Raw genomic sequence first — 72,089 nt, forward strand, 5'->3', positions numbered from 1 at the left:
AGCAGAAATTAAGATACTGGGGGAAGGGCACAAGTGGAGTGTTGCAAGGGAATTTCTAGCCCCTCCCAATATGTCCCCCTGGGAATGGCAATACTAGGGGGGCTAGGAGGTGTCGACTAGAAGCTGCTGGTGAAACAGGGAGAGCCTTTGGAAAGAGAGAGCGGTATGGAGAATATCGAGGGTGAGCACAGAAAGTGGACGAGAGTACGGATGGGTAGAAAGACCTAGGCAGAGCAGAGCGGATGCGCCCCTGGGGCGGGGGGCGGGGGGGGGGGGGGGCAGCGCAGCAGTTGCAGGCATTGCTCAGAGAATATAGGAAGGAGGGTCTGGTGTGGGGGAAGGGAGGAGAGAAACCAAAAGAGGAGGATTTCCCAGCCCACGACTTCCTGTTTCTAACATGCAAGTTCCCAAGTTCACTTTGAGAAGTGAAGGGCCTCTTGGCAGTGGGGAGTCTGGGATGGGAACGTTAGGGAAACACCTCCCTGAGTCGCGGTCTCCCACCCATCTTCTTCTTCGTCTTCCTCTCTCTTCTCTTCCTCTTTCTTCCTCCTCCCCCTCCTCTTCCTCTTCCTCCCTTGCCTATTCCGTCTTCCTTTAGCTTTGATTAATATGCATGTCCATGCTCAGTAGTGCGGGCCACACTCCTGGGACCGCGCCTCCAGTCACCGCCGCCTCTCTCTTGACCCTTGGCGCTAGGAGGCCAAGCAGGACCGACTGGAGGCGTGGTGGGAAGGCCGAGCTTTCGGAGCACGAAGCCTGGGGACCCCTCGCCGCGCCCCGGTTCTCAGCCCCCTGGCCGGACAGAGCACCTCAGTGGCCCAGACTATGAGATTCGGCTCCGTCGGCGTTGCAATGGATCGACCCCGAAGCTTGGAGCGCGCAATGAAACGCGCTAAATTGTACCTGTGCGTGGCTGTTCCCGCCGCCGCCGCAGATCTATCCCGGGCCCGAAGCCGGCGCCCGCCTTCTCGGGGAATTCTCTGGAGGGGGAGTGCTAGGGGAACCACAGTGGCTGCCTGCTAGCTTACGGCTGGCGCGCACACGCACACGCCCAACTTTACCGAGCCGTCGGCGCCCCCTGGGCTCCCCCGCGCCCCCTGCGGCTCGGCACGCTGGGAGACCAGTATCTCTCCGGGTGTGAGATAAGGTGTCCCCCACTCCCTCACTTGCGCATTTGAGGAGAGGATGGAGTGGAGGAGAGAAGGGAAGTAACAGCTACTGACTGCCTGACCAGCTGTTGACAAACACTCTACACCCGCAGGGGCGCCCGCTTCAGCCTCGCTGCACCAGGTCCCCCAGACCCGCCTGTGACGATAGAGGGAGGAGGAGGAGGCAGGGCGGAGAGCCGAAAGTCTGGGAGCACCAGAGCCCTGGTGACTCGCGGCTTCACCTACTAACCATCAGTATCAGCACTTTTATTACTGGAGGACGGGGTGGGGAGGTTGAGGGGCACGCAGCAGAACTGCTGAACCTCAGTCCACTCTGGAGCGACCGTAAATGAGGGCGAGAAGAAAGATTCTTCACAGACGCCTTTTGGGTGGATGTGCCCCAGACGCACACCCAGACCCCGTGGTCCCGCGGAAGCTGCAGTGTTGGGGATGTTTTAAATGGCTCTTACTTGAGAGGAGGCGTGATTTCCACGTTCGAGCGTCTTCGCTCCCCACCCCCTCTCCGCACCAGCCAGTGCGCGCCACCACCTGAGCCTGGCGAGAGCCGGGGCGCACGCAGTCTTCAGCGTCCTCCTTTCCGCCTCTGGGGGGACTCGGCTCTGAACGGGTCTGCCCGACGCCCCCAGGGAGAACTCTTTACTTTTTGTTTGGAAAACCGGGACCATTTCTTTATTCATCTCTGGGTCTCCCCAGAGGAGGACAGGGGAGGGGAGGGCGTGCGCGGCGGGCCGGGCCGGGGGAGGGGAGCGCGGGGAGGGGAGGGGACTGGGTGTAGCCTGGAATTCTCCGTCCTCGTGTTCTTAGGCTGGCGCGCAGAGTCTCCCCGCGATAGCGCCGCCGCCGCTCCCCGCGCCACCCCGTCGTTGGCCTTGGGGGTCGGGTGAGTGGGGTCATGACGCGCCGCGGGGGCTGCCCCGGGCCCCTCCTGCGCTGAGCCGGGACACGGCCCCGCCGCGCGGAGCCCCTCGGGCGGGGAGGCGGCGGGGGGTGGGGAGGGCGCACGGGGTAGGGCGGGGTGGGGGCGGCGCAGAGGCCGCCAAGCTGGGGGGCTCTCCAGGCCGGCGCGGCTGCGGGCAGGAGGGCGTGTCTCCCGCCCGAGGGGACCCTCCCGAGGCGCGGCGCGGAACTCCCCGATGGTGGTGCCGCGGCTTCGGGAGAGCTCCGGGTCTCGCCTCCGCCGCCGCCGCCGCCGCCGCCGTCGCCGCCGCGGGCGCCACCACCGCCGCCGCCGCCGCCGCCGCCGCCCGAGCCCAAGCCCGCGCCGAGCGTGCGCCTCGCCCTCCTCCCGCGCCCGCTCTGCTCTAGGATGCTGCGGCAGGTTCTGCACAGGGGCTTGAGGACGTGTTTCTCCCGGCTCGGCCACTTCATTGCCAGTCACCCTGTCTTCTTTGCCTCGGCGCCGGTGCTCATCTCCATCCTGCTCGGCGCCAGCTTCAGCCGCTACCAGGTCGAGGAGAGCGTGGAGCACCTGCTGGCGCCCCAGCACAGCCTCGCCAAGATCGAGCGCAACCTCGTCAACAGCCTCTTCCCGGTCAACCGCTCCAAGCACCGGCTCTACTCGGACCTGCAGACCCCTGGGCGTTACGGCCGGGTCATCGTCACCTCTTTCCAGAAAGCCAACATGCTGGACCAGCATCACACCGACCTGATCTTAAAGGTGAGAGGGGGGCGAGCGCGGGCAGCCTCTGCCGGCGCGGCTGGCGCGGCTGGCGCGGTTGGGCTGCCTCTGCGCGGGGGTCCGGGCTGAGAGCGCCACCTCTCCCATCCCAGGCGGCTGCCGCAGGGGCTCCCCTGCACTGCGCGCCCCTTGGAGGCCGCCAGGAGCCTCCTAGCCTTCTTGGCGGGGAGCGTCCGGGTCCGGGCCCGGCCCTACCCTCGCCGCCGTCGCCGCCGTCGCCGCTACCCCGGTAGCTGCTGCAACAGTTGGGGCGGCGGCGGCCACAGTGCTGTGGTCTGTGCGCTTGTTTTGGTTACAGTGGTCCTGGGGGCGGGGAGGCTTTGGGGTAACTGGGACAGGAAGGAGCAGAACAAGAGAAGACATTACAGAAAGTCCTGATACTTGGAAACAAAATACTATGCTTGGGAGGGGGATTCAGAGACCCCCCCTTCCCCGTCCCCATTTTTTTCTCGCTTCCTCTGGCCCCGGAGTGTTTTGAGAAAGGCTGCTGAGAGGGGCTGTGAGGGGGCAGAAGAATGTGAGGTGGGATGGTGAAGAAAATGCCTCCCACCCACCCAGAAAGAAGTGTGGTCTGGCGGCGAGGACAGGGGCTGCCCTGCTGCCCTCTTCCCCGGAGCGAGGTAGCCATCTCTGTCTTCTAGGGTAGGAAATAATGTTTGTGATTCGCAGTTACTTCATCTTTCACAGTAGCTCCTGTCTTCCGAAATTCAAAAACTTCTTTGGGGAAAGAGGGATTTGATTGATCCACTTTATTTGGGTGCATTTGGGCGTGAGGGTGAGGGGCAGAGCCAGAAGGGTGAGGACAGAAGCCAGGCTGTGTGGCCCTGAGAAGAGCACAGGAAACCAAGCAGCTGGTTAGAGAGTGACACTCTCAGAAGCAGAAACAGGTTGTGCTGTCAGCCCAAGGTGGGAATTTGATGTGAAAAGTGAGGTTAATGGTGATAACTTTCAAGAAGTTCCTAAGGAAAGCAAAGGAGTGAGGACTAGACATGGAAAAGTGGAGACCTTGGGAGAGAAAAGCAAAACTAGGTGAGATTGTTCCATCCAAGTCCCTGGTGGGGAATATGGGGCTTGTTTACTTAAGGTTCTCCTCTGGGGAGGGCAGACAGGAACCAGTCCCAACTGGAGCCCTGGGGCAGAGGGATGGAAGGTGCTGGTTTTGTGTGGGTCTCTGGTCCAGATCTGGGATTAGAGGCCAGTTAGAGTTCTAGTCTACTCCTCCCAAAGGGAGGCAGCCAGTGAACCTGAGGCACTCTTTCCTTCTTTTTTCCTCTACAGGTGACCCTTTATCCCTAGAGACAAGCTAATTTTCCTGTATTATTTCCCTCCCTGTATTTGTTGACATGTTATCAATCAGCAGTTAGTAATGAGGGAATCTGACTAGGGACTCAGTGGAATTAGAACCTTCCCACATTGGGTGGCTCATAATATTTTTAATGGCACACACATCATCACACATACTCACCCACCACAGAACCTTAGTAACATTAATCCCGATATGTTTGCTTTTCTCATGATTATACTTCCAGCATCAAAGTGGTTTTTTTCCCCAATACTTCAGTGAACATATTTTGACACACAGATAAATACCGCTCAAAATGCTTTGCCAAGAAAACATGTAGTAGTTTCATCACAGTCTTAAGGAAACTATCATTTAGACAGTCCTGACAGTTGGAAAGCTGCCCCATCGTTTGATAGGTGATCCACTAAATAATGTTTCTCTTTGTATTTTTTTTTTGAGGTGATGTTTCCACTGGCTTTTTAATTTTTTTCCCTAACAAACCGTCACGCCACTGTGACGGGCAGTCACCAGTTACATTCACTCTCAAGGTTAATGAGACATCAACAGGCATATCAGATCTCTTTGCAACTGGATTTTTTTCTCCCCTGTTTGATTTTGATCTGTTCAGGACAGAAAACCATATTATAAGAGAAAGTTGGGACTGAAGAGAGAGGGAGGCTGGCTTTGCCTCCACGTCTAAAGGACAACTTTAAAGGACAGCAGTCTGGTCAGTGAATTGTTTTAAGAAATAGGATGTTTTTTCATTTCTAGGTGCCCGGGAAAAATCAAAACCAAGTGGAATAGTAGTCAGAACTCATTTCTAGCTTATGGCTCTCTGGTCAAAGGAATTCGTACAGCTTGTAAAAACCCAGACTTATGAAACTGAGAGAATTGCCTTTGATTTTAATATCCATTTTTTCTTTCTACATCCAACGCCTATATTTGGTAGGTATGGAGCTGGGGGGACAGAAAAATGGACCTTCAGTAGTCATAGTAATGTAAAGTGTGGGAACGAGCATTTATCTTTTTTGTTCTTTTTTTCCATTAAAGACATAATGAAGACTTGTCCTTTACAAAAGGTGCTAGGAGTGAAAGAGTCACTGGATCTGCCCTTACTAGTGTAATTCTTCCCCTTTGTTACTGGCATCAAGGATAGCGCTGACAGTTAACATTGTACACAACACCAACCAGCCCTGCCTGTTTTATGGCATGGCATTGGAAGTGAAGTGGAGGAAGCATAAGCAGGGTTGGAGGTGTTCTCAGGCCCCACTACAAAACTGGAGGCAGGAACTTGCAGGATTATGTTGTTTATTCCTCAGAGTGTTCTGGGGTTGTTCCTATTCAATGAAGGAGATTCTTCTTGGGATATTAGTCCAGCTATTTTCTGATCAAAAATAGACTGCAAAGGGATGATGACAAAAAATGAAAACCCAGGTTGATTTTTTTACATATAATCAAGAGTATCATGGAAAAAATAATCCATGTTTGAAAATCCAGCTGATCTGCTTTGGAGGAGCTTTCTCAAATTTGTGCAAGTGACATGATTGCCATACTCTGACTCTGCAGCATAGAATTTGACCCCAAACTATGAGAGGGGTGACTCTGCCTGGCAATGGTTTCCTCTGAAGGCTGCAGGGCAAAGATGTAATTTTGGGCGAAAGTGGGTGGGGCCTGATGATGCTGGCAAGGGATCAACCATTAATTTCTGAACCTCTTTAATCTTCAAAAGTCCTCATTTCACTAGATGATTAAATTTAGCTCAGTATTATATTTTAACAGAAAATTCATGATGTTTGTCTCAGAGCAAATTTCAGAGTAGTGTCTCACGAGCTTTTATAGATATGTTCCCTTTTGACCACCTACAATGAATTATAAGAAGGTCTTGTTGATAATTGATCTGGGCTGTGACCCAAACAATACTTGATTTATTCCAGAATCATCTGTGTAGAATGAAGAACCAGTTTAGCCCAATCCTTAAAATAATGATATCACCTTTACAGCACTTTATAAGTTATAAACACACAGTATGTTTAAATGCAGTAGACACCTCAGGGTAGGCAGGAAAAGTGGTGTTATCCCATTTGACAAATGGGAAAGCTGCTCCTTAGAAATTAACTGACTTGTCCACGGGAAAAAGACACAGACAGACCCAAGACTGTAACCCAGAGTTTTTGACTCCCAGCCAAGTGCTCTTTTCACTATAATTTACCACCTCCCATATGATAAACTACTTGAATGATTTAAAATGTACATTTTTGTTATTCAAATGAAATATATTTGACCAAAATCTCATACCCATCCCATCTCATTGTTCTAAGGACAATGATTCTGCCTAGTGTCAATGAAAATTCACATACAGAAACTCTACATGCCCAAAATAAAGCATAAGATATTTGTTACTAGCAATATACAAAGATGGAATATTTTACTGGGAAAATTTCTGGCACATAGTAAACCCTCAGTAAATACTTGTCCAACAGACCTGCCCTAGTTTACTCAGACATTTGTGTGATAGGTAAAGAAAATTCCATAGAAACTACTTTGAAATGTATTTTCAAAATGACATTTTTATTTTTACAACTTTACAGGCAGTTTTTAGGCTTCTCTTTTTCCAAGATATCATTCTTCCTTCCACGATAACCTTTGTAGTCATATCAAAACATATTTCAGTTTTGAAACTGGGTAGGGGCATTTCCTTCGCACAGCATCCTCATCTTCAGAGGAACCTCGTAGGATATTTTATTCTAAAACAAGCGAAGGACACATCCTCACTACGCAGACATTCTTCCACTTACTGGGGAATCTCATTTTGTTCAAATATTGAGTTTCTTTTTATTTAAATTTTTATATTGAAATAATACATTAAGTAGAATTAAGTTGCAAAATGAGATTAATCGAATCTAACTTGGAATTATTTAATTTCAGCTTCCACAAACGGCAGCATAACTGCTAGCTCAGGGTCACAAAGACCTGGTAGCTGGATCAAGATTCCGGTTTTTCTCAGCACTTTCAATGAGCACAGGGATCCCATCATTTCTTTCTCTACAGTCTAAGGATCAGCAGATTCTGGCCTATTTTTAAGCTTAGAAGGAGTTTTTACATTTTTTAAAGATTATTAAAAAAACAAAAACAAAGAAGAATACGAGGCAGAGATGGCATGTGGCTCTCAAAGCCTAAAATATTTATTCTTTGATTCTTTACATAAAGAAGTTCCTATATTGTATTCCAAAACTCCTTTATTGGAGTAATTTCAGGAAGTTAATACTGTTAAATAACCTCTAAGACAGCGGTTCTCAACCAGGATGATTATGCCCCCCAGGGGACACTTGGCAATGATTAGAGACATTTTTGATTGTCACACCTGGGAATGAGTTGCTAGTGGCATCTAGTGGGTGGAGGTCATGGATGCTGTTAGCTATCTGACGTGCACAGGACAGCCCCTCACAGCAAAGAATTATCTGACTCCAAATCCTGCTTGAAGGGGTTCGTTTGTGTGTTTCTTTTGTTTTGTTAGGATTTTTTTTTCAGCTGCATCGATAATGTAAAGTGAAAAAATGTCAAAGAGAATTTCACATCTCAAAATCTTATAGAACTTTGACTGGAGACAAATACGGTGACCTCTGAGGAGATGCTCTTTTGGGCAGATGCGCAGAGAGCAGATTTTCCAGTGTAACCTTCCTCAAGATGCAGTTATCCTTACCCCCTCCTATAGCTCTGTCCTTGATGGTCTAAATTGCGCTGTAGAGGAACCCAAGAAACTGAATACAGTCTAACTGCCTGAATGGCAAAGCTACTGAATTGACGCTGGCCTTGAGACTTGTCAGAGTGCCCGTGATCGGCAGGCCTGACCCTCAATCTGTAGCAGTTACCCACCAGGCCTGGCTTCTCCTGACAGTGTGTAAGACCCCACTGTGAGTGGTGACCTGCCGAGGAGGCAGGAGGCAGTGTTTTGTTGCCTAGTCCAGCTGCTTTGCTTTTCTGAACATAAAATGACAAAAGAGCTTGCATGCAAGGAACAGGGGATCAAAGACCCTTGGGTTTGGAAGGCACCTTAAAGGTCATCTCTGCAGACACTGATGCTGGAATATGCTCTTAGCATCTCAGGGTGCTTTGTCTGGTGACAGGTGCTATGATGCCTTGGGCAGTCTGGTGCCTTTGGTGAGTTATCCAAGTGGCAGATACTCTTAGAAAAGATTTAGCCCAGGCCTGAAAGGGCAACATTCATGCATGTGCTGGGCCAGCCAATTGCCTTTTGCACTTTATTTTTGCACGAGGGGAAAATTAAGGAGACATTGAGGTCACTTTACATTCTCCTTTCATTTCATACGAGGTTCATCCACATAATCCAAGTACAGTAACATTCTAGGGCTGTCTCACTTCTAAGCACATTTCATTTGTGTGAATAGTATCCTCAAATGCCCACCCTACTTGTCTCATTTAGATTTTTGGAGCAATCTTTTACCTCCTTGTATAGATAAGCATTTAGGACAAACTTTGGGTAAACTACTAATTTAAACTGAAATTTAGATATAAAGCTGTGGTGTGAGAGGAAGCTCACCTTTTTAATGACTCAAAGTATCTTGCTAGATGCTATATTGAAGTTAGAGAAGGGTGATTTTTTTAAATTAACACAAAGTGAACCTCTCAGGATTCACCAGACTTATAAACCTCACAGAACAACTGAGCATTTAACTGGTAACTCCTTATGATAATTAAGAGAAGGGGCAGTAAGCTAACAGAAGTTATTTGTTCCTGCCTGAGAGGCTGCAGCATCCCTTGGCACAGGAGCTAGGGAGATGCAAGGTGCTGGGGATCTGATCAACTTTGACTGTGGGGTGCGCCATCTGGTATCTGACTTTGGGGCTCAGTGTGAGCCCCAACTGATACTTGAGATAGGCTTGAAGCAGACCTTTGAAGTCACCTGCTTAGTAGCACATCACAGCAAGCAGGCCTGTCTGCAGCACTGCCTGTGCTGCCGCCACATGCCCGGAAGGCCACAGAACTTCTGAGGAATCCTGCCAGACTGATTTAATGACCAGCAGGGGAGGTGAGTAATCTCTAACCTTTAAAAGACCCAAAAAAAAGGAAATCAACACCAGTTGTTATTTCATATGGGAAGCCCTGAATAATATGTCATGCCTTCAACTTCAGAATTCATATTTTGAACAAAAGGAGGCAATGAGGCAATAGGGAAGCTATTTTTATCTTCTTGCTCTCTAAGAAATCCCCTTGAGAATACTGCTTCTGGTATTTTGAAAGATCCCCATTGTTAGGTGTTCCACTTTAGGTTTAACTTGTGGGCTCCAGGTACAGTTGAGATGAGGATTTGAGTACAAGCAGTTACCTTGGGAGGTGATATCCAAAAACACCTATGAAAGTAAGGAAGTGGGGACATGAAATAGGGAGTAGCAGAAGCCAGTTGAGGGAGTATTTTCAAGCAAGTGTCCACTGTGGGCAGCTGGGGCTCAGTCTCACTGGGGAACTCTGGGAGACACTATAGAACATGTGTCCAAGTTATTCCAACTGTGGGAGAAGAAACCAGATGTTTATTCCCCAACTCTCCAGCCATCGTTAATTGATCCAGCTGCGTCTGGGGGCATTAAATAAATCTCTGGCAATTCCAGATGTGGTATGTGCCCTATAATCAGAATTGGTTTTTTTTTTTTAAAGATTGGCACCTGGGCTAACAACTGTTGCCAATCTTCATTTTTTTTCAAAGATTGGCACCTGGGCTAACAACTGTTGCCAATCTTTTTTTTTTTCTGCTTTTTTTATCTCCCCAAACCCACCCTGTACACAGTTGTATATCTTAGTTGCACGTCCTTCTAGTTGTGGCACGTGGGACGCCGCCTCAACGTGGCCTGACAAGCGGTGCCATGTCTGCATCCAGGATCCGAACCCTGGGCCACCGCAGTGGAGTGCGCAAACTTAACCACTCGGCCACGGAGCCGGCCCCACAGAATTGGTTTTGTTGTTGTTGTTGTTTTATAAAAGCCTCAGGCAGAGAGCTACAGGTGTTTGCAGTAAGTGGTCTCGGCATGTAGAGATGAGTATGAGCTGAGAGAATATGGGTGGGACCCTGAGAGCATCTGGGAGTTTAGGGCCCACGTTCTTAGGGGATGTCCATCCCTTCACTCAACAAGATGGCCATGACCCCATCTCCATGAAGCTTACAGGCAAGAATGATCCAGCAGAGCTGTTTAGTTATTCTCAATTTTGATAAGCAACTGACATTTTCAGTTTTGTCACAGGATAGTGGTAAAGATGATTTCACTCAGGGCCTGGACACCACCAGGACTTGTGGTTTTATATGTGAAATTCCCACATTTGAGTGGCCCGTATCCAGCCCTCTTCCCTTTATGAATACAAGTGAAGTCTGCAGGCCCCCATCTTATAGCCCGCTTCTTCACACATCCTACTTTTGCTGTTCTCCTCCCTAGAAATGCACTAACTCCTTACTTTGAGGTCATACTCACATGACTTCTACTTTATGAGGTCTTCCCAGATTCATGCCTCCCCCTCTCCATTAAATCTATCTGACTTTCAGTCATATCCACATTCTTTGATGCTTAATTATACACTATTCTATAATTTGCTATATTGTCACATGATAGTTTCTCATGAGCAAGATCATAAGCTCTTCAAGGGCAGGAACAATGTCTCATGCTCCCAAATCTCTCCTAGAACCTAGCATAATGTGGAGTGTGCACCAAGTGATTAATAAAGTGTTGCTAGTTGATGGCTTGTAGGATTGAAAATGTGCTCTTCCTTCCCTATTGATTTGTTTTAGTCAAATATAATTTTGCCTGGTAGCATGATCATGGGATTTTTTTAGATCTGTCTTCATTCTTCATCCATGACAAATCTTGGTTCCAAACTTGATGATAGGCAATAAGCATCCATTCTGCTTCAGGATCTGCTGACATTTATTTTATGTCAGGAGAAATTCTTAGAAAACCAAACACCTGACCACCTCTTCTGGTCCAAGTACAGTTGGAAAGGCATAAGTTTGACCTCAGTCTCCAGGGGTCCATTCCCATGTTGTTCCCAACGAGCACCCTTGAAGTCACCTCTCTACTACACATCTTTATTTGCATGAAGTAGTCTCAAAATACCCATACTCAAATGTAAACATGAAGCACATTTTTTTTTTACATCAAGGACAAGTGGTTTTCCCAGCTGTAGCATCAGTGTTCAACAGATAACCATTCTGATGTTACTTAGCCTCACCCTTCTTCAGAGGGAGCCCAGGATAACAGAAAGACATGTTCTAAGAGGTGAACTTAAAAAAATGATACGGTACAAAATCAGTGTATCTCTGGTGAGTTTAACAGAAACACTAGAACTGCTAATCTCTCAGCATTGAAAGTGAGATTCCTCTGCCCATTCTTCCATGGGTTCCACAAATTTGTGGCTACCAAGGCTTTGTCAATTCCTTCTAATTGTCTCAAGAAAAAATTCATCTCTGCTATAGAACTATCATTACAAGTGCTCAAAAGAATCTTTGTGATACTCAGTACCTTAATTTTCTGAGCTCTGCATTGCTCCCTTTTGCTTTTGTTCTTGTTTTGACATAGTATCTAGGCAAGTGGTCATACTGGTAAAGACTGCTCTTAGACTCTTTTATGTGCCCACACATCACCTGGGCATCTTGTGAAAATACAGATTCTGATTCAGCCTGGGTTGGAACCCACAATTCTGAAGTTCTAACAAGCTCTCAGGTGATGCTGATGCTGCTGGTCAGTGGAGCACACTTTCAGTAGCAAGGCTCAAACTTAGCTGTTGTGAACAGAACACTGGATTTGGAGTCAGGAAAGCCAAGCTCAAGTCCCAGTTCTCCTAAGTATGTGACTTTGCATAAGTCACCTAACCTCCCTGAGAAGCAGTTTCTTCATGTGCTCTGAGTGTCATAGCATCCCCTGTACCCACTTACGGTAAAGATGCAATGAGATAAAGTATGTGAAGGCACTATGCATCCTTCTGTAAGGTGTGTTATCATTATTGCTATTTGCTTTGAAAATGACTGTGATTTCTTCATGTGTGCCAGTTCTTTCAGAGCCATTATTGCCTCTTGAGTAAATATGCATGTAACTTTTTTTTTCCTTTGATCCAACAGGCAATAATGGGTGCTCAATCTGCATTCTCAATACTCAGATTGGCAATTTGTTGGTCTTTAATGACTCTGAGTCATTACAGACGACTGGATTCATCCTACTGCTGAGCATGCAGCTCCTAAGTTCTTAGGCGGGGAGAGCTGTCAGTGGGGATGGGCAGATTGCACTCCAGCTCATCAAGGTGGTTTCTCAGGGCTCAGAACTTCATCCTCATGCTTGACAGGGCTTTGCACACAAAGGAAGCCTTCACTTCCTGCCCAGGAAAGTGACTTCAGCATTAAAAGCTTTAGAAGGCTGTGGGCTCCAGTTTCAAGGTTTTCTTCACTACTCCTCACAGCACAGGCATGTCAGAAAGGGATTCTCCGGCAATTTAGGTAAAAGAGTTGATAACTCTCCTCTCTCACTTAATTTACATGACTACAGTGTTTCCCTGGGAAATCTTGCAGACATAAGTAGATCTGCAAGCACTTCAAAGGGAAGAGTGTCGTCAGAATTGCCAGAGATCAGGAGAACCAGGCAAAGTGATAATTGTAAAGCCCTTTGAAACTGTGAAATGTAAAATTTTGCTGACTGGGGGTTTTAATCATTTAGGTCAGTGCATTGCCCCACCTTCCCCTTTCTAAAATTTCTTTTTATAGGGTTATAAAAGAAATCTATAATGATTTACGATCAAAATCAAACGCACCTAAGGAAATTCCTCTGCCTGTATGGTTCTCTTTGCCTAAACTCTTTAAACAAGACTAACCTCAGTGTAAGTGAGAATTAGCAGTTCTCAAATTTGAATGTGCTTTCAGATTCCTCGGGAATTTTATTAACACGCGTATTCTGGTTTGGTAGGTCTGGGCCAGCAGGCCTGAAATTCCGTACTCCTAACAAGCTCCCAGGGCTGCTGCTGCTGCTGGTCTGAGGTCCACACTGACTAGAGCAGTGGATCGGTGGACCTGAGGAACTTTTGTGTGTCCTGACTAATTACTCAATGCCATTTAATTGCCTCCATACTCTAAGGCAGTGGTTCTCAAACTTGAGTGGATATCCCCTGGAGGGCTTGTCCAAACACAGATTTTTGGGTCTCACCTCCAGAGTTTCTAATTCTGTATGTCTGGGGTTGGGCCTGAGAATTTGCATCTCTAACAAGTTCCCAAGGTGATGCTTTTCTTGCTGGTTCAGGGACCACAATTTGAGAGCCACGGCTGTAAAGCATCTTAGTAATTAGTTGCCAGGACTTATTCCAAAAATGCAGTCTCTCTCTCTGTAGAACCTAGCCAACAGATACAAGCAGGGTGCAAGAGTTATTTGTTCAGTGGTGAATTCTGAATGACGCTGTAAGAACTAGTGTGCAAAGGGTACTACATAAGTCTGAACCTTACAAGTTTGCAGTTTAAGACAAACATATCGGACAAAGGGGCCTGCTCCACTGCCTTTCTCCAGGTGCTAGAGTTTAGGAAAAAGGGGCTGAATAGAAGAAAGGACACTCTGAGATGGGGGGAAAGAAATAAGCCCCCTACTCACACACAAATACACTGTGGATGATATTGCTACCATCACTACGTGATTGCCAAAGTTTCCTTTCTTCAAAAGACTTCCAAAGACTTTACATCAAATCAGAAGGCACAGTGGCTACAAATAGGAGCTACATGTTGCGTTTCTGAGACAAGGACCTAGCTTTGTGGTTACCAGAGGTGAAGTGTTCATGGGGAGGGCCCTGGCAGCTAATGTTCTGTTTCAACTACTGTCTGATGTCAGTGCTGTTAGAGCGAGGTGAAGTGAAACTGTAGTGAAGTTCAGTAAGTACTGGTTTTGTCATAGTGGAATAAGTGTTGTTTCAGAGCCCCAAATTTTTGTATTTGAGGCTGTGAATCATTAATGGGTCCTTGATCAAGTTAAGTGACTTGATCTCTGGGGTCTCAATTTCCTCACCCATAAAATGGGATCAGCAATATCATCATCATGGGGTTGGAAGATAAAAGGAGATAATGTGTGTGAGCAAACTTCATAAAGTGTAACATGCCTGAAGCCACAGAAATCTCATAATATCTGCACTGAGTGCACACATGTTTGTCTGGGGCAAGAGGACAAACTCCTGAGGATTCCCAGGGGAGAAGAATAAACACCTTAGTCACCAAGTTGACACATTTTGCATCCATCTCTTTTTGTAAAAAGTGCCTGTAGAGTCAATGACTACCTTGTACTAACCAAAAGCTCTGCTGACATGGCCTTATACTTTCAGATGATTAAATAATATTGCATCCATCTATATCTTTACTTTGAATGACCCAAAGAGAATACAAAATAGCATATCTGACCATCCTTTGTCTATGCCTCTAAAGCCCTAGACCTGCATTGTCCAATTCAGAAGCCACTAGCCACATGTGGCTATTTGATTTAAATTTAAATTAATTAAAATTAGCAATTCATTTCCTCAGTTGCACTAGCCACTTTTCAAGTACTCAATAGCCACATATGCCTGAAATGAACAGAACAGATAGAGAACATTTTCATCCTCAGAGAAAGCTCTATTCGACAGTGCTGCTTTTCACAGATGAAATAACTGATACATCAGATAGCTTAACTAATAAGCAGTGGAATCAAGATTCCACCACAGGTCTAGCTTCTAAAGCATCATTTAAAAAATAACTGCACCAGATTGTCTCCATGAAATACAGAAATAGATGAGTAAGGCATGGCCCCTGGTGTCTGATGGCCTTGAAGTAGTATTTCAATCAGTAACAGAGTAAGGGGGAACTTTCAGTTTCAGCTTCGACCTGTAAAGAGCTTGAAAATTGTCACTCTCATCCTTATAACAAGAAAAACCTACACAAACTGAAAATCAGTGACTTGGATACATCAGAGAACTGAGGTCACAGGGCAAACTGCCATCCCAAAATCTGTAGAGGCAGGCACATCCATAGAGACACAGCCAGTCTGCTTACCTGGAACAGAAGCCTCTGGTAGAAACACTTAAATGGTAATTTTGACAAATTGCTGGAGGCTGAGTGTGGAGTAGCATGACAGCGAGAGACTCCTGGGGGCTGCAGTCACTGTCTTTGTAGGGGGAGGGATCGGGGGCTCAGAATTCTTGGGCTTCCCCTCCAGAAACCTCACCATATTCCCAAGGTGAAGATCTGGCAGGGAAATGTGGAAGAGTAATCATTGTGAAGTCTACTCAGTCTTCTCCATAACATGGCCCTACTCTCCAGGAAAGAGGACTTTGCCAGAACACAATTCTGAAACTTTATCCTAGGTTCCTCCCCACCAAAGCCCCCATCAGACTTTCTGTCTCACCTAAGGGGAGGGAAAGAGTCCTCAGGTGTCAGGGCTTCAAGAAAATAGATTAGGAGTGTTGCAGCCAGGGAAAGCAGCAAGGGGCTGGAGTGAAAAACTATACCACTGGAGAAATATTTGAGGGTAATACCCAAAGGCACAGGCCCACTTAAAGACTGAGATTTCACTGGAAAAGTTTATAGCATTTTCCTTCCCTATACTCTACTACCACATCAACAAGGGCTTCAGTATAATAATGGTGGATTACAGCTTAGAGAGCTGCAAGACACAGACTCTCTCTGAGGAGGAGTACTTAGGGAAGCCCAAAGTCAAGAGGAGAGACAAAAACAATGACAATAGAGAAATCTGAAGCTTCTGGTAACTATAGCCACAACGGACATTAAATACATCCCAACTCCTAGAGTAACATAAGTCCTCACTGTAAAGGCCTGTTTACCTCAGTTCCTATTAACTGATACAACATGTCCAGCTTTGGGAAAAAAGTTACAAGACACGCCAAAAGAAAAAAACATAGTCTGAAGAGACAAAGGAAGCATCAGAACCATACTCAGATACGACACAGATGTTAGAATTATCAGATGGGAAATTTAAAATTATTATGATTAATATGTTACGGGCTTTAATGGAAAAAGTAGACAACATCAGGAACAGATAGATAATGTAAGTAGAGAGATAGAAACTCTCAGGATGAACCAAAAGGAAATGCTAGAAATCAAAACTGTAGCAGAAATGAAGAATTGCTTTGATAGACTGGTCAGTAGACTCAACACAGCCCAGGAAAGAATCAGTGAGCTTGAGTACAGGGTAACAGAAACTTCACAAACTGAAACGCAAAAAGATAAAAAAGTGAAAACACCCCAGAACATTCGAGAATGGTGAGACAATATCAGAAGGTGTAACATACACATAATTAGAATCCCAGAAGGAGAAGAGGGAATGTAGCAGAAGAAATATTTGTAGTAATAATGGCCAAGAAATTTCCAAAATTAATGATAGACACCAAACTACAGATTCAGCTAGCTCAGAGAACACCAAGGAGGATAAGTACCAATAAAACAAAACTTAAGCATATCATATTCAAACTACAGAAAACCAGAGACAAAGAGGAAATCTTGAAAGAAGCCAGGGGGTTGGGGATAAGAACTACATCAGACTTCTCATCAGAAACCACACAAGCAGAAAGAGAACAGAGTAAAATGTTTAAAGAGTTAAAAGGGAAAAATCTCACCAACCTAAAATTCTGTATCGAGCAAAATTATGCTTCGAAGTGAAGGAGATATGAAAGCTTTCTCAAACAAAAACTGAGAGAATTCATTGCCTGCAGACTTGTCCTGCAAGAAATGTTCTTCATGCCAAAAGAAAATTATATAGGTCAAAAACTCAGATATATATAAAGAAAAGAAGGGTGTTAGAAAAGGAATAAATTAAGGTAAAATAAAATCTTTTTAGTTTTCTTATTCTTAATTGATCTAAAAATCAATTAAGATCTAAAAGGTAACTGTTTGTTTAAACTAAAATTGATCTAAAAGATAACTGTTTGTTTAAAGCAATAATAGTAACAATGTATTGAGTGATAATAACATATGGATATGTGGAATGAATGTCAGCCATGTCACCAGGGACAGGAGGGAGGAAATGAGAGTACTCTATTATAACTGTACTACCCATGAAGCATTACAGTATTATTTGTAGGTGAACTTAGATTAGGTATAAATATATATTGTAAGTGCTAGGGAAACAACTAAAAAATTTTTTGAAAGAAGTATAATTAATATACCAAAGGAAGAGATAAGATGGAATAACATAAAATTTTCAGTTAAAACAAGATAAGGCAGAAAAAGAGGAGGAAAAAGAAACAAAGAACAAATGCAACAAATAGAGAACAGTTACAAGCTGGGTAGATACTAATCCAACTATATCAATAATTACTTTGAATGTGAATGGTATAAATATACCAGTTAAAAGATAGTGACTGTCGGAGTAGATTAAGAAAAAAAAAAAAACTGGGGTCTGGCCCCGTTGCCAAGTGGTTAGGGTTCTGCATGCTCTGCTTTGGCAACTCAGGTTCACAGGTTCAGACCCCATGTGCAGACCTACTCCACTCATCAGTCATGCTGTGGAGGCATCCCACATACAAAATAGAGGAAGACTGGCACAGATGTTGGCTTGGGGCTAATCTTCCTCAAGCAAAAAAAAAGAGGAAGATTGGCAATGGATGTTAGCTCAGGGTGAATCTTCCTCACAAAAATAAAATAAAGGAAAAACAAAACCAACTCTATGTTGTTTACAAGAAACTCACCTTAAATATAAAGACTCAGGTTAAAAACAAAGGGATAGAGAAAGATATACCATGCTAATACTAATCAAAAGAAAGCTGGAGTAGCTATAGTAATTTCAGATATGGCTGACTTCAGAACGAGGAAAATTATCAGGAATAAAGACGGGCATTACATAATGATAAAGGGGTTAACTCTCCAGGAAGACATAACAATCCTAAACATGTTATGCCTTAACAGAGCATTAAACCCACTACTGATACTATTAATACTACTAAATAGACAAACCCACTACTATGGTTGGAGACTTCACCATTCCTCTGTCAGTAATTGAAAGAACAAACAGGTAGAAAATCAGTAAGGATATAGATGACTTCGACAGAAGCAAGAGGCAGGATGTCTAATACTCTGAGGAGAGTCATAATCCAACTTTTATAAGGATAGCTCTTATAGAAGTATAGAGAAGTTAAGTTGGAGAGGCAAGACATTGGCAATCTGGAGATCCCCTCCTCCACCCAGGGAACTGCTGTAAGTCTGTAAGCAAGAGGCTTTGAATAGGATAGCTGCAGAAGGAGAAAAAAGGAGAGATTAGACCACCATTTTCCAAAATGTGTTTTAGGAAAGTTTACTTTAATGCTGCAAAAAAAATTGGGTTCTGTGACCAAATAACTTTGGGAAACAATGCATGTGGTATCCCCATTTCAGATCCTTGTATTGAATGCACGTTAGCATATCAAAGTCTTTAAAAAGTTCCTCTGTAAAGAAATCTATTTAACTCTGTCCAGTTCAGCATTTCTCAAGTTATTTGATCACTAATACTTCTTACCTTTTTGGTGACCCCTATTAATATCCCAAGGAACTAATGTACTTCTGAATACACACTGAAAATACTATCCCCCAAATAGGAAGATGGAATCAATAGGACTGGAGGTTGATTGTATCTGTGAGTAAACAAAGGGGAAATGGTGATACTGGCTTAGAAGTTTCCCACCTGGGTAAGTAGAAAGAGGCTGATGCTGTTAACCATAAGAGGAAACAGGTGGAAGAGCAAATTTGGAGGAAAAGATTCAGCTGTTGGATATATACCAGTTGAGATATTGCCATAATATATATTTGCAAATCTTCAGGAGGCAGATGGAAATTCAGATCTGGAATTTGGAAGAGATGTGAGGTATTGATGTGAACTGGATATTGGTCAACATAAAGATGATAAGCCAAACCTTGGAGGTAGAATTCATTGCCCAAGAAGAGTTTACTTGAATGTGACAAGATCAGAAGTGCCAGGGACAGAATCTCAAATTTCAAATAGTAATATCAAATTTACAAGGTAAGCAAAGGTAGAGGAGTCAGTTAGATGGACACTGGAAAGCCAGGTTGAGGGGTAGGAGGATAGGATACAGTTGTGTCATGGAATTCTTCAGGGGAGAGAAAGAGGGTTTCAGTCAAACCACACATATTTATTGAATGCCTTTGTTTGCCAGGCACATAGTAGAGGATGCAGCAGTGAAGAAACCATTCCCATGCCTTAATGGAGCCTACTCGATTCCCATGAAAATCTCAACATGCTTAATCATCTTAGATATTTTTAAAGTACTGCTTTGACCCCACATTATTGACTTAACCTGTGTATCTGCTGCGAGTTTACGAAAATGAGAACCAAAAAGTAGCCATCAGATTTACCTGCTTAGAAGTCACTGTTGAGTTTGGCTTAAATGCTGGGATAGAGTCTAGACTGGAGTGGTTTGAGAAGTGAGTAGGAGGTGAGAAATGAAGTTAGCAAGCATGAATCACTCTTTGAAGTGTAGTTGGAGACAGCAAATGTAAAGAGCTCCTTAAGAGGAAATGTGGCAGAAGTTGGAAGGGAAATGGGGTCAATGAGGCCTTTTTTTAATACGGGAGAGACATAAGCATATTTCAAAGCTTATGGGAAAGAACTAGTATAAAAAGTTAAAGGACATGGGAGGAGAGGGGATAAACAATACTAGGAAGAAGGAAAGGAAAGCCAGAACTGGAAGGAGTTGATCTTAGAGAGAGGGAGAGTCATGGCCTTGATTTTCACAGGAGGGGAGGATGGAAACAGATAGATGTGGGTATTTTTGTGGATATGGTAGCAGCAAGTTGAGGGTAATTTTCATCTGATGGCTTGGGGTTTTCTCTACAAGATAGAAAACAAGGTCAGTAGCTGAAAGTGAGTCTTGTCAAGTGCTAAAGAAAGGGAGCATTTGTCTAATACCTATGGGCTTGGAAGCCGAGTGACAAGGGAATGAAAAGAGACTAGTAAATTAGAAGCAATCTCTTTCCGAGAATTTGGGTATGAAAGCTAAGAGACAGTCTCTCCTTCCCTTTTGTCTCAAGATGGGCAAAAGTATAGAGAAAAAATTGAAGTGGGAGTGAGAGGCAAGTTGAGAGTTCACAATGGATATATTTAAATTTCAGAACAAGAATGTGGATTATATAGAAGGAAGGATTTCTTAACTCCAGGAGTTGTTTGGCATATGAATGGCTCATCAGGGGAGACTGAAATGACCCAGAATGGTTCAAAGAGAAGTCGGTGCAGTGTGACCTCCAAGGGTGACACAGCCTTTGAATTCTGTCACATATCTCAGTGGTTCTCAACCCTGGCTACATGGTAGAATCACTGGAGGAATTCAAACTTACCATGCCTAGGTCTCATGCCCATATCATTCCATTGGTCTGAAAACAGGGTGCTCTACTTCAGTTGTGGTCCACAGACTGGCAGCAGCAGCAGCAGCATCCCTTGGGACCTTGTTAGAACTGGAGAATCCCAGGCTTTACCCAGACCTACTAGATCAGAGTCTGTATTTTTAGAAGGTCCCCAATTGATTTGTGTACACATTAAAGTCTGAGAAATGCTGGACTAAAGCATGGTCTAGAGTGGGGCCAGACATGGGTACTTTTTTAAAAGTCCCCCAGGAAATTCTAATGTGCAACCAGAGTTGAGAACCATTGCTACATAGAAAAAGAGATACTTTTAAAACTGTATTAAGCTCATGTGATAAAATTCATAGACACACACACACAGAGTGCGTGTAAAAACTAGTGACATCCAAATAAGGCCTACAGTTAATAGCATTGTACCAAAGTCAGTTTCATGGTTTTGATAATGTATTATGGTTATGTAAGATGTTATTATTAGGGAAGCTGGGTGACAGATACACGAGAACTCTGAACTATATTTACAACTTCTTGTAGTCTTCAATTATTTTAAAATAAAAAGTTAAAAAGAAAACATTTTAAGCTAAGAGCCTGCCTAGGATGAGGAGCAGCTGTTCTCCATCATAATCTAAGAAATCAACAGGCTCCATCATTCGTTCAGAAGGGAGCCATTGGAGGATTGAAAGCAGAGAGATGACAGGTTTGGATTTGTATTTTAGAAAAATAAATCTGGCGGCACTTTGGAGGACTGACGAAAAGCAAAAAGTATGAGTTAAGAGGCTGTTTCTGTTGTCCAGATAGATTATAAGGGCTAGAACCAAATCAGGAGCAATGGAAACGGAGCACGAGAGGATGGATTTGAGAGATTTGGGAGGCAAAATCAAAAGGATTTGATGAATGATTCAGGGATTGTCAACTTTGGCTGTGTATATAGGTCCCTGGGAAGCTTTTGTAAAACACAAATCCCTGAGCCTTCAGTAAGAGATTCTGATGTAAAAGTATGAGAGTGGGCCCAGGCATCTGAGTTTGTAGGGTTCCACAGGTGGTTCAAGTGGGCAGGCTTGAGAGCAGCTGGCTCAGGCTGAGGAGGCGGCAAGTGCAGGGTAAACCTCACAGGTTTTCAATCCAGTAGTGCCTGGAACCAGCAGAGGATGAGGAGGAGGCAGCAAAGAGACAGCCAGGATAAATTAAGGAGGTAGCCCTTCTTCCACTTGTTTTATGTCGAGTAAAATTGTAAAACTTTGAGTTAAAATGTGTAAATCCATAATCCTGGCAACCTAGCTATCTTCCCAGGGCTTATCTAAACAAATATATGTTTAAATGAAAATAAACCGGAGTTCAATTGTTTGTGCCATCTAAACAACCTCAGCTTTTTAAAACAACAACTTTCAGTTAACCCCAAAATTTGAAGTATTTATACAAACAAAGGAATCTCCAGGAGGCTGGGCTAAATGCTTTGGGAACAAGATGAAATTCCTTGTTTTTACTGATGTTAGCCCCTCTGCATATTCTGGAAAGCCTCTTCCAACCTTTCTCCTAACCCGCCTAGACACTGTTCCCATCTTTCATTTTGGGTTGACTGGGTTTTGCTCCTGTGAGGCTGTTTTTTGAAATCCATCCAAATGCTGCAACGGGTGTGGAGTGTGGTTGCCCCTGTCCCGCTCTCCTGGGTCAGCAGGGCAGCAGACGCAGCAAAGCCTCCAAAGTCAGCACTCACTGCTAATAAACCCCCAGATTCCACGGAAGGTGTTCTGGGAGTGTGCACCATGCCCTCAGAGCCTCAAGTGGGAAGTGGCCAATTGCTAATAGATTGTCTTTTACAGAGTGACCTGCCAAAGCCACTAGTCTGCCTCATAAAAATAATCTGGGGTTTCCTCACTGAGAGTTGCTTGCTGCCTATGGGATCTCGCTTTATAAAGTTGTATGGAAAGCACCATAAAAATGTTTCCATTTCAAAATGGGCTGCTCTTAAGCATTTCAATTTTCCCCTTTAAGAACATTTTTGTCCCTTTTTTAACTTAAAACAGAGAAGTTACAAGCCCACTAGTATCCATTATAATAATGCATAAGCACCTCATAACATATAATAAGCACATTACAGAGTTCAACAATTATTCAAATGGTAAATGTGAGATGGAAAACATTAAGGTGGCATTTACAGGGATATTTCCGTGTTCCAGGTTCTTCTATTTTATGTCTCAGCATTCTACTAGCTATGTTATTTACAAGGTAACAGAGTAACACCGAAGCTCGTCCATGTCTTAAATGAACCCAAACTCAGTTTGAGATCTGCAGGCTGGTTTATGTTGATTCTGATAAAGCTACTTCAGCTTGGAAAAGGAGACAGGAAATGATAGACTGAGAATTTTAAAATCTCTTCATTCCTAATTCCAATGTCCTATTCTTTCTAGAACTGTATATGTTAATATCTGCCTGTGTATTCCTTTGAGAGCTGGGCTGGAAAAGCGTTGCCGTGCTGTTTTGTTTTGTGTTTCAATTGCCAGAGCATCTTTACTTTTAGACATAAAAGTACATATACTTATTGGAACAATCATTTTTTCCTACATGCTCTGGTTCCTTTTGTTTGTTTGTTTACTTTTTTGTTTGTTTGTTTCTCCCCCCCCCCCACCCCCGAGTCTTTGAGAACTTGCTAGTACTTTTGCTTGATCACGTCTCAGTATTTAACTAGGTTTCAGGACATGCAAGTGGAAGCTGTTTAATGCATGCTGGTGATGGCAAGGCCATTGGACAAGAGTGTGTTGGCTTGTCTGAGAACTTTTCTGTCTTGAGTATTGTGTGCCTGCACTGTGCCAGGAGTGCGGCTGTAACAAAGAATAAGACTCAAAGAGCTGAAAGAAGATGTCCTTACAATATGGCAAGTGATGAGACAGATGTGTTCACAGACAGGGGACCAGAGAGGATGTCACCTGCATTTCCAGAGCAGGCTTCCTGGAGGAGGTGATGCCTGACCTGAGCCCATCACTCCTCACAAGTCCAAACTCCTAGAAGCAAGGGCTGGGGACTGCGACTTGGCTGCTCACGAAGCAGCCCTAGTTTCTTACTACTGCTCATCTGCAGCAGCTTCTCCACCCAAATCAAGAACAGTGCCCTCCAGATCCTTCCTGCCTCACATCAAATAAGGTACTGCAAAACATCATGTTTAGTAAACCTTGCCATCATGCCTCCCACAAAAAGAGAAATGCTGCTTCCCACAAAGAATAAAATTCTCACGTCATGAGACAGACAATTGTTCCATGAGGAGAACACCACTAGACAGCCAGGAAGAACATGGGATTTCTAGGCATTAAATTAAACCATCACGTGCCTCAGGAATAGAAACTCATGGGCAAAGGTATCAGCTACACTTTCTGATTGAGACGGGGAGAAGTTCCAACATTTACTAACAACTTGTGATGTGCTCTCCTGCCAGGCACTCTATCTACATTGTCTCATTCAGAAATCAACATCACTTCCAGACAGTAATCCCATTTTGATGATGAGGAAACTGAGACTCAAGAAGGGGGATTTGCTCAAGGTTATCAAGTAGTCACTAACTTAGTTGGATATGAACACAAGTCTGTATGACTCCAATGTCAGGCTCTTTCTAGCATGCCAGGTTGCCTCTGGAGCTCTTCTTCCTTGCAGTCTTTACAGCCAGTCTCACTTGTCTTGAACTTAGATATTCTCCTATGAATCAGTAAAGAAAAGACAAAACAACACAATAACAAAAGGGGCAAAAGGCTTGAATAGGCACTTTGGAAAAGAGAATAGCCACACGGCTAACGAGCATGTGCAAAGGTGCTTAGCTTCAGTTATCATGGAAATGCGCATTAAAATCAAAATGAGATGCAAGTACACACCCATTAGAATGGCAAAAATTTAAAAGACATAATACCAAGTGTTGCTGAGGAGATGGAGCAACTGGAACTCTCATATAGTGCTTGTGGGAATGTAAAAGCATACAATCACTTTGGAAAACTTACACTAAATATATGCCTACTCTCTCATCCCAAAATTCCACTCCTGGGTCTATATACCCAGTGATACGCTGAGGCTGGCTCCTACTGGCTCCTGAAAGCTGACTGGACACATCTCTTCCTAACACACATCCACTTGGTAGCTTGAAAATGGCCACAGTGAGGGTATTTACAAACAGTTACAAATCAGAGATATTTTTGTTATAAAACTTGTAGTTAAACTTTACCAACATGCCACTGTATACACCTGAGAGAAATGAGTACGTGTCCACCTGAAGATTTGTACAAGAACATCCATAGCAGTTTTATTTATAAAAACCCCAAACTGGAAACAACTCAAAAGGTCTACCAGCAGGAGAATGAAAAAGTAAATTGTGTCATCTTCATGCAGTGAAATACTACACAGCAAAAATAAATAAAAATAACAAGCTACTGATAAATACAACATGGATGAATCCCGTAGGCTATGGGTTGAGTGAAAGAAGGTAGCCATAAAAGAGTACATACTGCAAGTGTCCATTTATTGGAAGCTCAAGAAGAAGCAAAGCTAATCAATGTTGATAGAAGTCAGAATAATTTTCCTCTGGGGCTTGTGGGGGTATTGACTGGGTATGGATATGAGGGGGCCTTTTGGGCACTGTTGATGTTCTGTATCGTGATCCCAGCAATGTTTATAGGTATGTACATATAAAATCCATTGAGGTGTACACTTAAGATATGTGCACTTTACTGTATATATGTTATACTTCAATAATGAAGAGTGTACACATACACATTCTATTCAGTGACCTTGTTTATAAGGCAGAAGAATTAGACTACCACCCCAGCAGTGCAGAGCATCAACAATGGTGATTACCGGTAAGGAGAAAGGCAGCCTGAATCTTGGCAGACAAATCAGCTCAGTTTTACTGACATCCGACACACTGCCATCATGGAGACTTTCGACACCTGTACTGGCAGCAGTGCCGATGCATGAAGAATTTGCCTCCACCAGCACATACTCCCCAGGCACATCACTGCCTGGGAAGTAATCCAGTGAACACATCAGCTGTCTCTCCCACACACCTACCACCATAACAGCAGAAATCCAGAAATGTAAAGATAGGGACTCTCATCCAACTTGGGCAATATTCCAGCAATGTTCTCAACAGAGAACACTGAAGCCTGAGACCTTACCTGCTGAGATGTTCCAGAAGGATGCAAAGAGGCTGCTGACTGTGTCTGAGTGTTTTTTCAAATAAAGTAAAAGCCAAAGAAATGCCTGCTCCCTAATCATCAGCAAGAAGAAAGATGAGAGATCATGTCTTCTCACAATCTCCATTCCTGGCAGGATGCAGACCTAAGCCCTCCTTGAGGAGTTATGGTGCATTCTTGTCATCAATATACCCTGGACCCAACATGCGATTAGCTTTAAACTTCAATGAAAAGACTAGACTATGCCCCAAATGAAGGAGAAGTCCAGTTTATAGCATCCAGCCATTTACATTCATGAACTTATCAGAGCCACTTGAGAAATATTTGTTGCATACCTACTCTATGCAAGTTGGCATCATCAAAAAATGTGTCCACCATCAAAAGATTGAGTATGAAGAGAAGCTCAAAAGATCCCAACTTTACTCCCTAAGGGTTGAGTTTTGTTTTATTTTGACATAACCATATTTGAATATGCAAGAAATTGGGGAATTGATTTTAGAATAGTTTAGTGTTTTGAGGACACTAGAAAACTCTAATTCCAGAGGCTTTGAGCATCATTAGACATCTTCGTTTAGGTCCCCCCAGAAGCTGACCTTGAAACAAGAAATCAAGTAAAGGTAGTTTATTTAGGAGGTAAAGGGCAACCAGAATGGGAGCAGGGCAGTGAGACAGAAAGGAGAAGGAGCCTAAAAGGGTATGTGATCAAGCAAGCCATGGCTGTGGGCAACTGGAGCACAAGTCACTGGAGAAGCTCTGGGAACCAGTTTAAAACACACTCACCCATGAGGAAAACCACTCACGGGGAGGGAGCTGGGTATTTATATGCCAACTTCCATCTGTCAGTGGTTAAGGTCTGCTCCCAGGGGATGTCAATTTCCCAGTACTTCTGGCCTGCCAAGCAGATGGTAAAGTGGGCTCTTTGACAAAGAAGCGTGGGTGCTGGCATTCAAAGTCAGGCAGGTGTGCTCTCAAGAGAAGGACTAGAGGATATGAGCAGGATGCCAACCACATCTGCTACAGAGGAACTTAAAGCAATTGGACAAGAACTTCTGTACTTCTATGGTCTATGACTGCACTTTAGAAGTGTACATACAGAAAAGTGAAAGGCCACACTTGGCTAGATCTGCACGTCTGCAAATCTATAATTAATAGACAACACATTAAGACCTACACCTGGAGAACGCAGTTCAAATGCTTAATCAGTACTGGGGATTTAAAAGTTGTCATCAAATTCTACTACCTGGCTTACTCCCTGGGCTAAGCTGTCCAGACCTGTAAAAAGGTAGAGATGTCAACCTTCTGCCTCCTTCAAGCCAGTATGGCCACCGTGCTTCAAACCTTCATTTCACCAATGAAATACTTACTGCATTAGTGCTTTATTCCATCTCACTACCTCCGCTCTCTAGCCTTCCCAATCCAGCTAGCGCACTGCAGACAGAGTGATCTCCTTAAGGCACAGTTCTGATCATCTCATCCCCTGTTTAAAACCCTTCATTGGCTCCCAGTTCCCGCAGGATGAAGTGTGACTTCCAAGTTCAGCAGGCAAGGCCTCCTGTGATTTGGACCTTGCTTGCCTGTTTAGCTTTCTTCTCAGTTTTCCCACCAGCCTGAATCACTTCCATCTCCCCTAACATCCATTTTGTGCCACTGAGACTTTGCCCATGCTGTAGCCTCTGTCTGATATACTCTCTACACCAGTTCCATACCCCTATGCCAAGCCTCTATCCATGGTTTATTTCTCCTCATTCTTCAGGTGCTAATTTAGAAGTCACTTCCTCCAAGAAGTCTTCCCTGGTGCCTGCAAAGTTGACGTAGGTGCCCCTCCATTAATATCCAGTACTTCTCCCATTTTGAACTCCACACAGATTTTGTAATTGCCTCGTTGCTTGTCTGTATCTCCCATAGTTTGAATGCCCTGTGAGGGAAAAGCCATATTTGTCTTGTTCACATGGCTTGACATAAGGTTTACTAATAGTTACTAATAAATATTCATTGAATGGGTGAATGGAAAGATACTCCCTCATCTGGCCCTCGTCTTCTCTCCAACTTTGTATTTCATTGCGCTCCCCAGTGCTACACATACACGTTGTGCATGCATACACACACACTAACACTCTAGACTCCCTATACCCCCATTACACCTTTTAGCTACTCCTATCATAGAACTGTAACACTTTACTTCACTTTGTGGTTTGCCTGGGCTAACCAATTCTGAGAATCTGCCTCAAGTCCCTCCACTAGACTCTAAGTTTCTTGAGGGTAAAACTATGTCATAATGTCCTTTATTTCCCCAGAGTTTATATTAATGTCCAACATAGTGTAGACACTTAATACATGATGAGTAAATGGTTCATTGCTATAACTGGTGATGAAATGCAGAAAACTTTCTCTCCATGACCTCTAACTCCCAACAAAGCAAACATGCTCTGGCCTCCCACCTGCCACCCATCACAGACTTCACATCTGTGAGCCTTGAAAAATTTCATCAGCCAAGTCTGTGGGCCACTGTCAGCATTAAAGGAAGACAGAATCACCCAGAGAGACATCTTTGGACATGAAAGCAATCATTGCTCCTGGCTTGGAGAAGCCACATGTCAGTGAGACAACCAAGTGGAAGCCATCTGTCAATTCCAGCAGGGCCAGTGTGCTCAGGGAAGGTATATGGAATGTTCTAAGTGCACTATGGATGCACTCCACCTCTGCAGTAGTGAACAGAACTGGGCTACATGAGAGCTGAATCCTGTAAAACATCAGAGCCTTAACATGGAAGGAAGTTGTAATGGTGGGAGGGTAGGTGTGAGTGGAAATAGAGATCGAGGGAGTTTTTCCAGATTCCTTTCCCGAGTCCTGTGTGATGACAGGATAGCATCACCTGCAATAGTCCAGGTTCCATCAGCAGTGATGGGTCTGCAAATCAAGGGATTGCCATCCCATGCCCACTGTGAGGCATAAATGGATGAAGTCACATCAGTGCTCACATCCTCTGAGACACGCATAGATACAGAGAACATCCTGCGTTGCTTGTGATGGTCCCACTTAAGCCTGGTGTTCCTGTGAAATTAATAGTGCCCTCTTGCACTCTCAAAAGTGTCCCAGTTTGGATGATAAATTATATGGTCACCCTACCCACCGAGGGCATTAGCAGCAGGGGCAGAATCTTCAGATAGACATGACATTGGATATAGATACATGGGAGTTTTTATATTAGTCTCTAAACTTTTCTGTATTTTTAAAAAAATTTTCCCCTCCAAAAAAAGAAATCCAACAAACAAATACACAAGAAAACTACTCTATGATTAAGCATAACACATAATTATTTCAGTACCCAATCTCCTACCTAAATTGTTTCTCTACTCTTATATTTTTTGGATTATAGTCTAACCATATCCATTTGTCTAATGAGATCAGCCATTTGTCTGCAGTGTGTAAGCAACAGGACTAAATCCAATGTCATCTGTTTATTTAAGATGGAAATGATATGCATGTAGCACAGTAGCCTTTGGGTACAAATGAAGTATCATTCAATGTCACCAGAGAAAATATAAATCGGCAAGAAGGAGCAAACACTGAAGGTTCAGTCAGCACATCTTTGTTGGGCTTCCTCTATGTGCCAGGGATACAGGATGGAGTGAAACAGTCCTTGTCCTCATGGAGTAGATATATTCTAGTGTTAAACTGCCTTTGAGGAGGGGTGATACCCAAAATCCGTTAGCACCCACAACTTCAATCTGATGTTTTGCAATAAATCCACAAATTGCCAGCCCTTTTCACTAATATGTTCTATAAAGTATTTTTTTTCTTTTTCCTTCTGTGTGTATTGAGGGGAGAGTCATATAAGAAACATGTAAGATGCAAAGGATGTTATTTGGACTGATGACAGTCTTGTCTCTTCGCACATCTGTTTTCCTCGTCTCCAACTGGTTGCATGTGCTCATCATTGGTAACGGAGTTATGGCTTCTCTCTGAGTTCTCTGTCATAGATACCTGGCATTTGTTGGGCCTCACTGTTCAGTACAGTCAGTCTTGCTGCTCCTTCTAGGCTGCTTTGTTATGTTTGACCCCTTGACTTTGCTACATCATCACCAATTTTAACTCATAACTGCTGCTAACCATCTCATGCTGAGGCTTGACTGTGCTTAAGCAGAACACCCCATAACAAGTTTATCAATATCCAAATGGCCAAAGCAGAGAAATTAGGGGGTAAAGTCTACTTTGCCAAAGGAACTTCCATTAGGGGGCAGTTTTCTGAGCCTAGAATTTAAATCTTGGCTGATCCACTTACTAAATTTGTGACCGTGGGCAAGTTGTTTAAGCTCCTTGAGGCTCAGCTTCCTCAACTGTAAATGTGATATAACATCTACCTCCCTGAGTTGCTGTGAGGATTGAATGAGAGAACAGAAGCAGCATTCTTTGTACAAAGCCCACCACTATGTAAGCACTCAATATCTTTTAGTTTCCTTGTTTCACCCCCACCATGTTCCCTGCCTGGTCCCTGCCTGGTCCCTTCCCTACTGATGTGCCCAGTAATCTGCTGGGGCAGCTAACCTGAAAAAGATGGGATGGTTTCAGGCTGGGAGCTTAATCTTGATTTAGGGAGTACCAACTTTTAAACACGTACTATCCAGCTACTTTCTTCAAATATGTGTATTGACGCATGCTATTAACCTCATTTACTCATTCATCTCTCAGTAAAGATGTGAGCAAAAATCTGTCACCTTTACATTTCATTAAATATATTTTTCAAGAACTGAGGAGGTTCTATCAGTTAAAGAAAAACAAGCTAAGGGGGACAAGGCAAGAGAAAAATGGGTTTTTTTGCTTGTTCATTTTGTTTTTGCTAACAAACCTTTACTGGGTACCACTTGTGTGTCAGAGACTATATTGAGTAGTTTACAATAAATTTTCATTGATCCTCCAACAATCCTAATGAGATAGGTACCATTATTGTCCCCATTTTACAGATGAGGAAACCAAGGCACAGAGAGAGCTGTTAAGTAACATCTCAATGTCCAGGATCATACAGCTACTAAGTGCCAAATCTGACAACTGAGCCCAGGCAGTCTTTCTTCTCCACGTCACACTATGCCACCAATATTAACACCTCCCAGAAAGGTCAAGGCCCTGGCAAGCTGAATCACAGAAACTATCATAGCCTTGACCATTTGCTCTATAAGACCTCTTTTCAGATCTGGAAAAGAAGGCAGCAGCTGAGACACTCCTGTAATTTTTAAGGTCAGTAACTTTGTATGAGAACCTTGAGAACGGAAAAAATTATTTCCAGGAAAAAGAATGCACTATCAGGTGACACACTTTTATGAATTACATCAAGGACTCGCTCTTGTAAAGCTCACGGTCCATCATTCAGGAGTGCCATTACCATGTCATTAGGTGGAACTTTTTTCTTGTTTCTTCTTTCATCAGCCGTAATTTTCATGGTTCTCAAGCTCAGTGCTCATTAGAAACTTAGTGAATCTTTTGAAGGAAAAAAATTGCCAAGGAGCTTATCTGATGGAGACACTTGTTCATAATTTTGTAGATTTAACATTGTTATTAATTATTTACAGTTTCAAATATTTCAGGGATGTGAGTTATATGGCATTTTATTTTTTTTCTTAAGCTGAAAGTGCTTAAGTGTGAATTCCAGTTGCATGCAAGGGCTCATACCCACATTATCTGCAGCTTTGTTTTTGCTTGTGGAAAAGGGAATGAGTGGATATGTGAGATTTTTCCTGGCACGAAACTGTTGTCTTTTTCTTAAAAGCCTGTCCTGGTAACACCAGACTGTCTCTTGGAAACCGAATAAAATTGTCTGAAACCCCCTTAGGGGAGCTCCAGTTCTGACAGGAGGAGGGGCTAGGAGGAAGGAAGAACAGACCCTCACTGAAGGTCAGTTAGGTGAACCACATAAAATTGCCGATAGTGAAACACTTTTTCACCTGTAGAAATGGCAATTTCATATGGTTTAACCCAATACTAAATGCCAGGCCAGACACCCTTTATATGTTATCACACTTTATCCTCATAATGACCCTGTGAGGTCAGGTTTACCCCATTTTACAGATAATGAAATGGAATTAAATGCCTTAAGTCATTCCCTTAGTTTGGTTCCCCCAAAAGCTGACCCAGAGTCCAGGACTCAATACAAGTAGTATATTTGCAAGACAACCCCAGGAAGCACTGGTAAGGGGATGGCAATGTGAGATAGGGAAGCGAGGCAGTAAGTTATAGGGACATTGTCAAGCCAGTTACTCTGTGGGCAAATGGAGCCTAATCCTGCTAGGGAACTCTGGGAAACAGTGAGGAACACATGCCGGAGAGTCATCCCACCTTGGGGACATGGGAGCTGGGCTATTTATACACAAACTATTTTTAGCCATTGGTCCAGGCCGCTTGGGATTGAGATAGTATGTTAATGCCCCAGTATTTCCACATCAGGCTGGAAGTAGGGCAGGCATGCACTGAAGTGGTGAAGAGATAGGGGCAGGGCCCAGCTGTGTCTGCTATACTCCCATTGCTAGAACTTAACAGAGGCAGGATTTGAACTTGTGGAATTCTGACCTCCTAACCCATGTCCTTCCCACTAAAGTACATGTTGTCCAATCCCCGGAAAGCTCAGGGCCTCCAGGAGCATCAGGAATCAATTCTAGGGTTATGTCCAGACAGCTGTAAGACACTAACCAGACGAGATACCATTCCATGCTGCCCTGCCGTGTAATAACTACATTTGTGTAGCCCTAGAGTTTACAAAACGCATGCACATCCATCACTTCATTTGGCCCTCATCATGTCCATGAGACAGACTAAAATCCATCCACTCACAAGATTATTATATTCATATGTTTAATCCATAACCGTTGAGTATGTGTTCCAGGAACTGTTCTAGACAATGGAGATGTAGAAGCAGACCAAACAGACCAACACTGCAGCATGGCACAACTCATATTCTAGCGGGGGCAGCTGAACAAAGAAACAAAAGAAACAGATAACTTAATGTCATGCCATAATTGGTGCCATGGAAAATTTAAAACAAGCAAAGATGATGGTGATGGCAAGGGATGCCATCTTTTAAATTGGGGTAGGATCAGGGAAAATGATTACACTTGAGCGGGAGAGTGAAGCAAGTGAGGCTATCTGGAAGAAATACATCCTAGGCAAAATCAAAAGATGGGCAGCGTGACTGGGGCCTGTTGAGACAGGCGTTTGGAGAGATCAGCAAGGGTAATATACCACCTTGTTGGCTACAGTTGGGACTTGGGTTTTGCTCTCGGCACAATGGGGAACCATTGGAGGATTTAGAGCAGGGAAGCGGCATGATATATGTTTTCAAAAGTGCATTTTTAAATCTCTAACTCATGTGACCAGCAAGACACAGACCCAGGACTCAAACTGAAGTCTTCTGACTCCTGATCCAGTGCTCTTCCCACTCGGGTCCACAGTTCTTCTCCAGACGTGGATGTCCTTGACATCCTGTCTTTTCTGTCCCTTGCATAGTTATTTGTGGTCTCCTGACCAAGTCTTAAAATGGCTGCTGCCTGTTCCCCAGGCGTTTGGCTTCTTGGGACCTCTCTTTGCCTCTTAGCCAGTCAGTTCTAACATTTTCCCATTTCCGAGAGCATCCTGTCCTTTTAAAGTTACCCAGCAAATCTCATGACCCACAAACTTGCTCAACCAGAGTTTAAGCTTAACCTTGATAGTCAAGTGAGGACAGCAGGATTAAAAAATAACCGTTCTAATCAGAAAGTTTAACTTTACAGATTTCCAGGGGTCTTCATGATATCAAGGAATTTTTTTTTTTTTTTTTTTTTTTTTTTGCAATCGAGACCAAGTGAAATTTTCTCCCAGATTATGGGGAAAAAGAAAGTATTAGACCTGTGGCTCACCACATTCTTTCTTCTCCAGACCAACATGGAATCAGGCAAAAGTTGCCACGAGATGTTGTAGCTGCTTTTTCCTTCATCATTACTATTTTTTGTTTCAGAAATCTCATATTTATTTGCTTCAAATCCAAAGCTGCATTGTTTTTTCAGCCAAGGCTGCAAAGACAAACAGCCTGTTCAGGGAATTACAATGTGAGGCTGTCTTGGCTGCTTTTTAGTGTCAACACCCGCAATGAGAGTGTTTACCCCCTGGTAAAGCAAGGAGAAAAACAGAAACATTCCACTCTCCCAGACCTGCACTGGCACTACAGTACTGACACAGGTAATCATTTGTCTTTTGTCACTGGAGCAGGTCAGCATGACACCAGGCACACATGTACAGATGAAGCGTGTGGATAGATAGTCACTTGTTTGACTATCTCCACAGCTTAAATTTGGTGTCCTCCAAACATGTAATGTTTCAAAGGCAGAATGATATTTCTGTTCACTTATTAAGGGATGACTAACTTGCTTTTGGCTGCACTACAAATGAATCACGGTAACAATCCCCAACTTGCGACTTCTGGTGTTCTGATGTAATGCATTTCTATTAAAAGAAGAGGAAAGAGAGTGGGTGAGAGTGAGATCATGCAAAGACAGAACATAACACCGAGGGAGCTAGCGTAATTGATGAACTGCGGAGACCAGATCCATCCACTTCAAGGTGTTTGCTTGTGTCCTGGGTGAGGATACCTTGCCAGTCAGTTCCTACCCATTTACAGTGGCAGAATATAGACCCAGATCAAGACCTGGAATTTGGAGGGATTCAGTGAAGAAAACATTTTATTTGGGGGTGAAAAGCAGATATTCCTTGAAAGCATTTTTTAAGCAATTTTGATTTAGTGTCATCTTGAAGGTAATATTTGGGGGCAAATGATGTAGGTCAGAAAGGCAAACCCACAACCTCCCTTTTTAAATTGTTTTAATGTATGCAGCTTATTTGGGAGTGGTGGAAGGAGGAGGCGGGAAGGTGAGACAAGGAAGGGAAGACAGCCCATAAAGGTGATATCATCACACTGACTCCCCCTGGGGATCTGGGGAGCCCCCACTTCCTCTGAGTCTCCCCTCACAGTTGAGATTGCTGGGGGACAGCTTGAGGTGTTAACTGCCCTGCCTGGCTGAGTGGGCTTCCTGCCTTACTTCCCCCCCTTTTCAACAAGAAACAAATACAAAAGGAACTGAAAGGTATTGTAAAAGATCTTCTGAACCCACAGGTATTTTTCCTATGTTAATCACTGCTCAGGAGCAGACACCTCCTTCCCCACAGATCCCTTCTGTACTCTCCTCTACAAGGTGCCCCTGCTGTCTTCTGAGGAAGATCTGAGTGTGCCAAGGAGAGGCAGAGAGGAAATTAGACTCTGGCCTGTCGTGACCGGCAGCACACACTGGCTTTGTCCCAGGCTCTGGCAGAAGGGGATTATAAGAGCCAGTGCCTCCCGAGAACGGGAAATCACTCGGAGAAGGGAACCTTTTTTTTTCTGTAAACCTATTTTCCCTACTCTCTGGTTTTCTTTCTGGATTTCATCTACTATCAGATGTCATTGACCTAAAAAGAACTTCAATGTGTTGGAAAAGCATACTTCAAGCAGACATAATAAATCTCAAATTGATATTTATTAAGTTAACTTTCTCTCACCCAGGATCTGATTGTATAGTTTATGGATGTCACTCATCTTAGAATTACGTCGTGTTAGAACCAAAAAGATCTGTCTGTAAAGATTAGCTAAACAAACCTCCTTTTTTACTGAAAAATCTGAGCCCTCAAGAAGTAGAGTGACATTCCTAGGGTCTCTGACACTCCTACCTAAGCAGCCAGACTTGAAGCCAAAACTTCGTATCACTGGATTCTATTGTGCTCCACGGCCTTTTTTCTTGGTAAGCCTGTCTTTGAACAGTTTTATTTGGCAACTACAGAGGCTGGATGGAGAACAAGAAAAGTCAGTAAGCTCAAAACCCATCCCCTTCATTGCCTGTTAATATTGGCATGTAATGTTGCCGTCTAAAGATGAGGTTTGCCTGTTTGGATTATTTCTTATCTCTCTTGACGGACCCAGATCCCCAAGTGTGGCCGCCCTACAGCTCGGTCATATCCATGGCCGGTCGTTTGAACCAGGTGGGCTGACACTTCTTCATCCTCACTCAAGTTCTAAAGTCATGCTGGTCTAGGGCTAAGTGTCCCACTCTGGAGCGAGGCCTGATTTAGAATCCTGCATCTGCCCTTTACTTACTGAGTCATCTTAGGTAAGTTACTGACATTCTCTAGGCCTCAATTGCTCCAGCTATAAAAGGGGAATAATGATTTAATCATTTCCATAGAGTCTTATATTGAATAAAGTTTTAAAACTGCATAGAAATTCCTTAGCAGACTTGTTACTATCATCATCCTTAACCTGAGGGGTGAGGAGAGCAAAGAAGCTAACAATTTAAACAATATGTTCAGAGCCTTAGAATGAATCTCAATTTAACATTCAGTTCTGGCCTCTTTGGCAGCAAATACAATAATAAAAAATGTTGTGATCGGGATTGCCACTGGATTAGGCTTTACTGGTACAGAGCTCTTGGTGGTGTCTACTGTTAGGCTCTTTCCTTTCTTTTCGATGTTGTATCTCTTATGTGTGTGATTTTCCATGTGTGAGTGTGAGCACCCTAAATTCGGGGAAATTATCCTATTATTGACAACACAGTAGATTTAATGAGTACTCACTGAATGTGTGTTGAGGGAATAATCCAAAAGCTATACATTTTTATAGAAACATGGATTATATGTTGATTCACAAGACAGATTCAGACTATATGAAGGGTCCGAACTGTTACTTTGTCATTTTCCCCTCCTTTTCTGAGAAGAGGGTCACTTGCTTAGCTCAGTAACAAGCTTGTGTGAATTGAGGCTGTCCATTTTGTGGACTGAGGTGTCATGGTCACCATTTCACGACCATGTTTTGATGTCTTCCTGTCTGTCTTTCCCTATTCTGCCCCCAAGAGCAAGGATTAATTTAAAGGCAAAGGTGAGGGGGCTGGCCCCATGGCCCATTGGTTAAGTTCACATCCTCCTCTTGGCAGCCCAGGGTTCGCCAGTTCAGATCCTGGGTGCGGACCTACACACCCCTCATCAAGCCACGCTGTGGCAGCAGCCCACATAGAAGAACTAGCATGACTCACAACTAGGATATACAGCTGTGTACTGGGGCTTTGGGGAGAAAAAAAAAAGAGGAAGATTAGCAACACATGTTACCTCAGGGCCAATCTTCCTCACCAAAAAGCATACCTTTAAAAATAAAAAGGCAAAGATGAAATCACTGTAAATTAAGTTGTCAACATTTTTACCTTTTCTTTTTCACTGCAGAAATTAAAAGTAAGTATAAAGCCCAAAAAAGCATAGCTTCGAACTCTGGGTTCCTTTTTTCGCTGTGAATATATCTAAGGAGACCTACTCATGTCTCTACTGTGCTGGTTGGGGCTCCTTTAGGAAAGCACACTAGTGCCTTCTAAAACCTGATACAGGTAGATGTCCAGGTAACATGTGCAGTGTGTCTGCCCATGGCTATGTGGACAGCCAAGAGTAGATTGTGTGTGTACTTGATGTGTAGTTGTAAGAACCAAAGATCAGAACTGAGTAGTTTCAGAAGTCACAGATTCTCCTTTCCCATGTCTCTTATTGTAGTCTCACCTCTTATCCCACAGTAGAATCCCACAGACTCTCCCTGCCAGGTGGGTGGCCTCAGCCACCTCCTCTCTGGCTGCTTTGTCACTCAGCAGTTCCCTGCCACTCAGAGGCAAGAGTGACACATGTTCTATCTACCCACCTCTCCATCAGAAATTCAAAGCAGCTGCATCTCACAGCAGCTCTGGTACTGAGAGTTAAGAAACCTTCCCTCTCAAACTTCAGTAACATTCTCATTTTCCAAGCCTCCTTCCTATGATGTGGTGATACAGGAGTTAACATAGTGTCCTTTTCTTTAGTCTGTGGTCCCAGGGGTCATTGCAGTAGATCTGCAGAGTTGGCAGATCATTAAGTAGTTTACAACTCCGCACCCAGCAGGGCATGGGTCGCCTTAGAGAATGGATGGAAAATATCCCCTTGCTATAATTGGGTTCAGCCCTGTGGCTTAACACCATCTTATTTGGCAATCTTTTTCTCTTGACATATTTAGTAATCACTCTAAGGGAGATTTATTAGACTGTTCATGGGAACAAACAATGCACTAAATATTACACATATGCATGCTTTCAATACCACTCCTTTTCTAGCCTATTCTGAATCTTTCCCCAAAGTATCTTTTAACTCTTATCAAAACTCTGTCTTGTCTTTAAATTCCTCTTGGTTCTTCTCTCCTCCAAAATAACCTTTTATATTTTTGATTTTTTTTTTTGTAGTTAAGAGTTCTTTTAATCAAAATTCATTGGGCTATGCTTAGAAAAGAATGGATGAATACACATTCTCACAGTTTAAAACCACTGAAGGCATTTTGCTCATCATTAATCTCAAAGCATCAAAACAAAAATTTAGCATATGGTTAGAGTTTTGTGAAAATTGTCTCCTAGGTATCTCTGGGAAATCAAGTGTGTGTGTGTGTGTGTGTGTGTGTGTGTGTGTGTGTGTGTATGTGCACACGTGCGCGTATGAAGGAAAGAACTCAAAATATTTAAACGGGACGTAATACAATGAAGTGTTTCCTGAACCTGGAGTTGGTGCCCATAAGGAGATTTAGGGGAGGGAGTACTGAGAATTAGGATTAACAGCTCATGCTCTGAGCTAACTAAAGGACCCTGACAGCTGGTGCACCTCAGACATTTTCAAAAAGCATAATAAATATCCCACTCACCCTGGCACATGCACAGCAAAATGTCTTAGCAAATAATCCATCTAGAGCAGATTTAAGAGAAAATATATCAGGGTCATGGAGACGCTCAGATGTTTATGAGTTATAATGGCACAGCCACACTATGGCAACTCTGGATGTTAAGCTTTATTCCCTTTAGGCATGAAGTGTTCTTCTTCATTCATCAGATATGCAATGATGGCTATCTCTGCTCTTGGGAAAGCCCACTCAGTGCTAGGCACGGTCCTAGACGCACTCATTCACTTAACACTCAACTACATGTCTACCATTGGTCTCATTTTGCAGACTAGCAATATTTCACAGAGAGAAGGCCTTATTTTTCTCACCTTAGACTATAGATTACACACACTCCTATATATCTGAACTTGAGCACTTGTGATTTTTTAGGGGTGGGGCGGTAAAAGCACAAGTTCAGGAATTAGTTGCTAGCAAGAACCTTCATTCAGTTGCTGGCATTGCCAACCTATGGTGAGGGGCTAGAGGCACGGGTTCTGGAGCCAGACTGCCTGGTATAGTCCAGCTCTCTCTCCTCGTATGTGTGTGACCTTGGGCAAGTGACTTGGCTTCTCTGTGTGTCAGTTTCCTTGTCTGTAAAATGAGGCTAGTGCTTGTACTTACTTCATAGTTTCTTGTAAGGATTAAATGGATGAATCTGTATAAAGGGCCTAGAACTGTGCCTGGCATGTAGTCGGGGCTGTTAAATGAGTGCTTGTGTTCCCATGTGCACTTTGATTGCAGGCATACAGAACCTGGGCATGGCAACTTTGACTTAGGCGAGGTGTGTGGAATAAATCGCACTGTGCTACTTTAGCATGATTCCCAGCCAGGCTCTTGCAGTTACAGCTCACATCCCATATAAGCAGACGAGGAAAGTCAGAGAATACAAGGGCCCTCAAGGTGAACCTCTTGTCTTTTACAGCACGGAATGATTGAATTGGATGGAAATCATTTAGCTGCCCTACAAATCGGCAGCAAGGGACAGGGCTGCGGAGGGCCTCTGCACTTGGAATTGCACCTTAGTTCACTTTTTTTTTTTTTTTAAAGATTGGCACCTGAGCTAACGACTGTTGCCAATCTTTTTCTTTTTCCTTCTTCTTCTCCCAAAGCCCCCCAGTACGTAGTTGTATATTCTAGTTGTGAGTGCCTCTGGTTGTGCTATGTGGGATGCCGCCTCAGCATGGCCTGATGAGCGGTGCCATGCCTGCGCCCAGGATCCGAACCTGTGAAACCCTGGGCCGCCGAGGCAGAGCGCTTGAACTTAACCACTCAGCCACAGGGCCGGCCCCCTTAGTTCACTTTTTACATTACACTTTCAGGAGGGAGAGTGAATGGTCGATGTATATAAGATTTTCAGACATTTATAGACCAAGTGAGTTACAAATAACCCAACATGTGGAAATAATGTTGATACTTTAACCCAGAGCTTCTCAAACTTAAGCTGTATTAGAATCCCCTGGCGGGCTTGTGAAAACTCAGATTCCTGGACTCCACCCCAGAGATTCGGATTTACCAGGTCTGAGGTGGGGCCTGAGAATTTTCATTTCTGACAAGTTCCCACATTGTGCTGATGCTGCTGCTCCAGGGACCACACTGTGAGGACCACTAGTTAAATGTGTGTTTTGCATCCTTACTACCCATTTCTGATGTAAGGTTATAACATTGCATTTGAACGCTTTAGCTTAGAGATGGCATCAGTGACCCCCCCCCAAAAAACAATAGAGATATTTGAATCCACAGAGCTAATGTCACTTATTAATGTCTTATTTTTGGTAATAAACACTGACTTTCCTTTTTTTCCCCATAGTTGCATGCCGCTGTGACCAGGATCCAGGTTCCAAGGCCTGGTTTTAATTACACGTTCGCCCACATATGTATCCTGAATAACGATAAGACTTGCATCGTGGATGACATAGTGCATGTTCTGGAGGAGCTAAAGAATGCTCGGGCCACCAACCGGACCAATTTTGCTATCACGTACCCTATCACTCACTTAAAGGATGGGAGAGCAGTGTACAACGGGCACCAGCTTGGAGGCGTCACTGTGCACAGCAAGGACCGGGTGAAGTCTGCAGAGGCTGTCCAGCTCACCTACTACCTACAGTCAATCAACAGTCTCAATGACATGGTGGCCGAGAGGTGGGAGTCCAGCTTCTGTGACACCGTCCGACTGTTCCAGAAATCCAACAGCAAAGTCAAAATGTACCCTTACACGTCCTCCTCGCTGAGGGAAGATTTCCAGAAGACCAGCCGCGTATCGGAACGTTACCTGGTCACCAGCCTGATCCTGGTGGTCACCATGGCTATCCTCTGCTGCTCTATGCAGGACTGCGTCCGCAGCAAACCCTGGCTAGGCCTGCTCGGGTTGGTGACCATAAGCCTGGCCACTCTCACTGCGGCCGGGATCATCAATCTTACTGGTGGAAAATACAATTCCACCTTCCTGGGAGTCCCTTTCGTCATGCTAGGTAATTACTACCCTTCATTTTTCTGTTTTCTCCTGCTGGCGGTAGTGACCGGGTTCCTAAAAAGCAAGGAGTAGTCATCTAACAACTTTGTTTTGTTTATAGTGTCTTCCTCTTGCCCAGAAGTCCTGGGACCAATTCTATAAAGTGCTGGTGGTCAGCAAGAAGCAACTTTATCTGGTCAATATGCCAGAAGTCCAACGTCCTGGGTTCCAGCTCTGGTTCTCCATTAAGTAGCTGTGTGGTATTCAGCAGATATTAATCTTCTCTGTGGCCCAGTGTCTTAGGTTGGGCTTTCCCAGAAGCAGACTTTGAGACAAGGATTTAGATACAAGTAGTTTACGTGGGAGGTGAGCCCAGGAAGCCCCAGTATGGGAGTGAGGACATGAGACAGGGAAGGAAGACAATTCCAGGGATGTTAATGAGCAGGGTACTGCTGTGGGCACCTGAGGCTCAATCCCACGAGGGATCTTTGAGAGACCTTGTAGAACACTCCTCAAAGAGGTCCTCCTTGAAGGGCCAGGAAGCTGGAAGCTTGGCTGTGTACCCAGAAACCCTGTGTATGCTTCATTGAGGGCTCTCCTCAGAGTCATTAACTCCCAAGCACTTCCCAGGGAAGACCGAGCACATTCCTGTAGCTGGAGAAATCCCTCAGGTTACCAGTATTTGTAGTAAGAAGCCTTCAGTGAGCTCAAGAATGGTGAATGGCAGGGCACATGAGTAGGGCACTGATAATATCTGCTATCCTCAGTTTCCTCACCCTATGGATAGAGTGGATGTGAACATCACACAAAAGGACATGATAAATTTAGTACAAGAACTTTGAAAGCAAAAAGTGTGACATAAATAAGAAGGTAACTTTTTCCTGTCCTTGCTATGAACTCAGGAGAATGTTTAAAAATGGTGGTGTGAGAATCCCAGTATATTCTCTCTTGGGGGCTGCAGGAATTTCCTGATAGAAATAATGGTCAAAACAAAGCCATAGCAGTCACAATATAACCTCAGTTGCTCTGTCCATCTGCTATTGAAGATGGCATGCCCAGCAAGCCTGATGGCAGGGTTCTTGCTGGCCAAGGATTCAAACAGTTAGCTTCCCCCTTTTCTGTGGCAGCTTCTCATCAATTCCTTTAGCAAAATTAAAATGTCATTTGGAATCAGATACTGACATGACAAATGAAGTGGCATTTTTCGTTGACTGAGAAATAACTATGGTTGAGTTCATTAGTATGCCTTATTCCCTGTTTAGGGGGAGTAGAAAAGAAAAGAATGTACTCGGGAAGTCTCAGCTGCATTGTGGTTAAATGATAAGCAGGCCTGGCAGGGCTGCAAGGCCACAGAACTCCATGCCGCCCTGATGCTCTGCGGCCTGTGGGAATTTAGACCAAGGCAATAAACATATACTAGTAGCTTTTGTGAAAAAGTGGGGCACTGTGCGGAGAGTGAGCAAGCTGCAAATTTACCAGATCAGTTTACTCATCACTGCCGAACACAACAGAGAAGGAGGCTGCTGCACTTCCTCCTGAATTCACTCTGTTAATAAGGCAGCATGCCTTGCCTCTTTAAAATAACCCCAAGACGACGTGGGTCGGTTGTGGAATACAGGGCGGTTCCTTGAAGAGTGAGTAAGGACTGGGTATTAGACGCTTCCACAGAGGCTTGAGTCAAGATTTAAATTAAGATGTTTTGCTCATGATTAGTCACATGCTTGGGGTTTTTTTTCAGCTTTTCATTTTAAAAATACAGTGGGTTTTTTTTGTTGTGATTGTTTTTGTGTGAGGAAGATAAACAGGAATAAGAAAAGGGTGGGGGACTGAAGGGAGATCGTAAGGTTCTTAAGGTGAGGAAAAAAGATGTCAGAGCTAGAAAAAGGACTATCGTTCCTGGTTTTATGACACTCTGGGTAGTTACCAGTGAGCTCAAAGTATGATAAAACATTTAAAACTCCCTAAAAACTAATTGTATTAAGTAAAATAAAATTATTATATTTAGAGCTTCTTAAAATATATTGTTAAGTAAAATAAAATAGTAATATTCAAAACTTCTTAAAATTAATTTCACTGAAAACTCAATTCACTAAGTAAAATGAAATTAAATATTCAAAACTTCTTTAATTTTAATAAGTAAAATAAATTGCAAGATTTAAAATTTCTTAGAGCTGATTTTTGTACTTTTTAAAGAAGTTTTAAATATTGTAAGTAAAAGTCAATACAGAAAGGAATATACCAGATAGTATTGGTGCAGAGAAGGACGTTAGAGATGGAAAGATGCTGTTAGCAGGGGAGTGTCTTTAAAAAACAAATCCAGAAATAGTAGTGCCACAACTCCACAGGGACCAGGTACCACTGATCTTGACGTCAGAGTTCAATTCAGAAAAACTTGGCATTTGTGGTGAAAGAGACCAAGCGCTGCAGGTGCCCAGTACTCCCTTGCTTGCAATTTGCGAGGAATGTTACATGCATTGACTTGATGGCAGTTTTCCCTGCTGACAGTCAGTATGCAACCTTTCTGTACATTTTCAGCCCAAAGAGATCTCAAATTACTTAGTCGCAACATGAAAGGAAGCTACGCATTTTAGTAGCTAAGGCCCATTTGCAATAAATACTTTGCACCATGTAATGGGTGCTTAATAAGCTCATAAAGCCAACAGTGCCTGGATTTAGGATGGTTGCCCTTCTGTATTTCTCAGATAAACTCTTCATTCTCAGAGTTCGATTATAAAACGAAATATAAGCAAGAGCACGTTCCTAAAGGCTGCATTCAGGGCCAATGTTTAATTCTGGTTTTTTGATGACCAATCCTAAAATGCCAATAAATATTTCAAATGACCAAGAAGAAATGCAGTGCTAAGGGTTTTGTACTATGAGGCAATATACTGTCCAGTTTTTAAATTTGCCTGTCTATAATATAAAATGGCTATGCTTAAACTAAGCAGATTTAAGCAAAACTTCTTGATTTTCTATGTTATATAAGTACAATATCAAATAAAAATTTTAAAATATATGACCTCATTTAGAAGGAAAAGTATCTTAGAAAAAGTCTCTAATGCAGACATTTCCTTGGCCGACAATAGGTCTATAATGTGGTAAACATTATAGATTTAAAATTCAACAAACTAAACATTCTCAGTGTGATGCCGGTCACATAAGGCCAGATCCAGCCAAATGCCAAAATGGCAGTAGATTTAGAATGGAAAATTTTAAGACCACGTGTGTCAAGCAGTATTAACCTGACAAAATTCCAGAATAGGAAAGAATTTGGATAAACTCTGAGAGTTCACCATAATGGGATGTGACTGTGTATTTCTAGCCAAGATGATACGTGACATCTCTGGCAATAAGAATATATCCTACACAGATGAATCATTTTGGCAATGATGTAAGCATAGATACATCATGATTTAGAATGTTTTTAATCAGTGTCATGCATATTAGACAAACCCACTTCTGCCAAAACCCCTGTCCATATGAGTCAGATCAGTTTATTTAGAGCTGAAATCCTTAAAGGTCTACAGTATTATAAATGCTCATTGACATTTTTTAGTTACTATAATTTGGAAAAGAGTTTATTTCATCCATACCCCTTATGCATAAAGTAATACGCTTTCCTTTCAAACTATATTGATATCACATATTGAGGTACTTGAACTGCCACTTGTAAATATATGATACTCACTCATCATTTTAATCCATTATGGAATTTCCTTTACAAGAATGAGGATTTATACCATTCTCCTACATTTGGGTATGATTTTAAAAATTGGCATAGGTTTTGTACGTGCAAGCTCTCTTTACAGGCTTAATATTTCCACAGCTTTGCTGATCAGACACAAATCAGGAAAGGAATGGAATGCTGGAGAATATAGAAGGGAACAGAAGGAAAGTTTTCTTCCTTCTTCATCTGGAAGATTTGTTGCTTCATGTACATTCTGACCAGCTAAAAAGGGAGAATTGAAGTGTGGTGAAAGATAGGTTGGATATTAGTTTTTCTGTGGTAATCTAATTTATAAGGGTTGCTTTGCATTTATCAAGATACAAGAGCCTCAGAGATCGGATGAGATGAAAAAATATTCTTCAAGCCATTTGAAATGTTTGGGATTTTGAGAAAGTCAAATGTCAATCCAGGGTGCCCTCTTCCTTCTGAATTATCCAGCCAGGCCATTCAAATTCAAGAGTAGGAAAGGAAGAAAGGATGTGATTAAGTGCTAGGAGGAGAATAATAGCAAGGATGTTTGGCTTCTTTCAGATATATATTCTAAGATTATCTATATTTAATAGAAATTAAAAGATCCGGTTCAGTTCTCCAAGAATTTGTTCTCATTTGATGCCACCTGGAATATGATGCAGTATATGGAGTTTAGGCTTATAAAGGGGTAAAAGTCCTTGTACAAGAAATTTAGTTCTGAGAAGTTGGAACTCATTTATTTTTGCTCTAAACTTAAGCAAATATGAAAGTTTTTGCTTTCCTGATGAGTATTCTGGTATATTTCTAGATTCATGAGAAACATGGCAGGAAAAATCAGCCAGACAATAATGAAGTTCAAACCATATGAAATTGCCAGTATTCAACCATTTTTGACCTACAAAATTGGTACCAATATCACACCATTTTTGAACTATAAAAGCAGTAATTTCTCATGGTTCAAGCTAATACATTATTGTAGAAGTCCATTATTTGCAACAATATGACAATCTACATGATGGAGTAGAAGTATATTAGAGTGCCGTGGAAATACTCTACTTAGATATAAATCACTAATAGATTTAGTAGTTTCTAGGGAAAAAACTGGTTTATAGGGGTCTTGTTCCCATTTTTGTTTATATCTGATTTAAAGTAAGAGACTAATTCCATATAATATTTTCAAAGGTTTTTTTCCTGAATATCATTTTTGTAATGGCCTATGGTCATTGTGGGACTAATTTACAAGGAGATTGTATAATCTAGTTTTATGGATAGTTCTTATACTTTTATTTTTATGCTCCACCAATCATATTACAGTAAGGGGTTGGTGGGGAGAAGTAGGTTTGGGGAGACGGAACATGACATGTTTTATTATTCTATTCTTAACCATAAAGGAAGACAAAAATAGGACTAGGGGCTCAGGTCCAGGAAGGCAGAGCTCAGTTAGGCAGAGGGATGCAAGGGTGCTTCCTCTTTGAAGCAAGTCTCCTGGGTATCCTCTGGGTGGTCAAGCCACCTAGTCTAGGGAATGGGGGAATGGCAGATTTCATGAAGGTCAGGCAGCAGGAGGCAACATCAGGACACTGAGCTGGTAAAAATAAACCATGAGGAGAAACACCTAGTTTGGTGTTGCATTTGGACTAGCACCTCAGAAAGTCACTGCTGGGGCCAGGCAGTCTGGACCAGATGGTTCTACAGGAGCTCACAATGCAAGCAGATTCATAGTCATTATCAAGGAAATCCTGCATTTCACCTAGGCTACTTCAGCCAAGAACCAAAATGTAGGAACCTAAGAGAGGGATTCTAGCCCCTTCTCTGCATTGACTGATGTAGCAGCACAAGCATTTCTCTTTCTCACCAGTAAAGTTAATTTCACATCAGCCTACTATTCATTATGTGTGTGTGTGTGTGTGTGTGTGTGTGTGATCTGGGTGCATAATATATATCACATTAGCTATATTATCTATCATATCTAATATGATATATAGTAAGTTCATGTGCATATATATGTGTTTTATGTGTTTATAACATATGTAGTGTATATTGTTTGAATGTTTGATAAATACTATGTATTTATTTATATATTATATAGTATACACACATTTTATATGTAAATATATAAAAATATGTTGAATAGGATATGTCATATATACATATATTTATATATTACATATGTCTTCTATATGAAAAGATCTTACACAATGTCCATAGCATATATTATGGGCCACATTTGCACACACTGATTTTATATAGTGCACACACACTCATTATCTCAAGACCTTATCTTTAAGCAAGGAAGAGCTATTAGCAAATTCATTTCTTGGACTCTTATTTGCAGCTCTCTAGTGAAGGAAAAATCATTTCTCAGATTGAAATCCAATGCTGTGATTAGAATTACCAGAATGTGACAGGTCTCTGGTAGAAAGAATAAGATGTGTGTATTCCCCTGATGTGAGCATCCATCTAACTTAAGCAGAGTACACCTTTCCTCTCACTCTTAACTGTGAGACAAAACAGGCTGTGATAAACCAAACAATTCAGCATAGAAAGTAAATGTTTATAACTGCCAAAGTGTAAATGTAACCCAATTAATGAACTTCTCCCTGAAAATAGATGTTACTCAACCCAGACATATATACACTTTAAATTTCTTCTCAAAAAAAACAAAAATCATGAATTTATGTGAATGTCATTGTAAGGAAAGCATTTTATAAACATGAGCTACTTAGTGAAGCTCGTCTAAGAATAAAATATGTTTTAAGCAGATTTTGCTTATGCATTCATTATGCTCTATGGATTTTCTAGAAGAATGTAGTGATTATATTTCCATATATGAAATTTGGCACTGCCCAGGCATGCTATAAATGGCTTCATTGTCTCCTGATGTTAAATGTTTTTGCATTGAAACTGAACGATCATCCATCAACAAGCCATCCCATTTCACCTCCCCGTCTTCTCAGCTCTTCCTTACTTTTAGGAACTCAGGATGAGGAAATCCTGCTAGTATGAAAAGGATTAAAATGTGAGGAGCGTCCAAAGGCATCAGCCTTTGTGCTGTGGCTGTGTGTGCTGGGGAAGGTGGAAGAATCTGGGCCTAAAGAAAAATTTGCCTTACAAAATCAAACTGTACAAAGTAGATCAATTTGCTTGTGATTATTCATTGACAAAAAAATTAAACAAATCACCTAGTCTGCCTCTGGGAGCAAAACCATTAAATACATTTAAAATATGATTCACTTTGTGAACAACTTTCCAGAAGTATATCTACTGGGTAAAGTTAGGTTAACTCTCAACTATTCGTTAGTGGATTCCTGCGTTAGTGGATTATAAACAACCCTGGAGGCTTTGGTCAGGCCCCAGAAAAGGGTCTGTGTGAGAGTGAGATTTAATCTGTAAGAGTTCCTGAGACTCACCCTAAGTGACTGGAGGATTAGCCAGTTGAGATTTTCCCACTATTAGTGTTATTTATCATTTGTACTGCTTTTTCTCTTCATTGGCTCCAAAGCCTGAAAGTTAACTGCACATAAAGATATAAAATTCTTTGGAAAAGATGAAAAATTATTAGCCTAAATCCTTTAGTATTTGATTTTACTAGATGACAATCCCAAAGTCTACTGTTAATAAAATTTAAATTGCACTCCTGGTACAAATTGTGTCTGAACATTGGTGAAGAGCTCTACCGTCCCTATCCCAGGGCCTGGCTAAAAGCCCGCGTTGCCTCAAAGCATTCACTCATGAATAATTAGAACTTGGACCTCTGTGTGTGTCTTGACACATACTGATAGGCATGTAACTATACAGACATGCAATGAACCAAAATAGAAACAAACATCTTGAATGTGCTTTTAAAAGACAAGTGAATACTTTAAAAGCTTCTTTATCCTCAGAATTTGATAGCATCAGTATGTGGTGTTTAACAGTTCCCTTTGGCAATTCTTCAGCCTTAAATACTGTGACTGTAAGAGGGGGAACGGCCTGGGATATTGGTCAGTTCCTGACATGCTCACTATGATGCAGTCTTTTATTTCCAGGTCTTGGGCTGTGGACCTGCCCCTCCAATGATGAGCCCCAGCTCCCATTACCACCACAGGGCCTCTGGTCACCAAGGGCTAAATCTGTATGGAACTTCATGTTTAGGTAGCTCCCCACATGAGTGCTGTTACCAGGGAGTCCTCAAGAACAGGCTCGGAACATTGGAGCTGGAAAATGGTCCCTTGCTGAAGTGATGCTTTGTGCCAATGACATAGACCCCTTGGTCAGATTTAATAGAGAAGCTTATAGAGCTCTGACATCCTAGAGAAAATTTAAAAACTAGAGTGCAAAGCAAACAGCAATACTCTTGCTTTCAAAGCACCTTTTAAACATGGGGGAAACAACAGCCATACCTCTGAAAAGTATCTTCAATCCACATGCGCTATGTGTTTGCCTACATCTCTAAGATTTGGTCTCAGAGTCCTGCTTGCTGGACCCCAGCCCCAAAGTTAAGAGAACAATGGATGATGGTGATGTTAAAGAAGGGAGGCACCTGCTGAAAGAGGAAAGTGGAGAGGAACAGAACCTACCTAAGTCCTTTTTCCCTGTCTTTCCTTGATTTCCATTGGCCCAGTTTCTGAAGTGGCTATAAAAGATAAGGCCAGGGCTGGAGGAAAAAGTGTGAAGCAGTTTCCCTCTGTGAAATCCACCTACCTATCTTTTCCTTTTTACTGCCTCCCCATCTCTATTCTCTGTCCCATTCCCCAGACCTAAGGGAAGCTACTTCAAGAGACCACTGTCCCAGAGGGCGGTGCCTTTAAAAGGATACACTTGAAAGCCAAAACCAAAGGGAACCAGGCTGTAATTATGGGCAGAGCAGGCATCCCAGGGGAAGGGCATTCCTCATGTCCTAAGGCTCTTGGAATAGGTCTCCCCTTGAGTCCAGGCCAGGAAACAGGGGCCCCACAGTTCAGCTTTCTTTTAGGGTAACAGACCAACCTCTTCAACATAAATACCCAGCTGTGAATCAGATCTAGTGCCAGCTAGGCACTCCAGGCTGTTAATCCCTGGGAGGCACCCACAGCTATGTTGGCATTCATCCCTCTTTTGATTGACTGGGCTTCAGGAAAGAGGCCCAGTAATGGCGTGGGTAGTTGTCCTTGAAATCCAAAGAGCTCTTCAAAGCCACAGCACATCTCCAGTTTCGGGTTTAAGATATAGGCATCTGTTAGAGAGGTGTGGCTTGAGAAATAAGAATCTGGCCTATCAGGAATGGTTGTGGGGGCCTTGGGAGGCAAGGCCAATGATGACTAGCAACAAATGCCAAGTGATCAGGTAGAACATATTCTTTCTGAGGGCCTCTGCTTCAGGCCTGAGTGTCTGCATGCACACTTGTGTACCAAGAGGAATGAAGGAAAGGCATCATTTCCAAAATCCCCTAAGAATAAAATTAGAATTCTTTCTGGAGCTCCCCCAGAATCAAAAACACATGCAAAAGTCAGGGCTCAATAAAAATGATCAAACTATAGAAGGACAAGGCATTTAAAATGCAGCAACAGAACCCAAAATACAAGTTAACAGCCCACTTCTACCCTTCCTTGAGTTTGATTATTTTCTTTCTGGACCCTCAAGCCTCACTCTTCACCTAATAACTCTGTTAATTCAAATTACTTTTCTCAGTTAGCTTCTCAGATTATTCAACAGCAAGGTAAGAAATGGATTCCTATTGTATTTTCCAGCAAGAGTCAAGGTCAGATAATGTCATTACAAAATATCACACCCATTTAAAAAAAAAAGGACTGCAAAACAGATTTAAATTCTACTATATGACTAATTCTAATCCTGCTATATGCACCCTTATTGTCTTACCATATTTAATGACTCAGTACTAAAGCCTTGTTTTAAAACTTTTTTTGTTTGTTTCTGACAAGTAAATACTGTGAAAACTTCCATTTGCCATTTTCAGTGAAACTCTAAAGTGTGTTTCGCCCACCAGAACTTAGTCGACATGGCTCCGCATAAAATGGTCGATATTGTTTGATACCTCGGAGGTATTAATTCTCTTTTTACCCTCATTGTCAAGGAATTGGTTGCTTTTAATCAAAGGTTGGGTGGTCCTTCCTGAGAACACAGTGGAAACACACTTCATAAATAGTTTTCCTTTCTGAGACTAGACATTAAAATGTTAACTATCTAAAACATGATTAACAACAGTATGCCAATCAACGAGTGCACTTTTTACTTCATGTCTGGGGAGTTTAGGTGCCTCCAGTTTAATAGGGGCCACAGTGCTAGTTATCAAATTGACAGTCTTGACCTGACCTCTACAAGTGGCTATAAAACGGTGCCTAGTAAATTAAGATAGATGCCAAATCCCTCTGAGGAAACAGGCCTATATCATAACTATGAAATGGGCATTTGGGTTTGAGGCCAAGACTTCACAGTAAGGATATAAATACCAGCCTGGGCACGAGGGAAGACGTGCTCTCAGTTATTGTATACACAAGATAACAGTGACTCACTTCACTCAGCATTACGCTTGGCTGGAGATTTTAAATTCCTTTTTAAAAACAAGACTATTGTACCACAGGGTAAAGATTTTATTATCTTCAATAATGGGATTGAATATGCCAAGGCATAGAAGCAGAAAATTAGATCTGCTGATGCCCATGCCAAGACAGGGGTTATCGAAAGCCACAATGGGTCATTCTGGTGGGCTTTTCAATGTTGCAGTGGCCTGGAAACCTAGAGAGGCCCATTGAGGAAGTGTCTGGCTCCAACCAGGAGAGGTGAGAGAAGTCAAGCTAGATCTGGTCTCAGGCAGTAGAATAGAGTCAAAACATGGGTACTTATTGTACCTCTGCTATTCCAGTGTTACTGGAATACTAACCAAGGAGGCAGGCACTAAGTAGTTAAAGAAAGAGGTTACTGATCTGGCTCTCTCCCTCAGAGGCCATTGCCAAACAGTGCAGAGAAGCCAGAAGAGTCACCGCCTGCTTGATACGTCATCTGTGAGCAACCAAAATTGGTCAGACAGATCCCTGAAGAGAAAATGCAAGCCATAAACCTTCAACCTGAATTTTAATTTTTGTCAATTGCAGGGAGAGTTCATATGAATCTTGTTCCTTCTTTCATCTTTCCTGTTCACTCAAACTTGTTCCTACTTATTTTGCTTCCCTCTGTTTCTCAGATTTATTGCTTCCTGCACTGATACTTGGGGAAGAAAAAAAAAGGACGCTGTGATTTAGGTTCCTGTCAAGGCTCAAATTAAATACAGTGCTTCTTTCTCCCTAAAGCCCTCCACTTGGCCAAACTTAAATGAGGTGATGAGATGTTAGTAACTCAGAACCCTCTGCCCACTGCCTTCCTCTGTGCTGACCTCTAGCCAGACTTGTGGGGATGACAAGCAAAATGATGACTTGTCAGGCATCTTCTCTGGACTGTTCCAACAACCAAGGGAAACAAATAGGCTGCAAACAATACTACGACCCTAAACTATCGATGTATAAAATCCCCAAGAGACAGAGGCACAAGTCTACCCAGCTTTCTATAGGCAAAAGTCCACCCAGCTTTCTTAAGCCAGAGGGAAGCATGAAGATCTTAGCTCTTCTCTCTGCCGTTTCACTGTCCACTAACGTTTATGGTTCACAGAAACATAGGTCTCTCTCCCCTCAGGAGAACTCACTGGCCTGTCATCTGTCACCACCAGGGCTGGTTATATTTCCTTCAACCCAGTAGTTCCCCATGACCAAGTTGGTTTCTCTCTTTAAAGAGACTAGTCTTTTAAACTTTTGATCTGGTCTTTTTCTGCCCCCTCAGGTCATGGACTATATGGGACTTTTGAAATGTTATCCTCCTGGAGGAAAACTAGAGAAGACCAACATGTTAAAGAGAGAACTGCAGCAGTCTATGCAGACTCCATGCTCTCCTTTTCTCTCACCACTGCCATGTACCTGGTCACCTTTGGCATAGGGGCCAGCCCTTTCACGAACATTGAGGCAGCCAGGATTTTCTGCTGCAATTCCTGTATTGCAATCTTCTTCAACTACCTCTATGTACTCTCGTTTTATGGTTCCAGCCTGGTATTCACTGGCTACATAGAAAACAATTACCAGCATAGTATCTTCTGTAGAAAAGTCCCAAAGCCTGAGGCATTGCAGGAGAAGCCGGCATGGTACAGGTTTCTCCTGACAGCCAGATTCAGCGAGGACACAACTGAGGGCGAGGAAGCGAACACTTACGAGAGTCACCTATTGGTATGTTTCCTCAAACGCTATTACTGTGACTGGATAACCAACACCTATGTCAAGCCTTTTGTAGTTCTCTTTTACCTTATTTATATTTCCTTTGCCTTAATGGGCTACCTGCAGGTCAGTGAAGGGTCAGACCTTAGTAACATTGTAGCAACTGCAACGCAAACCATTGAGTACACTACTGCCCAGCAAAAGTACTTTAGCAACTACAGTCCGGTGATTGGGTTTTACATATATGAGTCCATAGAATACTGGAACACTAGTGTCCAAGAGGATGTGCTAGAATACACCAAGGGGTTTGTGCGGATATCCTGGTTTGAGAGCTATTTAAATTACCTTCGGAAACTCAATGTGTCCACTGGCTTGCCTAAGAAAAATTTCACAGACATGTTGAGGAATTCCTTCCTGAAAGCCCCCCAATTTTCACATTTTCAAGAGGACATCATCTTCTCTAAAAAGTACAATGATGAGGTCGATGTAGTGGCCTCCCGAATGTTTTTGGTGGCCAAGACCATGGAAACGAACAGAGAAGAACTCTATGATCTCCTGGAGACCCTGAGGAGACTTTCTGTCACCTCCAAGGTGAAGTTCATTGTTTTCAACCCATCCTTTGTGTACATGGATCGATATGCCGCCTCTCTGGGAGCCCCCCTGCACAACTCCTGCATCAGTGCTTTGTTCCTGCTCTTCTTCTCGGCATTCCTGGTGGCAGATTCTCTGATTAATGTCTGGCTTACTCTAACGGTTGTGTCCGTGGAGTTTGGAGTTATAGGTTTCATGACATTATGGAAAGTAGAACTGGACTGCATTTCTGTGCTATGCTTAATTTATGGAATTAACTACACAATTGACAATTGTGCTCCACTGTTATCCACATTTGTTCTGGGCAAGGATTTCACAAGAACTAAATGGGTAAAAAATGCCCTGGAAGTGCACGGGGTAGCTATTTTACAGAGTTACCTCTGCTATATTGTTGGTCTGATTCCTCTCGCAGCTGTGCCTTCAAATCTGACCTGTACACTGTTCAGGTGCTTGTTTTTAATAGCATTTGTCACCTTCTTTCACTGCTTTGCCATTTTACCTGTGATACTGACTTTCCTGCCACCCTCTAAGAAAAAACGGAAAGAGAAGAAAAATCCTGAAAACCGGGAGGAAATTGAGTGTGTAGAAATGGTGGATATTGATAGTACCCGAGTGGTTGACCAAATTACAACAGTGTGATAGTTTCTGCTTGTTATATTTTCACCCTAGGTCTTATCAAGAGCAAAGAGATTATGTTAATGAAACAAATTGAAGGTGTTCTTTCTTAAGGATAAGAAACAGGCATTGCCAAAAAAGTAAAGACAAGGGGGGATATGGGCATTGCATATTTTCAATCGTTAAAACAAAAGGTTGTTATCAGAGAGAATTTACACACACACACACACACCCTAGGAGACTTATAGTCTCTTAAACTAAGATCAAAAAGAAGAAAGCTTATTAGCAAGCAGAATCCTATTTTATTCACACTGCAGATGTTGCTGGTATTGTGACAAAAACCTACTGATTGAAAGGTCAGCTGCCAAGGCAGAAATAGCTTTAAGCATTGTTCAAACAATAAGGCTTCCAGAACTTCTGCAGAGCAGTAGCTCCAGGCAGGGAATGTGGTTTGAGGTCTTAGCCATCTCATCTAGCTCCCCAACACCCCAAGGAGATGCTTGTGAAAGTTCTGGCCAGCAAAAGCAAACCAGAACCTCTGAAGCAGACACATGGTGGAGTGGCCATCACCCACAGACTGAAATTGAGTCACCCCTAAATTTACCCAGGTGAGGCAGTCTTGTTGTCTAGAATGAATTTATCATATCCCCCCATCAATATACTTATGACATTTGTGTGGTTTGGTTAATAGACCTTTAAACCAATGACAGCTCCAACATTGCAGAGTTGGGGCGATTCTATTTTGGAATATCTTGTTGCTTGTCATCAAATGGATCTGCTTTATTAGTTACAGCTTTTTTGGCAGGAGGCTCTGAGTACTAAAAACCACAGAGCCAAACCCAAATACCTGGCATGATGGAGGAAAAGCAGGTGTCTACTTGAACCCAGAGACAGTGTTTCCATTTTAACAAAAAGATGGCCAGCTGGTACAGCTGTTTATGGTTTGGCCCTACATGCGTTTTTTGCATGGATGCCCAGAAACATCTGCCCACACATAGCTAAGGAAGGAGAAATGAACACTGAAATGGTTATTTGCCATAGCTTCCAACTTGTAGTGCCAGTCTGCCTTCGCTATGAGACATGCCTGCTCAGAGACACAGGGGAGAAAAGAAAGTTCTTTAGCGAGTGTAAGTCCTGAAACTGAGAAGCTTCATAAAAGTGCAGGCAGGGAGATAAAGGGCTGCAAGGGAAACAGATGGAAATGACTGGAAGATGTAAACACCAATGCAGATCTACCAATGATGACAGTCACTTTCCTGCTAAACTGGCTGCACTTTCATCTTCCTGGTCCACCCCCCACCCCTTTGTTGGTGCCCCTCTACTTCACTGCACGGCCCTTCTGTACATTAACGAGCCTAGATGTTCCTATTGTTGACCTGCAGTATCTACAAGATCTAAACAGAAATGGTTTGATCTGAAGAGGCTGTGTATGTTACCCCAGACCCCTGCATTTCTTTAAGTCTATAAAAATGAAGCTAAAACCTGGTCACATTTGAGGCAAATGTCTACAATATGTTTCCCTTTTAGAGATGTAGCTTATTTAGACATATATAGTGGTAAGCTCCCAAAAGCACCTTACCTTGCTGGACCTTAGCGGATGTACTGTGCAACTTCCCCATCCTCCGCAGAGGAAGAAACTGAGACCTAGGAGAATAAAGAGGCTCACCCAGGGTCACACCACTAGAGGGTTTCCATCATTTTAGCATGCCTAAGACAGGGCGGGCCAATTTTAGATTTTCTCATAAGAGGGCTATTACTCCCTTCAAAGTACATTTCCAAGGAAGGAATGTAGGATTTTATTGGCCACAAGGCAGACTTTTTTTTTTTAATGTCTGGATAATGTTTGGGATTTAGGTTTGCCCTTGTCTTTCTAAACAGCAAAAATGCCCAAATGATTCAGATGTAACCACACCAAGTGCAAACCTGTGCTTTCTCTTTCATGTACTGTTGTTCACACAGTTCTAAATACATGTGCAGGGGATCGTAGCTAGTGCATTACACACTTGTTGAATCTCTCCTGCAGACACACTAAGCGATCATACCGTGTTATGCACTCAACTAGAAGACAATGAGCTTTAATCTGAGGACAAGTACAGTCCTCGCAAAAGGGCAAGTTCGCATAATAGATTTGCGATCAATTCTCTCTCCAAGGGGCCTGCAACTAGGCTATTATTTATAAAATACAGCTGAAGAGGGGATTGGTTTTATTCTTAAATCATATGTTGCTAAATCATTTTCTGAACAGTGTGTTCTAAATCAGCCATTGATTTCGTGTCGGCCACGTGGAGCACCTTGGGTTAAAGTGACTCCACAAAACTGATACAACACACACACCAATTAAGTGGATTTTGTTGAGAATTTAATCATTCAATTTGGTCAACCAGAATGACTTACTGTGGAACTTTGTTTTATGACAGATAGTAGTTTTCCAACTTGATTGAGTCTCTGTATACCTTGAGATATTGTATTTTTAAATGAAGGGCATTTTCAACCTTGTCAACTTCTTTTCAGCACTTGAAATCAAAGCTTACGGAATTCTGACTGTGGAATGAATTTTTTCACTGGGGGACTCTGCATGCCAAGATTGACTACTTATTATTTATTGTTAGATCATTATTATTTATTTGTTAATACTGATTGTTGATTATTGCTCTGACAGCATTGGTTTAGCCCCACCATGGAGCAGACACTTTAGAAGTAACTCAGAGTTACATCGCCATAAAATTTAAGTCTTTACTTCATGAAGTTTTACTTTTTCAATTGCTATAAAGAGGGAAGGAATGATCCGAGCAAACACTTGCAAAAGTTTTATTATTCAATTATTCCAACCAAGACATTAATGTTCACTTTACCAAAGAAACTTATTTGGTTGGTTTTGAGTTGGTGTTTGTTGTTTGTTTACCAAAGAAAATATTCCATTCATCAAAAATATTTCTCCTAATCAACTAAAAATCTTGTGTTACTTAGGCTTTCTTGGCCATTCATAAGAAAAAGAAAAGAAAAGTCAGGGTAAGGGTGATATTCTCTCATTGAGCAGAATACATAAATTCACAACAAACAGGGTTTGCAAGAAAGAAATGGTACTTGAAATAGGGCATTATTGTTTAGTCCTTAACTAATGGTCCAACAAGTAGCATGAAGGCTCCTCAGGCTAAAAGGAGTACATTTGTTCCACAGAAAAAAGAAGACAAACCCTCATGAAACTCCCTCTCCATTGTTCCAGTTCATAGTTTTGCTTTGGTTGGGTTTTGGGTTTCTGGGTTTTGTTTTGCTTTGCTTTGGTTTGTGGTGTGTGTTTGTTCGTGTTTGCTTGTTTTGCTCCCACCTTTCCTACCATTTTTACCCTCTCAATTTTTAGTCAGAAGTGAGATAATCAGATGCCATCTTCCATGGATATAGTTATTTATGCAATATACTGCTCTAAACAAGGCCCTTGTTAACCCTTTTATTTTAACTAACCACTACCCAGTTGTTCTAAGCAGCATTCTGGGGCCATGGTACCACTTTTCTCCAGCCCCAGCAGTGGAGCTTGGCTGTGTCTCTCTCAAGAACAGATGGGCTGGGCAGCCGCCTTGGGGGTGTGGCGTGAGGCAAAGCCTCTTGAACACAAATGGTATCCTCCTCATAATGGCTTTATTCCTTCAGATCCTATTAAAGTAGTCCTGCAGCTTGTAGTAGTGTTTGACCTCTGTGAATCTCTGTTTTCTCATCTGTAAAATGGGGATAATAACAGCAACTATCTTTAAATTCAGCAAATACTTACTGAGTGCCTAATATCACCCCGATACTGTTCTAGAGACTGGGGACAGCAGTGAACAAATCAGATAAAAAATAAATGCCCTCAGAGAGCCTACATTTGAGTGACGTTGCAGATTTACCATAAGGATTAAGTGAGGTGATGTTCGGAAAGCATTCATGGCAAGGTGTAGTGTAGAGAAGGAACTCAAGGCATTATTTGTAATGTGTCGATCCCACACAGTAGCACTAGGGCTCAGGATGTAAGCCACATAGAAGTAGATTTTTGCAGATTTGGACCCAGGATTAGGGCTATATAAAAATGCAATGAGTTGTCCTGGTCATTTTAGGACATTCAAAATTTGGCTGTATCACCACTTAGTGGGGCAATTGTAAAGGGGGCACAAGCCCAGGATGCTGGAGTTGGGTTGTAACCCTTGAAAGAATGGGATACAGGCACTTGGGGATGGGGGCAGGGAGTGGGGAGGGCACTTATATTTAATTACTGTGCCTGGCTTGTCTGAAGACATTTGAACATTCCTTTTGGGTAATTTGCTTTTAAGTTTGTGCTACATAAAAAGTACCAGGTATTTGAAGACAAAGTTTCTATTTTTTAAAAGCATGGTAAAGCTGCAACACGAAGGAAAATATTAAATTAGTACTACTGGATTCTCTGGCAAAGAACTGAGAATGGCTTCAGCCAGCACATTGCAGTGTTCCTCCCTGTGGTGGTTACAACTGTTTATTTCTGTTTCATGCCAGTCCAAGAGAAAGCAAAGAGGAAAGTGAATGAGCTAAAATCCATTCACCTGAATAGGCAGTGTCAGGATGTCCTCCCCAGCCCACCTCTCACCTGCCCCCTTCTTCCCAGGTGATCTGTTTGAAGTCCTCTTTGATATCTAGGAGGGCGCCATGCAAGGAAGAGGAAGTGAGGTGACCAGAGAGCTATGGCCTCTGTGCAGATTTTTAAGTTAGATTAAAATTAGCACCGCAAGGGTTTGGAGGAGCCCACCTGGTGGGTAAAGAAGGCTTCTTTTCAAAGTATAAGGAAAGCAATGTGTACCAAGGAGGCAACCCACCAAGGAACCTTGGGGGAAGGAATGCTGTTCCTGTGGAATGTGCCAGCCTCTTCTCCTTCCAGAATGTTGACACCAGATGAATCTTTGGATAGAATTAAGCTTACTCCCTCATTTTTCACATAAGAAAACTGAAACATGGAGAAGTGAAATTACATGCACACAGCTAGTTAGAAGCAGATACAGGACTGTGATGGAAGTCTCCTAGTTCCTAGCCTCAGTCCTGTCCCCATTCTGCCACTTTACTGCCAAATTCTATGTATCTAAATTATGGGGTCTTAACCTAGGGGCCATGAATAAATTGGTGGGAGGGTGGGACTCTGAACTCCCTAAAATTAAATTATATGCAAAAATGTGTGTCTGTGTTCAATATGTGCATTTTCCTAAAGAGAGAGCTCACAGTTGTCATCAGATTCCAAAAGAGGTCTGTGACCCAAAAAGGGTGAAGAACCACTGTCCTAAATTAATAAAGACCTCATTGGAGTGTGATCCTGGCGTCCTCATTTTGGCTAATAGGCAATCAAGAATTTTTCAACCATCTTTTCTCCAAGGAGCCAAAACTGCTTCCAAATATTGGTCTCTTCATGGGCCAGCCCCAGTGCCCTAGTGGTTAAGTTCAGCGTGCTCTGCTTTGATGGCCCGGGTTCAGTTCCCGGGCACAGACCTGCATGGCTCTGTTAGCAGCCCTGCTGTGCTGGTGGCCCACATACTAAAAAATAGAGGAAGACTGGCATAGATGTTAATTCAGGGTGAATCTTCCTCAGAAAAAAAAAAAAAAACAAATATCGGTCTCTTCATGCCCAGCCAAGTGACTACTTCTGTTCATTTATTCTTCATTCATTCATTTGTTTATTTATTCTGCAAACATATCTTCATTGTTCCAATTTACCAGCTAAACACATTCTCCAGGGCAGGACTGGGGAAAGGACCCCTCTGCACTGTGCTCTTGTTGGCAGAAAGAATATCAAGTATATCAGGTTGCTACCACATTCTCACTGTTGTAGCAAAGTATATATACAGTAACCACACCCCACACACATACACATACAGAGGGGGCAGACAGCAAAGCCAACATATGGAAGTGGGCCCTGTTAAAGAACCAGGCGCAGAGCAGCCTATTTCCAAATTAAGTAGGTATATGCTGTATGGCAGCAGCATACCACATCCTTGGACAAGGTGCTCACAGGTGATTCCTATTCTGAGATGTCTACACTAGGCATGCATGCACATACTTACAGTAGCTGACTCTCCAACCAACAGGAAGAGAATGTGTCTCATTCATCTTGATAATATTTGTAGTGGGGAAAATAGGAAATCATGGCCATGGACATATGGATACATTTAAGGAGAGGTGTGTCTTGGACACAGATATGCAAATAGAAACCCAGTTCTCTTGACTCCTAGCCATAAGCTAGATATAGTGTACACTGATGGAGGAAGTTGGAGAATAAATGACTCTATTTGTACCTGTTGGTTGTGCTTCTTCTGGTATAAACTTTAGGCACAATGGAATGCACCTGGGTTGTCCTAAGGACAAGGCTGGGGGAATCACTGCTTGGCCTTCCTTAAAGCACAAAGGAGGCACTGGTAGCTAAACAGTGTCATTTACATAACCCTCTGCCAAGCCATGACAAGGGAAGTCTTCTGTTGAGATGGAGGAATATTAGTCCCACTTTGTAGCATCTGATGTGAAGTCTGAAGACTTTGTTCACTGAGATCTACAAAGTTCTTTGTTTAATTCCTACAAAATGGCAAAGACTCGGCCCATTTCCATTACCCATTCCAGGCTCATCCTTGGGAAAACCTATTTGATTCTCTTTGGCAAAACAATGCACTTAATTTCCAGGGTGAAACTTCAACACGTTTGGCTCAGACTTTCAGATCTTTATCCTTTAAATTAACATCCTGCCAAAACTGCCTTTGCCCCCTGACCAGAATCACCAAGGCAGATCCCATGATACCTTCTTGGAACATGGATGACTGGTCAAAACTGGTAATGACCTACTGGCTCTGCTTCACACACATACACACACACACACACGTACATATAGTACACGTATACTCAACATACCTGTAACACATGTACACACATACATACACGCATACATGTAACACATGCGCACATACACATGCACACTGCCGTTTACAATATACCTGACACATTTGAGGCACGTTAAAATGTCTTAGCAGGCCTAGCCCTGTGGTTCTGTGGAATTTGGCAGGCCAAGGGCTTCAGCTACCTGCAGAGAACCCCAAAAAATATTATCTTCCCCTTCTATATGTTTCCTGTGCATGAGCACACCTGAGACCAGCCAAACAGTATACTTAAAAAAAAAGAAAGAAACGTGTGGAAACGAATGTTTCTTGGAATTTACAAATTGCTAACTGTTTTATAGTGGGAAACTGCATTTGATGGAATTTTCTAAGTCATAGGTAAGAATAGCAGAGGCCCAAAACCACAGCGATCTCTCCCAAGGTCTGGATTTGTGGAAATTTATCTAGAATTTTTGCTTTGTGATCCAGACAAGGGGGAAAGGAGTGAGGAGGAGGGAGGGAGGATATATCAGGAGGTCATTCCATCTTGCCAACTCCCAGTCTTAAGAAGTGGGCATTTTCCACTTATCCCTAGCATTAGTTTGATGGGAAGGCCAGTGCCTTTCATCCAACTCAAGGAAAGAAGTTGCCATCCAGGGAAGCCTAGTGATAGGAAACATCAGTTTGGGAGAAGACACACAAGTAACAGAAAGAACTATCCAAGGCCAGAAACTTACAGCTAACACACACACACACGCGCGCACGGGGAGTAGACATGAGGAATTGGGGAGAGGAGCCCTACCACAGTTCCTAAAATTTAGACATACTGTGGCAGGAAAAAAGTAATTTTGGGGAAGGTGAAATGAATCAAATTTGTATAGAATGACTGAAAATATGAGCTGAGAATAATGGAGTTTCCAGGAATCTCTATAAGATAAAGATATGGAGCCTGAATCTACTTTTTTGAATAAAGTAAAAGGGACTCACATTTTCTTTTGAATTCTCAACTCATAATTGCTCCTTAGTAACTTGATGAGAACACATTCAGGTTCTATTCCTATTGTCTATGACTCCATAATTCAACTACCCACCCCTGGTTGTGTATTCACACTCCAGATTAGAAGCTGTGAGCAGAGTTATTGAATGCTAGGCCCAAACAAGGAAAATTTCAGCTTGGGTTTAATAATTCCTTGGTCAAATTTCTCTCATTCATCTAAATGTGCAAATGTTTCAAAGCTGTAAAAAGTGTAGATAGCCAATGTACTTAGTTTTTTTCAACATCAAAAATAACTCCAACCAATAATTATTAATGACAAAATAGTCATAACAGCTAAATATTCCTTTAGCAGTCCAATTTTAGTGGGTGACAAGAGGAAAGAGAGTCTATACCAAATATTTAGTGATGCTGAGAAAGATCCTCACCCAAGACATAAAATAGTTTAAATAGCAAAATGTAGTCCCTCTCTCACTGTCATCACTAATGAAAGAAGTTCCTGAAATTGCATATTATTTTGTAAAGTTTTGGGCTAAATCGCAATGAATTTTTAAGTTGCATCTAACAGGTTGATTGGCAATTGATCACAACATCACATCTTGTCAATCAGATTAATCACTAATGCAGCATTCAGAAATCTTATCTATTTCTCCAAAAGAGACCCCAGCATTATGTTGTTTCCTAGTATTTTAGCTGGGTTTCTTCACACTGGGCAAGTAGGTGATTCTGAGAGTCATAAATTATTTTTAAACTAAGAAAGAATATCCAAATCCTAGAGCACATAATTAGTACAGCTTGGTCAGTTTTGAGATAGATGAGCATCAAACCCTACTGGGAAAATACCACAGTTGCACCCTGAGCTTGACAAACTGTGGGTCACACCACCTTGATCCGTGACAAGGACAAGTAGCACCTGTTTGGTAGAATTAATCGAAAACTCGCCAAGAAAAATTTCCCACAAACAGTTAAAACACTTGTCTATCAAGGAGAATTAATACACTATACTTTTTACCTAAAGTCAAGACATTTTAAAGATGTTTAAGAAAAATCAATGTTATGAAAAAAAAACAACTCTTTCAGAAAAAAATGATTCCCCATATTTTGTGTCACTTGAGTTTCTCTGACACCTAAAATATGTATTTACGTCATCCCACACCTACACAAAAACAAAATCAGCAGGGAAAACCATCCCACTGATGATTGGCAATCACATAGTTCCTCTCCATCTGACCACCTTTCACCAGAGGGCAATATTTCAGGCTTGCACATGGAATTTATAGACTGTAGAAGCCCCCAAGCCACTCAGAGAATTGGCTTATGCCAAACACACCAAGTCCTTATTTGACTATCCTTTCATATTAAAATCCCATCTTCCAATAGAGCATCCTGTTTTCAATCTTGATATCAAATTCCAAGTGTAAAGAAGATTTCAGATTTATTGCTGTCACTTTATCATACAGGTTTCTAATCCTCTGATAGACACACACCAAAGAGTGAAATGGCAGTGGGCCAGGAAAATATCTTCAGTTTTACTTTTTGTTCTGTTCTTTTTACATCTTACATTTCACTGCTCTTTAAAAGCAATTAGTATGTGTTCTTTTTTGTTGTTTTGTCTTTTCCAGATGAGCAACCAAAAAGTTCATATGATGATGTCTTACAGATTGAAGTTTGGGTTTTTTGTTTGTTTAGCAGCAGATATCTTTTTATAAAACCTTGCATGTTGTGCCTTCTTTGGCTTAATGGTCACAATGTTACACCTCTGTCTCTAGAGAAAGAAAAGAAAAATCCATGTCCTGGCCTTAGTTTAATATATGATCACAAACTGGGGAATAAAACAGTAGCGGGAAGCATCCTATGTACCTATATGCCTAGGCTTAAAGGAATTCAACAGAGGCCTAAGAAAAATATGTTCGGCCTCTCTCTTCTGTAGAATTCTGATCTTCCACAAGCATTTAGGGTTGAGGAGAGAGGAAATGCTGAGTGTATGAGTTATAGATCAACACTTGTATGGAGAGGGAGGAGAAAAGCCTGAGAGGGGAGTAGCAAAGCAGTGTCTATGCATTTTGGTATCAAATTAATTGTTGGGGGGTGGTGGGTGGGTTTTCAGTTTTAGTTTATTTCACAGGGCTATCTGAATAGATGCATGATTGTCACTGTCATGAAGAAAGTTTGAATCTAAAATTGTGCCACAGGTACCAAATTACAATATTGATCTTGGAATGTAAAAGATTGGGATGATTTCAGATTTTGTCTCAATAGTTCTGAAGCTGGGAATAGCAAAGAAGTTACACTCATACTCCTGTCTGTTAAAGTCCTTATTTAGCCCATTTCCATGGAAACTGAAATCAGATCTCTTTCTCTCTCTCTCTCTCTCACACACACACACCCGCGTGCACACGCACACACACAGGAAAAAAGCTGTCTAGAGTTTTGGGGGGATGTGTAAGTGTGTGTGTAAGCATCCACAGGATAATTTCTGTGTGGACAGTCTTTCATCAGTGATAACTTTCCAACAAATGGAATAAAGGTCAAGCAACGGAAGAAAAGCTAGGCTGACTTCCTTTTTCAGAAGCCAACCTGTATTGCAGATGAAAACCCCAGGTCAGAAAAGTAAGCCTATCACACCAGGCCCTCACTACCAATTCCTTGGAGAATTGCATTTCATAACTGCATGTTCAATTAATTTAGTTAACTAACTTGGAAATATTTTATGGTAGGAAGAGATCCACAGGAACTAAATTTAATCCCTTGGATTTTTGCCCACTTTGCTTTACTCACAAGCATCGACATTTCCCTAAATAGCCCAGAAAATAAAGGCCAAGGGAAAAGAGAAAATGAATGAGTTCATTTTAATATTTCAACATATACTTAGTTAAGTTTCCATCGTAATGGCAAAATAATATGTTCACATTCCAGATTTATGGAGATATTTAGTAAATGATTCCATCTGAGTCCAAATCTCTGTTGAAGATAGGCCAACACTCAAGTTGCTGCCTATAAAAGGGCACTGCTAAAACCTACTGTAAGGATGGAAGAAGAATGAATACAATCCCTCTCCATATTCCTCCAATGATGTCATCAGGCAACCTGGATACCTTCCATACATGGACAATTTTTGATAGGGAGAAATATTTTACTTTCCATTTCTGTTCCTTTTTTCCATAAGAAAAGATAAAAACGGGATTTCTTTTAAAAGAATTCCACTTTAAAATGGATTGTAGATGATGATTTTGGATCTTAAATTAGATTCTCTTACCACACTCCTCAGCAAAGTCGGTGAGTTTTGCAACTCATGAAGTATTTAGCTTTTGCTGGAATCCAAAACAGGATGAATGATGTTTCAGCTGGCAAAGAGCAATAGGACAACAGGACAAAATTCATGTTTGATCTTACACATGAGATTTCTGTTTTAAACCTCACTGCAGCATATTCTTTTTGTGCTTCATACTTGAATGGGTAAGTCTACATAGGGATGAGGGTACTGACAGTCTGTATTCAAAATCTGGGAGGTGGGGTTGGCAATGATTTTACTTTATAAAATGTAAAAGTCATTTCTTGGGATTAAAAAAAAATCAAGAACGAAGAGTTGGGAGTGGAAAAACTAATATTTCTCATCACCAAGGCATGGCTCAAGATGCCCAGGCCCTTCTTCTTGGGAGCAAACGTTATCTTCCCCACGATATTACATTGAGATGACATTTCATCATCTACATGAGAATCTTCATTTCTGCAGAAAGCATCACTGATTCACGATAATATTAAAAAAACAAACATTCCCTTGAGTCATAGCACTTAAGTCACCAAATTCAAAAACATCCACTGAGAGGGAGCCCTGAAAGAATGTTTAATAAATACCCATCACAACAGTTTGAACAGGAATACAGATGTTGAATCTGTAAGAATGTTGAGACCCATGAACTGGGGGCCATCAAATAAAAGATCCCAGGCTGTTATATTTGTCTACATATATATGAATTACGAAATGTAAGGCTGTTAGCAAAGGGGCCCAGTTAATTTTTCACTTCAATTGACCTTGTATTGTAGAAAAATAACCCAAAAAACCCTGAAATTAGCACTGAATGCTGTTAACAGGCCTTGGCCATTGACCTTCCAGAGTTCAAAAAGTGAATTTTAGAAAGAATCAGTACTACTGAATAATTTTTATAATTGTACATACTGAGTCCAATGCTTAAACTTGAAATAACTGTAGTTGCCGTATTCTGAGATTTGTACCCCTGCATGCCTTTTATGTCTGTGAAAAGAAAACCCTCTCCATCCTTTATTCTTTTACTGTTTTAGATGTTTCCCAAAAATATCCCTAGATTTTAGCCAGCGTGGCTGAAATGCTTCCCAAACAAACTTTTGCAAGTGTAAGCACTCAGGGGTTCCACTAAAGGGTGGCTGATACAGCTTCCAGACAAATCATATCCTAAGAGTTATGGAATTATGCACCAACAGCTAAAGGACATGAATACAAGCTGAAATATTGTGACACACTGTGTAATGTCATACAATCAAATGCAATGTTTAGTAAACATACACCTTTTTGTCATTTTGTATTTATTTATACAGAATTAAAAATAAAGCACAGGACTAAAATATATTTGTGTCCCTTTTGCATTACTTTGCTGATGGCAGAGGGAAAATAACAAACACCACTGCAAAATGTTTGTCCATCATACAGCATTAAAAATAAAGCAGATGCTAAGTTGAACATTTATTAATATGTGATCTCCCAACCAAGAATTGTCTTATTTAGGTATTATAACTCATGCATTTTTCAGAATGTGGTCCATAAGTGCCTTCCAGTCTGTTACTGGCATAATAATGAGGGTAATGAGTGTCTTAGGCTGGGTCTTCCCCAGAATCAGATCTGGAGACAAGGATGTGTGTGCAAATGGTTTATTCAGGAAGTGATCCCAGGAGCACCTGCAGGGGAGAGTGAAAGTGAGGCAAAAAGGGAAGGAAGACAATAGGAGATGTGTTAATTAACAGGTTACCTCTATGGGCAACTTGGGCCCAATCCCAGTGGAGTCCTCTGGGAGGTGGTTGTGGAAAATGCGTCAGAGCTGTTCCATCTGAGGAATGAGGAAGCTGGAGTATTTAACTTTCAACTGCCATCAGACATTGGATAAGGGCTCCCTATGGGGCATTAACTTGCCAGCACCTCCAGCCTGCCCCATCTGTGACCTGAAGAAGAGCCTTCAGGGAAAGAACTGCAGGTGTTTTATAGAAGCTGTTGGCATATACTAAAAGGTGAGTGCCAAAGCATACGGACAGAGTACCGGCAGGGTCTTCTACAATGGGGAATATTCCTCAAGATATATACAGATAATGAACAGAATCTCAATTCTCTGAGACACCATGGATGTTAGGGCCTCAGGGCCATAAGCCAGGACTGAAGGCAGGTAAACTGAGGTCTGGTTAAGGTCTCCAGCAGAGTAACACCACCAAGGGAAAACTAAAAACTAGTTAAGGATACAGAAGAACTAAGGCTATAGGCATGGTCAACACAGATAAAGATCATGACTCATCAGGTGCTCTGGAAGCTAGCACATTCTGAGGTATGAACAGAATCAAGAAACCAGATGACTCCAGAAAAACCAGGTCTTTAGTGTTAGGACCAAGAAGAGCTCCAATTCTAGCTTTATTTTGTATACACAAGAGGCTTCATATCCAGTGGCGTGCTGATAAACTTTAACAACTGGCTTTCTGGGGAAGCGGGGACACAACCAATTTCAAGCTACTCACAGTTTAATGACTGGATCACAAAATTCCTAAAAATTTAACAGTTGTCTCTCACAAGCTGGCATAAGCCAGCACCAGCACACCATTGCCTGTAGCTATCCACCTAACCCAGCCACTTTTTGAGGTTTGAAGGGCTAATGGCTAACCAGTAAAACATATCCAGTTCCTGAGGTCAGAGGTTACGCCTGTAACTACCTCAGTACCTGTGTGGGTGGATGACACTAGTGATTTGGATCATGGGGATACTCAGTGGAAGCTGACCTCTTGGCATCCTCTGATTCCCCTTCATTGTCTTCCTTAGAGCCTTTGAAACCCTTTGTGTCTGGAATTAAGATTCTGGAGAAGTGCCTCTGGGTCAGACTTTAGCAGTCCTTTACTCCCACCTGCACAGTGGCACCTATAATGTGTCTATTCCATTGTGTGTCTATTCCAATAGCGCTTATTCACTAACATTTGCACCATGTATTTATAAGTAAAATCAAACTATACTCACATCCAAAAGCAGAAGAACCTGGAACTGTCATGAGTACTTAAGTTAATGAATGATTAGTGAACCACAGCCCTGTGCTCAACCCTCTTCTGGATATTGTAGTTAATGCAGATTTTGTCTGTCCCAAACCATGAATGAAATGTTGCACAAGCAATTCAACAGAGAGGCATATTCAGTTCACACAACATCTAGCTTCCTCCTCACCCAGAGTTCAGGGATCCCTGTGTCTCCCCATCACATCCTAACTGAGGTCATTGTCAACCAGAGCTATAGGAAGCCGCCACTTTTCTGCAAGCAATGGCTCAAACAGGTGCATACCACTAATTGGCATTAACAATAACCTTCATATTTTAAAATAATCATTGCCTTCCAAGTGATATATATCACCTAAAACCTGTATTTCTTTAACTATTACATTCTACATTTTTATAAACTCCCTGATAACTATACAACTTCTACTCTGGGTTTGTGCTGAATTGTGTTCCAAGTTCTTGTTTTTTTCTGTGTTCGAAAAGAAAGGTCTGTTTTCAAAGTCAAATATTCCCTTTTCCCTGTCTTTCTCTGGTCGTACATAAGTTTAAAGTTACTAAGACACCTCTCATGTACTCTTCAGGTTTGTTTGTACCTCAGTAAATTTTGCCCACACTTCTTCACTGTGGTGAATTGGAGTGGTGGAATTGTGGTGGCAAATTGGAGTTTTACGTTTTATGACCAAGAAGTTCTTAATTATGTCTATTGGAATATTAGAAGATAAAAGAGTACAAAGTTCCAATTATTTGTATACGGCTGCTCTGGAAGTTCTAGTATTCACAAGGCATCTCAAGGAAGGCCTGTAAAGAAAAGAACCATCCAGAAGCTCACAATTCTCTATCTTTCTAGCGCATCTCTTCACAGTAGCTGCCTCTTAGCTCTGATCAAGGCTATGATTTTAAACTCCCTTGTATAATTTTCTGCTCTCATCTGAAGCCTAGTAGCAGAAAATAGCAATGTGAATAACAAGAACTTTTCAATATAGTTCCAACATTTCCTTAAGTGGTATTCAAATAGAAGCATTTCTTTACTATTCCCTGGCAGATTTTCCTTTGGAGAAATTGTGATCTACAAAATATTTCATTTTCTACTACGTCTCTCCCATCCTTCTGTCCACAGCAGCCAGATGGTACTTCTTATTAGTGGAAGAAATAATCAGACACAAACAACTGGCTGCTGAACAATTAGAAATACTGCCTGATATATTTTTCCCAAGTACTCATTCTGGGTTCCAGGTAGCAAGAATGTGTCAGCTTTAACATTTCCCAGCATCTTAAGTCCCAAGGCAACATTTCTAAACCCTCAGCTTCATCTCAAAACTGAACTGAGCTCCAGGGACAGTGATAGGATTCAAGATGGCAGGCTGTCACTTAGGAATCACCACGGGATTAGAGTACCTGAATAGGCAAGAAGGAAATGAGATGGCAGGGGGAAGGGGGAAGTGGAGTGCCTAAACTGTAATTTAAATAAACTTCATTTCCTTAACACAGTATTTTTTACAGCATTTTTTCTCATCAGGTGTTTGGCTGTTTGGAGCTGTCACTTCTAGCTATCCTAGAACTTGTCAACGGTGGAAGTATACCTTTTTTAAAAATACATAATATTATTAAAAGATACCTAAATTGATTTTTTTCTTTTGAAAGCCTACTGATTTATATTATCACTCCAGGAGGTTTTTTCTTAATTTCAAATTAATTAAGTTACTCTTGGGTTCAAATTGTTCTGCCCATCAGTCTTTCAGCTAATGACTGCCAAATTCCTTAATGAACTAGGGAAACTGCTATTTCAAAGAACCCCTTGGTTAAAAGGAATCACAACATATATCATTACAAAAGAGAGGTTCTATGGAGCAAGGTTATTTCCCCCAACTGACAGGGAGGTTAAAAAAATGCTTTCTTAATCTGATCACAAACTTTATATTTTAATTAGTCCATGTGAAAAACAGCATCTCTGGCAAAGTGGTCCTCTGTAAGGAATGAACTTGATTAATAGCTGTTGCACACAAATCATAATTTTCTTCCACTATTAACAATTCCTCTTAACTCCTTGCATCCATTCACCAATCATACATTCCAACCTCCTACACAAAAGTCACTTAAATTTCCCAAGAATCACCCACTGAAGAAAATACAGAGGATATTCAGAATCTATGAGACAGGTGGAAAAATGCAGTGGAAAATTGGATGGGATTTAAATATTTCTTCTGTCCATATTAGCTTCTAATTCATGACTAAGATAATAAGTTGCTTCAGATGATGAAAAGTGAGAAATAATTCTCTGAAATCAAAGAAATTTTGATATCTTATGGAAAAGGATATTTTTAAATTTTTGCCACTGCTGGAAAACTCCAGATCTAGCTGATTTAATTGTAGTAATGTTAGCTTTCATGTCTGCCATCATTTTGGTACATTTGTATATAGCTGTGAATATAACATAAGAAATCAAAGTAAACGTTTAAACAAATGAATCATTAACAATTTTATTTAATCTTGTATAAATGTTTTGTTGTATTTTGTAAATGGCTTATCTATAGAAGTAAATTTATTAAAACTTCAAACCACACAGGGATTTTTGGGATACCCTATATATTAAAAGACTTAAAATTGCTGCTTACCTCTAACCTGGTGATTCCATAATAGAGTACATTCATTGCAGCATTAACTTAGAGGCATACTGTAGTATCTGTTTTGGAAACAGATACTAAGCAGATTACTTTTCAAGACAAGTCTGCTCAGACCAACTGTTAGCCCTACATTGTTGTGGGCATGAATTGTGATGGGACCCATGGTGAGGGCAAGAGGGTCTGAAGGGTAACATAGGACCCCCTTCTCCAAGAGAAACACATCTCAGTCATCTTACTGGAAGCAAGTATGTACTGTCAGCATCTTATAGGAGTGAAAGTGTGTTACTTGTTCTTCACTAGTTTTACAGAAAGTGGAAGTTCCCTGACACACACTCATTCAGGAATGATGAGTATATAGTACAAGTGACACTGAAAGATGCAGGGGTCAATACAGCTTAGAAAAGAATTAAAGAGGGCAAGGGAGTGACAAAGCATTTTGGAGGCAACTGCAGCCAGAATGAAGGCTTAATTTGTGCTGCCTGCCCTTCCTCTGCTCTATGGCACTATCTGCTTTTAGTGTCCTGCAAAGGGTCATCACCCATAATCCCAAAGATCCACTCTTCACCAAAAAGCCCAAATGACAGGATCTAATGGACTGTAGAAATATGACCTCTTTGTGACACTACTAAATTAACCAAGAAGTGAATGGAGGAGGTGTACATGCTCTCTCAGTAGCATAGCATTGGTTTCGTTTAATTGTATATGGTAGACATTGAGTATCTGCTCAATAATAGGCAGCTATGGGAGAAACTCAGCCTACAGGGGAACCCATACCTAGACAGAAAAAGAAGATAGGCACATCAATACTAGCATCCAAGAGACTCACTCATGTCTGCAATGCCTTTCACTCACCTCTTAATTCCACCACTCCCAAGTTGTCTCCTCTGCTAATTTGGAAGCATGGTGGAAATTTGTCTTAATTTAACCACACTCCTCAAATCCCATTGCTATTCACTGTGTTATTAGGACGAATTAGGTTGCAAGTAACCAAAAAGCCAACTCAAAATAGCTTAAACAATAAAAGGTTTATGTAATTTGAAAGTCCAGTGTTAGGGCATGCAGGCTTCAGGGCAGGTTTGATTCAGCAGTTCAACAATGAAATTGAAGTCATAGGTTCTTTCCTCCATGTATCAACTTTATCCTCAGGCTGTTTCCCCATTCTGGTCTCAAGATAGCTCTAGTGACTCTCAGAGCTATATCGTTTTCAAGATAGGGAAAGAGTCAATCTAGCTCTAAAGAGCCTGGAAGCTTCTTGCCCAGGAATACCTAGTACTGCGTCACAAATCCATCACTGAACCAATATCCATGGCCAAGGGATGGGATTACTCTGAGGAGTTCAAGCCTAAGTGACAGATCTCCCCCTAGTGCCAAGGGTAGAGTCAGTTTCCTTAA

General features: G+C 42.1%; 1 protein-coding gene across 2 annotated transcripts; it reads left to right on the forward strand.

The window, feature by feature from the left end:
* Positions 1–1,979: 1,979 nt before the first annotated feature.
* PTCHD1 (patched domain containing 1) lies at positions 1,980–56,970 on the forward strand. Of its 2 annotated transcripts, XM_070258708.1 has the most exons (4): positions 1,980–2,049; positions 2,475–2,826; positions 40,210–40,870; positions 52,337–56,970. In XM_070258708.1, the coding sequence occupies exons 2-4, from the start codon at positions 2,476–2,478 to the stop codon at positions 53,989–53,991; spliced, it is 2,667 nt and encodes an 888-aa protein (XP_070114809.1). In that variant the 5' UTR covers positions 1,980–2,049; position 2,475; the 3' UTR covers positions 53,992–56,970. The 2 variants fall into 2 exon arrangements, with proteins under 2 accessions (XP_070114809.1, XP_001492356.5); XM_001492306.7 differs by lacking the exon at positions 1,980–2,049 and having other exon boundaries at positions 2,193–2,826.
* The last annotated feature ends 15,119 nt before the right edge of the window (positions 56,971–72,089 follow it).

This window comes from Equus caballus, chromosome X (assembly GCF_041296265.1).
Source record: "Equus caballus isolate H_3958 breed thoroughbred chromosome X, TB-T2T, whole genome shotgun sequence".
Classification (NCBI taxonomy): domain Eukaryota; kingdom Metazoa; phylum Chordata; class Mammalia; order Perissodactyla; family Equidae; genus Equus; species Equus caballus.

What these genes read in the sequence shown, in the direction of transcription:
- PTCHD1 (XM_070258708.1), top strand. Translation starts at nt 2,476, where the DNA reads ATGCTGCGGCAGGTTCTGCACAGGGGCTTGAGGACGTGTTTCTCCCGG. An exon ending in ACACCGACCTGATCTTAAAG is followed by an intron (nt 2,827 to 40,209) that starts GTGAGAGGGGGG and finishes TTTTCCCCATAG; the next exon opens with TTGCATGCCGCTGTGACCAG. An exon ending in AGTCCCTTTCGTCATGCTAG is followed by an intron (nt 40,871 to 52,336) that starts GTAATTACTACC and finishes CTGCCCCCTCAG; the next exon opens with GTCATGGACTATATGGGACT.